At 53.8% G+C, this 69,352-nt stretch overlaps 1 protein-coding gene across 2 annotated transcripts; it reads left to right on the plus strand.

Annotated features, from left to right (window-relative positions):
• Nucleotides 1-31,751: 31,751 nt before the first annotated feature.
• Nucleotides 31,752-44,948, plus strand: TBX3 (T-box transcription factor 3). Of its 2 annotated transcripts, XM_035556917.2 has the most exons (8): nucleotides 31,761-32,156; nucleotides 32,770-33,214; nucleotides 35,075-35,342; nucleotides 36,661-36,807; nucleotides 38,707-38,783; nucleotides 40,103-40,260; nucleotides 41,591-42,288; nucleotides 42,716-44,948. In XM_035556917.2, the coding sequence occupies exons 2-8, from the start codon at nucleotides 32,820-32,822 to the stop codon at nucleotides 43,160-43,162; spliced, it is 2,190 nt and encodes a 729-aa protein (XP_035412810.1). In that variant the 5' UTR covers nucleotides 31,761-32,156; nucleotides 32,770-32,819; the 3' UTR covers nucleotides 43,163-44,948. The 2 variants fall into 2 exon arrangements, with proteins under 2 accessions (XP_035412811.1, XP_035412810.1); XM_035556918.2 differs by having other exon boundaries at nucleotides 31,752-33,214.
• Nucleotides 44,949-69,352: the final 24,404 nt, after the last annotated feature.

The raw sequence follows: 69,352 nt of genomic DNA on the forward strand, positions 1-69,352 counted from the left end.
CTCACGGTTAGTGTCAGCATTTCGTTTGGCTTTGTTTTATTCTCCATTGCACCATTTCTAGCAGTAAAGTCGGGCAAGAAGAGAAATCAGCTGTACAGCTCCGTAAGATGTACCTGTGCTAGCAGTGTGGCTGCTGGTGGTGGTGTGATCCCAGTGCTCAGCTTGGCAGGACCCTTCTGCATTGTGTGCGTTTTGCTCTGGGGTATCCACTAATATCACATAAAAAATCACGTATCTATTTTCCTGGCTGGCATACTCATGGCAGGGTGTTTTTTGTGGATAAAGCTTTAAGGTAAAGCTACCTTAACATTATCCGAAAACTCTGTGAAACTTTTCTGCTAGAAAATACGCCTCGTATCTGAGGGGCTGATTTAAGGGTGACTGTCCCCACTGCAAGGAGCGTTCATGCAACGCTCATCTCATGCTCAGCTAGAGCCTCCAAACACGGGGTGCTTTTCTTGAGGGATAAAGAGAAAAAAGGGAGGCAGTCCCCAAGCGGAGCCGCAGTGGTGTTGCTCCCACACAAAGCAGAACGATTAAAAAAAGGACGCTTTTGTTCTACGTGTAGACCCAGTCATAATAGGCACAACAGGGAAGTACTTAATAGGGGTTCAGCTTGCAAAACAGTAATTAGAAATGATATTCCTCTGATTGCTCAAGGCTGCGTTTGTGATAGGTCATTCCTCAATTGTGGCTGAATATATGTGATGTGGAGGCCCATACTTGCAACGTTACAAGGCATGCATGCTTTTCTTTAATCATTATTATTTCAGTTACAACCCGGATGAGTGATCCCAGCTGGTAGATAAGAATCAAACACACACAAATATGGCTCATCTTTCTCAACATATGGAAACCCGAATTGCAGAAGTAGTCTCCATCTCAAACCCTGCTCACCCACCGTCCACTCAGGCGGTGTTTCTGTCCTGTAGTTAATTGATGAGCAATTATCTAACCCAACCTCAACTCTTCTCTGAATGTCGGGGCAGGGAGAAGTCGTGGGCATTTGGTTTGTAAGGGCGTTGAATCGGGGCTGGCTCTTCCTTTCTGCTGAGCCTGCGCTCCGGTCTTCTGGCCAGCTCTGAACCACGCTGTTTTTTGTCTGCTCCTGCTTCGTCTTCATGCCCCAATACAGAATTTTTCCTTTAAATCCGGAGGAACGTAGGTCATGCTGTACGAGGTATTTCCTAGGCAAGTTTTAGATGGATTTGCCTTTGTTTCGGTGGGTTACCTGCACAATCAGAGCAGCACCAGGACGGTCTCAAGGCATGCATTGATCTTCCATATGTCAAAATACTTTGCCCTTTGCATTTAAAAGGAGAGGGGGTAGAAAAATCCCCTGATGAAGGGGAAGGGGCAACAATGTCTAATCACTGCAGAACCATCTTGAGCTAATTGAGTTTGTCTAAAATTCATCCAGGCTTTAAGGTTTAATAGAAGATGATGGTCTTAATGCATCACATGCCTTGGTGTAAATGGATACTCTGCTTTAAAGGCCCTGTTGATGTTATGTGAAGGGGAACAACAGTTGTTATGATTCTGAAACTCAGATTGAACCCAATTAATCAATGCTGAGATGATTTGAATCATGTGGCATGCATGGTCACCTCTCTGATATTCTATCCTTATCCCTCCCTAGCCTGAGACATGATTGATGTCAACCGTACACCAAATTTTCAGGGGGGAGGCTGAGCCAAGTCATTTGGACAGAGCAACAAATTAGATCAAAAGTGTGATCCATGGGAAAGGAGATCGCTTTCCGAGTGGGAGCTGACATTTCTTTCGGTGCCTTGGGTGCTCTGTTGGGGCACGTGTGCCTCAGAGACTGCACTGGGCACCGCAATCGTGCACCGGGGTAAGGTGCTTGGCAGGGGGTGGCTACGCGTGCAAAACTCATCCAAAGGCACTTTTGCATCTTCCAGAAGCCCTTAAGGGGAAAATCCATCTCCCCAACTCTACGTCGTGCCTGTCCCCGGCGGGAGCAGACCTGGCTGGGGGTTACCGCTGGCGCTCTCGCTTCCCCTCTCCTTGCACTTCTCCTTGCAGAGGAGGGGGAAGCGGGGAAGGGGGGGGCGCTCCATCCCAGTGTTTCAGTGGACGGGCAGGGGGCTGGGAAAGCCGGGAGGGGGGAAGATTTCTTTGGTTTGTTCACTTGATATGCAGAAAGAGGTTTTTACCGTCGTCCCGGGCTTTCCATCCCCCCTTTTTGCCGCCCTTGCTCACCGGCACCTCGGGGGGCAGTGGGGGGCTCTTCTACGCCACATCCAGCCCCGTCCCCACCCACCGACAGCCCCCCCAAAGCCCGATCTTCGGAGCCCTGCGAGCTCAGCCAGGTTTGCGTGCTCCGGCTGCCTCCAGCTCCGTCGCCCCCTCCCCAAATTCATGCAAATCCTCCGGTGCGGGATGCTGCGACACCTCCCTGCAAGGAGCCCAAGCCTCTTTCGCTCCATCGACGGGGCAGGGGGTGAGCAGCGGCCGGGGGGGGGGGGGGGGGCACCCTGCAGCCCCCTTGCTGTCCCCTTAAGGGGGCTTGAAACTTCCGTGGCCCCCACTATCGCCCTGCCCGTGCCCAGCTCCTGGCGCTGGGAGGGCTGGGGGAACTGGTAACCCTCAAGTTTGCTCCGAACCAATTCAAGCAGGGGGACAAATTAAAATTAAAACAAAAGGAGTTTGCCTTAATTATTATTTTAAGCGATTCCATCTAATTTTGATCAAAGTGAACGCCGTAACAGTTGAGCGCAACCTCGTCTCATCTCCCTAATGGCTTTCAGAGCGTCTGCGGGGGAAAGATACCTTGAGGAAGTTGCACGATGTCAAGATTATTTTTCATTACTGCAGTTTTGTTGTCGTTAGAAAAACAACAAATACTGTTAATCTGCTTCAGCGAGGGGGCAGAGCCCTTAACTACGATATTGGTTTTTTACTCATTAAGTTCATTTGTGCAAAAGGCTTGTGATATAATTGCTTGTTTGGAAGTACCTTTGCTCGTTTCCCATTTTTTTTTTTTCTGTCCCAATCGAAAAAAATCGCCGCTGCTGAAAATCGCTGATGATCCTGACACGTTTTTCTCCCCCGGTGGAAACCCTGATGAGCTGAAGTGGGGCGAATAGGAAATTCCGACGAGAGATGCATTGTTTTTAAGAAAGAGCCGAAAAATCTGTGCCGTGCAAAGCTCAGCGCGTGTGCACGCGTTAATTAGAGGCTGTACTAATAGATTAACGCAGGTACGAAAGGAGTCTCCCGAAGTTTGCAGAGCTGGGCTATAAATATTACGGGGAAAAAAAAAAAAAAAAAAGAAAGAAAACTGGGCTTTGGGGAAAAATTTCAGCGCATCAAGTGTTTTCGCCCCTGTCCCTTCAGCCCTTCCTGTCTCCCCTGCCTCCGTCCCGAAAAAAAAAGAAAAAAAAACACGGGGAAAGTGGGGCTAAATGTTGCCTGTGGATTTGGGTACTTTCAATTTTTCCCCGCTGCCTTTACAACAGAAATTCCCACGCCGATGCCCGGAGCCTTTCGCACCCCGGCTGGAGGGGAGATCTGGGGCAAAACGCCCGCTTTGCCGTAATTCCTGCGGCGGGAGTGGTGGCGAAGGGCTTTTTTTGGGTTGGAAACGTCGCGTATCGGGCTCGCAGGGGGGAAGGGGAGGACATTTCTCCTCCCTTTGCTCCCCCCGGGGATGCTGCAGGGGAGCGAGCAGCCCGCACTGCTCCCTCCACAAGCTCTGTCGGGTTTTATTCCTTGCCCAGAACCCCCTCCAAAAGCGCATTTGCCGGGAGTTTTGTATTATTATTTTTATTAATTTAATTTTCCCCCCTCGCCTGCCCGCTCCGTGCGTTGATTTTGCGTCCTCGCAGCGCTCCCCTCCAGTTGCATCCCCTGGGGCTTGCAGGGGAGGATTTACCTCCAGGGGGTTGTAGTAAAGGATTTATCCCCTTCCCTCATCGCCCAGTTACGGACCCGGCTTTTGCCTTCCCGGCGCCTGGTGTGGAAGCCCTGACTCCCTTCCCCGCTCGGCTGGAGGAGAAACCGCCTTTGAAGCGTTCTGCTAGGATGTGTTAGTGTTTTTATTTGTTTGTTTGTTTGTTTCCCTTTTTATCAGGCCTCGTTGTCCCCCTCTTGCTGTCTCTCCCCGTTCCCCGGCTGATGTTTTCGTAGCCGCAAACCCCCCCCCCAAAAAAAAAAAGCAGGCGGAGAGCGAAACCCGGAGCGCGGCCGGGCGGCTCCGAGCATCCCAAATGCGGCCGCGGACGGGGGCTGGTTCAGGAGCCGGGCCGGGGGGGGTCTGGGGGGGGCCGGGGGCTGGCCGGGAAAATCGCCGGGAAGGGGCACGGGGGGGTCCAGCGCTGGGGGACAGGTTCTGAGGGGGGAATAGGAATCCCGGGGGGGGGTAGACATCCTTGACACCTTGGCATCCTTAGGGGGGAATAGCCATCCGGGGGGGGGTGGAGGGGGAGGGATAGTCATCCCTGGGGTAGATAGCCATCCCTGGGTGAAATAGCTGTCCCTAAGGGGAAATAGCCATCCTTGGGGGGGAATATTCATCTTTAGAGGGGGCAATAGCCATCCCTGGGGGGGCTATTGCTGTCCTGGGGGGCCATAGCAGAGTAACCATCACGGAGCGGGGACAGCAAGGACAACTGGGGGACAGGGGTGGCAGAGCCCCCTCCCCGTGTTCAGGCCCCTGGATCCCCTGTGAGCCTTTAAGGGGAAGCTGTGTGTCGTTCCCCCCCACCACCCTGTAAATCTTTTGGTGATTTTGTTTGTGGCCCTGATGAGAAGCACCCACCTTGTGCCCCCCCAACGCCGTCCCAGCACCTGAGCATTGTCCGACGGCGGAGGCGGGTGCACGATGCTTGAAAATGCAAAAAACTGCAAATGCAAAGAAAATGCAAAATGAAAAAAAAAAAAAAAAGGCCAGAAAAAAGGGGGGGAAAAACTCCCCCAGCATCTTTTTCCCCCAGCTCCATCCCTGTGCTCCTGGGTGAGCAGCCCCCACAGTGCCCCCCCGGTGAGTTGCGAGGGGTCAGGCAGAGGGGGGCGAGAGGTTAGTGGGGGCCGAAATAAATCCCAACACCCCGCTCCCCAGCCGTCCCCTGTCCCTCCCCACGCCCCATCACCAGCAGCAGTCGGGCTGACACTCCAGCCGGTTGGAGAACAATCCTTTTAATCAGGGAATAATCCACGGGACACTTTAAAGAAAAGCTCGAGCATTAACCCTGTGCCCCAGTATAATTCTTCCAAGAAGCATCTGGTACTTATATCGCAACATGGGATTAGCTTTCTCCTTGCAAGTACACAAGATCAAAGGGGTTTTCCACGCTCTACGGGGACCTTATCGAGGTGTCCCCGCGCCGTGTTCGGGGCAGCCCTGCGAGGCACGGGGCTCGTGTAGGTTCCTGCAACCTCCCTGCGGGGTTTTGGCAGGAGGCGACCTTTGGTGCACCCAGGGAGGCTTCTGCCGGGGTGAAAAGGGGGGTTCAGATCCTATCTGGGTGTGGAAGGGGTGCTGATTGTTTGGGGGTTATCTCACACCCGTCTGCAGCGCTGTGAACCTCTTCTGGGCATCGTGTCCCAAAGCCTCATAGCTGTCCGGCCCCAGGGGAAATAGGGAGAGGAGAGGCTGAGCCGCTCCTTCACCCATGGTGCTGCAGCTCCAGGTTAGGCCTCGCTGGTGTTCTTGGGCTGGATCGTAAAAAGATTTACAAGACACTGTTAAACCAGCAATAAAAACAATTAACTTTAATGGCACCTTGGTTGGGTTTTTCTCTCTCCTCCTTTCCCCCAGAGCCGGAGCGCAGCGCGCTACCTGCCCGCGCACCTCATCGGGGCCAGCTGGGTGGAACATCCCCACTCTTGGGCCACGGGGGAGAGGGGTTTGGGGTCTCCCCCCAGCAATCCCTAAGGAGCTGATGAAGAGGAGGGGCCCCGGGGCCAGGCCCCAGCAGCGGGACCTTCCCCACTGTGCCACAGGCACCCCGCAGGGTGCTCCCAGCCCTTCCCCAGGGCAGGGCTGGATGGGGAGCAGCCGTCTCCTTCCTCTCCCGTCGGGGTTTGCACCCCAAGACGTGCCTTTGGGGTAGGGACGAGCATCCTGCCTGCAGGAGATGCTTTGCTGAGCCTTCCGGATCGAGCCCTGCCCAAGAGCCCGCAGTCCTGGGTCAGGGTATTTTTCTTTCAAACGGGGAAATTAATTTGCAAGGACCGGGAAATGTTAATGGCAGATATAAATCTGAAGCGGCCAGAGGATGGGCATTATCCGAAGTGCAGCAATTTAGTAAAACCGTCTCTGTCCCTCCATCTTCTCCCCCAGCCCCCACTGGAAATTCAATTATTAGCCCAGCAGTATAAATGATAGTGTGGCAGCAGTTGGAAATGCTGGTTGGGGTGAGTTCATTAGACAGATGGCTTACAGAAAGGCTTGCAGAAAATACAAATAAAAATTGATATTTACTCCTGGTGATCACCATCGGGGGTTATCTGTCAATAAAGTCTTAGCAAATATATTTCTCGCAGTGACAGAAGATAGGGCCTTCTTTTCTTGGAATACTTCTATATTAGCATGTGAACATCTGGACAGATTGTACGAAACATTTTCGGCAAACATCGCTGCTTTGTTGATCTCAGAAGTTATTAAAAATAAAAGAGCTGGCCACAGAAATGAATCATAAAGTGCGTTTGGACTTCATGTGAAATTTCCACCCTGAAAAAAAACTTGAATATTTTACAGAGGATGAGAGATCCAAACCAAGGCAGACTACGTAGGAAATCAGCAGCCCAAAGCTTTCAAATGCTCTCAGATAAGCAGCTTCTCCAAAAGTTTTGGTCGCGCACACCCCTGGGACAAACAGGGACATTCATCATGCATGCACTCAGCCGCTTGCTTTTTAAAGCCCAGCCAGCTTATTTCTCACGCTCACAAGCACCGAGGCGTCTTCTTAGCACGCAGATGCCACCGTGCAGCTTGCTTTAGGTTTATGCCTCGAGCTTAGCCTCCGTGCAAACGTCCGGAGCGAGCAGCGCAATTACCCGGCTGCAGCTCTGCTGACGCAAGGGCAGGGCCGTGCCGACGAGCCGCAGCCTGCCGGCCGCTCGGCACTAACTGTCCGGGCTCTTACCCCGTCCCGGAGGGAAATCACCTCAGCAGATCCTCCTCCTTCCCTTTCCCTCTCGTTTGCTTGGGTTTCCTCTTCCTAGAAGCATTAAAACATGTTTTAAATGCATCACGGTGTGCAGCACAGTGAAGGAGATGAATAAAAATAGCTAGGATGGGGTTTTCCTCCGGAGTAGACAAACCCTCTGCTTTTGGTGGTTCTGCTTGTGCATAACTATTTTTCTGAAATGGGCATTTTAGCCACTTGCTTTTCCACTTTTTGCTGTGGGCTCCCCATGAGCGCTTGGCACCCCGCAAGAGCAGAGCAGAGAGCAAGCAGCTGCTGCAGTCAGCTCCGTCTCGAGGAGCTCGTCACACCCGGGGAGCAGGAGCATGAACAGGTAGTTGCATGCAATTAAACGCCGTGAGTTACCACTTATCAGCGGAGCTGCGGTAACCAGCTAAGGGCATGCTCTTGGCACGCTCTCGGCCCCACGCTTCCCAGCCTTGCCAGCCCTCGAACGCTGTTTTGATGCGGGGGCGTGGATCCCGGAGCAGTGGTTTAGCTGGTGACAAGCGGTTTGTTTGCCAGTTACCTTCCCCAAACCTCTTAAAACCAAGCCTCAGACTCCGGGGCTGGAAAATGCTGTCCTAGCCCATTCCTAAAATGAGTTTGCCCCAGCTCTCCGTGGGGAGTGCGCACGCACACAAGGCAGTTAATGCGGTTCAGCTAACGAGCACTAACTCGTTAAGTTTCAGTGACTTAGTCCTTTATGTTCGCCTGGCTATAAGGGAGACCACACAGAAGCAGAAAGAGCAGCCGGCTCTTTCCGTGGCGCTGGTATCCAGAGTCGAGGAACGGGGAGGGGGGAGGCAATAATTATTTGTTTGAGCTCTCCTGTTTTCCGAGAGTCGCCATTTGTTTGTTTTCTGAGCCCTTTGCTTTGTGGCTTTCGAGCTGGGCTCACGAGGCAGCAGCAGCAGTGTCCCATGGGGGATCCGAGCAGCCTTGGGGTGGTGCACGGGGGCACAAGGGCTGCGGTGGGCATGGGGACAGGACCACGCTGGGAGTCACTGGGGGATCTCAGCCAGCGGTGACCGAGCCTTGGGGGTGCCACGCGTGGGCTGTCGGCAGGCTGGGAGGGCAGGCGATGCTCACTGCTGGTGGGAGTGGGATTAGTGGGTGTTTTTGCGGCGTTTCAGCGCCCTCCTCCCCGAACTTCACAGCAGATAGCTGAGGGGAAAAGAAGTATTCTGTTTCCTCACGCCGCTGTAGCTACAGCTCCCAGTGAAAGGGAGACAAAGCCCAGGCTTATCTCCTAAGCGTTTCCCACCACCTCTTCGGCCCCTCTAATGCCAGATGGAGGCCCCTAATTCTCCTCCTGTGCTGTACGTGGGGCTGAGGACAAGGGCCCATTTCCCACCTGCTGACCCATGGCTGAGCCCTCTCTTTCTCCAGCACACTGCCAGGGCTCAGGGCTGCTCCCTGGCAGCCAGACGCGAAGGTTTGCTGTCACCAGCCCCGTGTTTCTGTTGGTACCCGTAACCCAAAATTCCTTATCACCCCCCTGGGAAGGCAATAGCAACGTGGCACGTAGCTCCTCGGGGCAGGAGAGCAGCACCAGTGAGCTGCTGCTTGGAAAGGCTTCTCACAGATACAGGTCTCTGCTTTTCCTTTGCTGGTTATACAAGTGCTGCTTCGGGAAAAGAGAGAAAAAAAAATTGGAGACGGACTTGAAACAACTGCACTCTGCTGGAAGAGTGTGCGTGTGAGATATGGAGTAGATTACAGCTTGACATGGCACATAAAAACACTCTTCCCTTTTAACACCTTTATTGCAAGTTTTAAAGGGTAATCAAAATATGTTCCTAGCTGTTTGCTTATATGCTATAAAAGGACACTCATACCTGTGAAATCCCATGACCTACAAATAGTAAAATTTGCGTATTTTTTTTGCACCCATGACCTTTTGAGCAAGGCTACATAAATAAAGCAGAAGCGAAGTGTCGGAGACGTGACAGGAGGGTGGTGGGGACAGTGCTGCTTCTCACCGACAAGGGTGGAAAAAGTGTCATGAGCATTTGCTTGGGGAAAATGAATCCGATGCTGAGGTGGCATTTTTTCTATGAAGGGGTGGTAGGATGCCAGGTTGTGCTGGGCTTTGTTGGAACACGGTGTCCAGCCAGCAGGAAGGACCTGAGCCTGCTTGCAGATCTTTCCTGGGCTTGCTCCTCATTCTTCACATCTGTTCCTTCTCTGTTTTTCCCCTGGGAGGTCTGGGTAGATAGGTTCAGAGCTGGCACGCTTAGAAAGGAGTAAAAGAACAGGTGGAAATTTAAAAGAGAGAGGAGAGGAGAGGAGAGGAGAGGAGAGGAGAGGAGAGGAGAGGAGAGGAGAAAATAGAAAAAGCAATGGATGCTGCCCACACCACCACGGCCCCTTGGCTGAAGCCCAAGGGCAGATCCAGATCTCAGTGAGCCGCCTTCAGCGCCGCTTTGGCCCCTCCTGCTCCCCCCAGCACCCTGCAGCCCCCTGCCCGCCTCCATGGGGCTGGCCTGATCCTGCCCTGGTGCTTTCCCCTGCTCGTGGTGTCCGTTCCCAGCCACTACACCACCGGGTCCCCACCAGCCCTGGGCCGCAGGGCAGCAGCGTTTCCCTCCCCGCAAACCCCTGCTCCCTTTGTTCCTTTTTTGTTCCTGACTCTTTGTGGGTTCCCCTCTGCCAGCCCCTGCCTCGAACGCGATGAAAGGCCGAGAATGAAGCCAAACAAGTGAATTTCGTGGCCTTGCCCACTCAAGGTCATGAGATTTTGCAACAGACCACGGGGTTGGAACGCCTCGAGCTCTCGTCAGCGCTGCGCTTTGATTCCCCAGACGCGCTGCGGCTCGGGAGGGCGTTTTTAGGCACCGGGGCTCGCACAGGCAGCTTGGCCCTGCTTTGACGTGGTGGTGGCTGGGAGAAGGTGCGGGAGCAGTGGCAGCACTGGTTCTGCCGGCTGGAGTCTGACTCCATCCCTCTGTCTGGAAACGAAGCAAATGCCTCTGCCCCCACTATCAGCTCCGCGCATCATATGATTCATGCTCGAGGAGTCCCAGAATTACAGCTGTAAGGCACGTTGTGTTTAGGCTCACTGAAATCATCCTGTCATAAAAGGGCTGTCGTTGTGGGTGCGCTGGGGAAGGAAGGAAAAAAAAAAAAAATAGGCAGGCTCGCAAAGACGGGGCCGGCACCCAGCCATCTTGCGCAATCCGTATCCCTGCAACTGTTTCCTCACCCCGAGCCCAGGCCTTTCCAAATGCCAAGCGCCGTCTCGCTGGGAGCAGCCGCCTTGCTGCTCCCCGAGGGGCACGGGGATGGCTGCGGTCCCCTCCCCGCATGCTGTTGCCCACCGCCATCCCTGCCTGCGCAGCAGCAGCCTCCAGCCTTTCCCTTTGCCTGCCCACGGCGTGACTAAAACATATCAATTTTCATCCGTTTCCAAATTATCCCGGGGGTCACGTGGCTTGATGAAAGGCCGGTTGAGCGGTGCGATCCGGTTCGTATCCGGGTGTTTTTCCACAGAGGGCGAGGGGCTGCACCAGGTGCCCGGGACCTTTGCTGAGCTTGCGGCGTGCGGCTGCCAAGCTGGGGGCACCTGGCAAGCCGGATCCAACACTAAAGGCGTCCCAGGTAGTTGGCTTTTTCCTCTGTTTGGGAAGCAGCGGTGACCAGAGGACAAGGGCATTGCCACGGCTCTGCGCCCGTGTTTTGGGGGAAGATGCCACGAGAGGCAACATGTTCACTCGCGCCCCTCGTGCAGCCGCAGCAGCGTTGCATCTCCTCGCTGCGGGCAGGAGAAGTGCTTCGGCACCCAGCTGGCTGAGCTGCTGCCCAATAAATCCCCTTCCTCACTCCTCACAAAGCACCCTTCACCCCTGCTGGGCTCCTTGCTGGCTACCTGCGGCTGGGCAAGGGCTCTGGGGGCTCCTTGGGGCAGCAGGGTCTGCCCTCAAGAGGCAGCCAGCACCAGGACTTTCAAACTCGGGGGACAGACTTAGGAAAACCTTCTCCTTCCAGCTCAGGCTGATATTTGGGGGTCTGTTCGCTTTATTTGCTGCTAGCCCACCTGGCCATACTCCCCTGGCACTTGCAAGCATTTTCGCCTAGGCTCAACTTTGCTAAAGAGTTTTTGGTTGCCAGCACAGCGCGATGCTTGCTTACTCCTGCAGGTCACGGCCCATGCAGGATCCTGAAAGGCAGTCGGTGAAGGAAAGGAGAAGTGAGGGGGAAGGAGTCACCGAAAACTTTATTGCAATCGAAAGCAAAAAAAAATCCTGCTCCTCCGCTTTCCAGCTGCCAGGTATTCCCTGCCAGCGCGCTCCGGGGATGCCTGCGTGCAGAGGGAGCATGGGGACGAAGCGGTGTCCCTGAAACGTTCCTGGTCTTACTTTTCTGGTGAATGTCTGGGAATAATAACACTTGTTTTCACCTCAAAAAAAAAAAAGACTGATGAGTTGATCTAGATCGAGCTCCTCTCTGCAGCACATGCCGGCAATGGGCGCAGGACTGAGGTTGTTAGTACACTTCTGTTTATTATTCCACCAGGTCTAATTGCTATTAGTCATAAAGTCATTCTACAGTTAACCACTTTCCAAATTCATCCTGGGGACACCTCTCCTAAATTATTTCCATGCTGGTCATTTGCCATTTATTTCCTTCTCCTCTGTTTTCTGTCTCAACAAGTTTTTAATCTATGACAGCACTTTATCTCCCAACCCCATGATTATAAAATTTCCTTCAGAGACTCTACTGAAGGGCTTTATCAAAAGCCCTTTGAACCTCTCCATAAATTAGAATCTCTGTTCTCCTTTTCCTACTATTTTGTTAACTCTTTCAGGGGGTTGCAGGGGTAAGGAAGTTTTAATTCACCTTTAGCAGGACCGGATTCCCCTCTCTGTTCCTTCACTCCCGGTGGTTAATCTACCTCACTATTTTGGCATTATTCTCTCTTTTTATCACCCCTCCCTCATCCTGCCCAACACATCCGGATCCCTGGCCTGGGACTGTGTTTTGGTGCTCCCTTAATTGGGGTATGGCCTTGATTGGGCTCACAGCTCCCCTCTGCTCTACCTGGCACCAGTGATGGGTAAGGTGGAGCAGACCCTGCTGATGCCCACGCGCAGAGCCCTGGCTGCTGGGGAATGGTGCTGATTTACTCTAGCCCACAAATGATACCTTCTTTTTTCTTTTTTTCTTTTTTTTTTTTTTTTCTGGCAACAGACCCTTTATTCCCACAAGTATTTGGTGTTCACAGGTGGCTGCAACAGCCCTCTCTTGGTATTTCTCCATTTGCTGCTCTTGGGCTGCTTCCTAGCTTCTCGCGCTGATACGAGGTGGCCCTCGCGCCCTGGTGTTAGGAGCAAATCAAAGGGGTAGGTGGTGGCAACCTTGTCTGAAGGACAGAGCGTTGGACTGGCACTCTGGAGCCACAGACTGCTTTTTTCTGTCTCTGTTCTTGACCAGATAAGTAACCCGGGGTGAGTCAGTTCAATTCTCTTTAACCCTCCTATTTTCCCACCTACACTCGTTCTGTCTCAGCGGCTTAGATTTTAATACATCTAGTGCAGGAAATTGTCTCTCGCTGTGTGTTTGTGCAGAGCCTATTGCAGTGAGATCCTGGAGGAAAAAAACCCAAGTCAGCTTTGCAATCTCTTCCTTGAATATCTGAATCTCCTTTCCCTCTTTGATTGATTATTTCCTGTAGCTTCTTCTGTGGCTGCATGCGGATAATACACAATTTTGTCCTTTTTCTTCAGGCTGTTGTCATGGAAAGGAGGTTTGAGTGATTTTGCCCTACCCCTCCATCCTCTTCCCCTGGTACCTCTTAAATGGAAATGGTGGTTTCTGTCAAAGTTGACCAAAGGGTGGAAGTTTCCTAAAACTTTTGTGAAAATTGGTGGCAGTGGGACAGAGGAGGAGCCTACAGTGATTCCCACTAAGGTGGGTATTACAGCAAGCACTCATTTCTGGTTAGACTCCTGAGGATCCCCACTGGGGACAGCACCCAGAAGGGGTGGTACTGGGTGCCACTGGGGTCCACGCGTTGCTGGACACGGGAGAAACCATCCCCTGGGGGTCCTTCCCCCTCGTGCGGACCCATGGGTGACAAACGAGCAACGAGCTCATGCTCCAGCCTTCATGTAATGTGCTTAGAAAGGGCAGTCAGCCATGGATGCCCATCTGCTGGAAGCCAGACCCCATCAGTGCCCTCCTGGTGCTCGTGGCGCTACGTGCTCCTTGTGACAGGGGTGTCTTGGGGCCATCGCAGGTGCTCGCTGTCCCGCGAAGCCGTTTGGGAACACCTGCCTTCCTCCCGCCCTGTGCCCACGCACTGAGCTCTCGGGCACAAGTGGGGGAAGGTATTACCTGCTCGCCTGTTTTCCCCTCTAGATATCTCGGCAATGAAAATGCAGAAAGGTTGAGATTTGAGGCTCATTAATAGCACACCCTATTATCAGCCGAGCGCAATAAACCACCAGTTTTGGATGCCCTGATTTTTTTTTCTGAGTGGGTGTTTGGAAGATGACGGAGTTGACTTTCTGGAGCGCTGCAAAATCCTCCTGCCAAATATTTGGCTGCTCAGCAGCCCTGAATACTGAAGCCCTTAGGGCATTTTTGAGTTGGGAGTGTGGAAAATGAGGAACCCTGAATGAGCAGACTCGTGAAAATTAGAGGTTCCTCTCTGCTGTGCCTCAGTTTACTCATAAGTAAATTGGGCAAAGTAATCCTCGGGTTCTTGCCTCGGGGGGCCCCAAGTCAAAATTCTTCATGCTTCAAAGTCCTTGAAGGCACTTGAATGAAAGACTCCGGACCCGGTAATTACAGAGTGTTGTGCATGCATGAGGCTATGAGATAGGGAAACGTTTGCCAGGCAAGGTTTTGAAAAGAAAATCAACGTTGCACTGCCAAACCCTCCGAGGGCAAATGGAAGATTTAGTGCGCGAGCGTCAAAATCAGCTGTTGTCATTTAAGGCCATTACGAATGGATTTGTGGCCAGACTGTATTTGCACAAAACTGGCTACCAGGAGGAGAGAGCAGCCTTGCAAAATGAGCCTGCTGGTCGTGGCGGTGCGATTTGCATAGGAGCAGGTTCGGAGGCAGCTCCTTACCCGGCTGAAGCCAGCACGGAGCTCCCAAGGCAGCCGAGCGCTGCTCATTTCCCTAAGCTGAATTTTTGGCTCCTTTCCTTGAAAAACATCTTCTCGGGGAGAGAGAGAGAGAGAGAGAGAAAGGAGGTCAGCTGTGTCAGAGGATGTTTTGCCTGTCTCCCTTAGGACTCAGTTATGGATTTAACATGAGATTTCCTTAAAGCCCTGGGAAAAAAGCAGGCTCCGAATTGTAGGGCAGGGCCGTGATTCACCCCTTCGTTTCTCCTTTGCTGAAGGAGAGAGGGAAAGTAATTGGGGTCGCTTCTGGGCTAAGCGGGGCCATCGCTGCCGCAGGCTGGCCCCGGTGTGGTGGCAGGACACGGGAAGGAAGTGGGAGCGGGGTCTTCCCTGGTGCTGCCATGTCCTGTCCCTCTTCCCACTGCTGAAGGCAGAGGTGATGCCCTCGGAGGCTGGTTTGCATCCCCGGTGCTGTGCCTGGCACCAGAGACAGACTAGAGAGGAGAACAGAGGTTGTCTGATATTGTCACTTGTCCCCAGGCATAAAACGTGCCCCGGGCCCCCCTGTTGCTTCCCCTCCTTCTGCAGGGGAAGCTACAGGACCCCTGGCACCTCGCTCACTCTGCGGAAAGCTCTTTGAGAAGTGCCACTCAGGAGCTTCCCGCATCAAGGAAGATGTCAGCGCGAGATGATAAATGGCGAGGTGCCGGCGTTATTGCTCAGGGCCCATTAAAAAGGAGACACCTTTGAATTTGCAGAGTAATAACAGGCACGGGGTATGGGTTATTGGTCTTTTTTTTTCAGCAGAGAGATGATAAATGTTCCCGCGGAAAGAAGTGCCACACCCCCTTAAGCACGGCACCCTTCCCTCTCCCATCAAAATTCCTGGGTCAAAGGAAGGGATTTGATTTCACTGCTAGCACTCAGCCATGAGAAGTATGCGCTAGGTGTGAAAGCCACCTGCTCGCAGCGCAAACCTGGCAGGGGAAACGTGCAAAGAACACGGGCTGCGAGGCAGCCGGGCTGTCACTCATCCTCCCGGGAGCTTAGGAGCGTGTGTGCGTGGAGGTGTGTGTGCAAGGCACACCATGCCTCTGGGAAAGCTGTCACTCGCGGTGACAGTACAAACAACTTCTTTCACCCTTTCTTTAAGAAAAAGAAAAATCAAGAGTTGCTTCGCTGCAGAAAAAAAAGGAAATGAAAACTTGCAGGTTAAATATTTTGTGCCCAGCTGCTTGCAAGGGACTGCGCACGGCCCTTGGAAATCCCACTGCTGATGACTTTGCTCGACGCTAATCTCCACATCTTTTGATCTTTGTCCACTTAGGGCTTGCCCCGAAGTCTGGAGAAATTAATGGGAGCCTTTCACTCTCTCCATGGGTATTAGCTTAGGGACTTATTAATTGATTTTTTAGCTTTGTTGACTGTGCCTGTATCATGGGCTCCAAGTACAACATGAAAGTTTAATGAAATATTAAAATGGGATATTTGTTGACAAGAGTGACCCTGTGTGTCACGCAAGAAAAACTGCACATCCGGAAGTGTCTTCTGGATGTCCCTCACTTCTTCTCAGCCATGTGCTCCATCTTCAGGACTTCTTTGGCTGGACGAACTATCTGATCGTGGCAGGTCTTGGGTAGGCCTATAAAACTTCTGAGGTTTCTGAGCACACCCTTTTCCGCGCCGGGAAGTTATGTCTAGGCAGAGCACATCCAGACTTCCCAGACACGGCCATTGAATATATGCAGATAGGCTGCGTCTCGGCGAGAGGCAGCGAGCCCAGCACTTGCGGGATGCCTCGGATGTGCTCTGTGTGTGCTCTGCAGAGGGGGAGCAGCAGGATGAAGGGCTATATAATGTGTCTGGGACCCGGCGTGCACGTCCAGCCCAGGGCCGTGGGGCAGAGCAGGCGTTCCCATCTGGGAAACCTGTGGTGGAAAAAAAAATGAGTCTCCACCAGGAGGTAACCAAATGCAGGCTTTGGTAAATGGAGGTGAGAAGTGGGTTGTCCTGCTAAGGGTCTCTCACCGAGCAAAGCCTGCTGTCAGCAACCTCCCCCGGTACAAAGTGCAGCACCTCCAGCGATCCCAGCACCCGGGGGGGAAGGGGTTTGGCCGAGAGGCAGGATGCAGACCACGTAAAGCAATGACAGGAAAGGAGGAGAGTGTGAGCTTGGCTTTGTGGCATGTCCGAGATCACCAAACACACACCTCATGCATGCGTTGCCTCAAATTCTGGCCAGCGATGGCTGTGTTAGCTCCTCCATGGAGAGATGGGTGCGCTGCAGTGTCCAGCCCTGGCTGGTTGCGCATCTGGGCTGTCACCCCATCAGTGGCTGGAAAAGCCACTACTCAAAATAGCATTTTATTCTGCCCTCTTTTCCCCCCTCCAACCCCAAAGAACACCTTTGCCTCTTCCCTGAAAGGCATTTACTCCGCAGGGTAGTCACATGCAAACTGCTGAGCCAAAGCATTCGTGCTGCAGAGAATAAACCAGCCGCGTCCCTGCCCCGCTGCTCCCCCTGCCCTGTTATCTGGGCATGGACTCCTGCCTCTGTTTCACTCGTGGTGCCTAGCCTGCAAAAAAACGCATCCAAAAAACATAATGGAAAAACAAAAATTGCCCCCAAACCATTTTCGTAAAGTTTCCAGAGGGTATTCTTGGCCCGGTTGCTTCCTGCAATGTCTTTGTTAGCAGAGTCCTCCCAGAAGGGAGTGGAGCAGGGAGTCACCCCTGTTCCTTCCGTATTATAAAGGATTTAACCCCATCCCCGTCCTCCGTGCCCCCTCTTGATGTCCTTGTCCATTTTCTTCATGGGACAGTGTATCTGTGGGAGAGATTACCCCCTGATGCCTATGCAATAGTGGCGTGTATTGTAGGTGAAGTGGTGAGCTGTTAACTCTCCGTGTGTCCTGGAGACATCTTGCTGAAGTCGCGCACCTATTTTTCTGGCCAGAGAACCGAAACTCAGCTATTAAGAGAAAGCAAGCTGTGAAATCTGTCTGCAGGCATCTGAAGAAGCTGTAAGAGATTTTCAGAAGTGCCGAACCCTTAGATGTTCCCAAAGATTTTAGAGGAATCTCGAGTGCTTGCCTCCGGCCATAACCCCAGCCCAGAGCTTAGGGCTGTCGCCGTGAGCAGAGGGACCTGTTTGCAAATCCCCACACTTGCCTCATTTGGGTCAGGTTTTCTGTACTTTCCTAGCCCCCGGGGAGGCGAGTCCTCCTGTGAAGCATTCCCGGTCTTTTCTGTTGAAATTGTTTGACTCTGTGTCATTGGGAAATCATCAGTGGAATGAGCCCCACAAGAGGCACGGGGAGATGAGAAACCTTCTCGGGGTTTTTATGTGAGAAGGGGCAACTTTGGCTCAGTTTCCTGGTGCAGGAGAGGGGTTGCAGCTGGAGATGCAGCATGTGGCCCCTATCAAACTGGGGGTGAAGATGCTTAGAGCAGCTCAGGACTTGGTGCTTGTCCTGTGCGTGGCATCCTATGTCTTGTGCAGCCCGTCCCTGAGCACCACGGTGCCTGGCTGCTCTGCCACAGAGAACACGGTGCCTGATGTGGGCACGGTGGTGTCCGTCGGGATAGCTCAGCTCTGCGCCGCTTCCTCACCTTTGGGTTTGGCTCTTTGGATATAACTTAAGGCACCTGAGCTGGAAGAGAGCACACAAAGCTCCTGCTCGGTCTTGGGATGAGGTCAGATGATGAAATGTCGAGCTGCGGCACTTGCCCTCAAGATGTTTTTGGGTTAGGGGCTATCAAAATTCCTTCCACCCCTCTCTAAAGAGGGGACGGGACCCTTAGCAACGTCCCCGTTGCCCTTAGCCTGGATGGCTGCGGCCAGCCCTTCGTATGGGAGTGATGATTGCGGGGCTGAGTGGTCCTGGCTCCACCAGACGCCCCACTTGAGAGCTGCCTTTGAGGAGGGTTTTCAGCAGGCACCGGGAGGTGGCAACAGGCCCTTGGTGGGGAGGTGGGGAATGCAGCCTTTGCCCTCTCCAAGGATGAAGATGGCAGCAGGGTCCGGCCAGATTCCAGAGGCATCTGGACAGCCTCTGTCATCAAGGTGGGAGCGCTGCGGGGAGGACATAAGGAGGGTTATCTCCTCTCTGCCTTCTTGGCTGGGAGGGGACAGCTGAGAATTAGGGGAGGCCGTGGTATGGTGGCCGCAGGGTGCGAGCCCCCGGCACGACCAAGGAGCAGGTGCCGAGAAAGGGTCGGCTGTGGTGGAGCAATGTCTCTGCGCCACATGTCATGCCATAAAAAGAAGGGGAAAGGGAGGAAGAAGTGGGAAAAAAATAGAAAAAACAGAAGAAACAACAAAAAAGCAGAGCAAACCTGCTGGCTTCGCCAGACTAGGCGGCACCAGTGGTCATTTCTGGAGGCTGTAGGGGTTGTCGGAGTAAGCTGTAAGGACAGGTGTAAATCCGTCCTCTCCTTCCACCCTGCCAGCGTCTTCTCACCTGCAGGGCTCCCGTTTATTGCAGAGAGCAAGCAAATAGACCCAGCCGGGGCATGAAAAGGGTCCCCTTCTCAGCCTTCCCCTCCCGATTGGGGTTTTCTCATCCAACCTGAAAGCAGCCCCTCCTCTCCCCCCCAGCTGTTAGAGCAAAGTGAATAAGGGCTCTCACAGCTCAGCCCCAAATCCACTTGTTGCAGGCCAATTCCGAGCTGTCGCTCCCAGCACAGGGGGGCTGCGGGGCTCCCTGAGACGGGGAGCATCTGGGAAACGACCCCAAAGTGGCCTTTGAGGGGATGTGACCCCTGGGGGTCTGCAGGTCCCCGCTCCTTCTCCCCTTCCCCTGGCCGGTCATGCTGGGGATTTTTTGTCTTCAAACCCAGAGCGAGGCTTTTCTCTCCCTTTCTAAGAAGCCATCCTCGGCATCGGGCTCGCCATGGTTTTCATTAAGGAGGGGATGGTGTGTTTCCCATCAAGAACGACTTTAATCTTGACTGAGCTCTGAAAGCTAAAGGGTTGCAGTTTTCTTCGGCCACCTTTGATTATTACTTCTCCCGGTTCCCAACTCGATATTATAGATCCCCCCTCCCGGCTGAAGTCCTTAATGGCCCGGTCCATCCCCGCTCCCCCAAGTACCCGTTCTGTGGATGTAGCAAACTCTAATTAATTATAACTTATCTCATGACTTGTCAGCATCACATGTTTGATCCTGTTTAGAAACCATATTCCCAGGGGACGGAAAGGCTCGGGAGTAGGTTGATGCTACTCAACAGTGATTTAATGGACGCATTAATGCCGAGACAGATAACTGTGTAGCCATGTTAAGTAATACATCAAGAATCTTTCTAGAGAGGCAACTTTACAGGTCACTGCAGAACTGCTAACTGATATTAACCCGCTTTGCATTGTGCTGCGCGTACGGGCGCTGGGAGTTCACACACTTCCCATTGTGTCGCCTTGTTGGTTTTTTTTTCCTTTTTCTTTTTTTTTTTTTTTTTCCCCCGAGCAGCCTCTTCCCATTCCCCCCCTGGAAGCGCCGGAGATATTAGACGCCTAATGACAATGTTTCACACGCGGGGGTGGGGTGAGGAGGACAACGGGCTTGTTGTTGGCGGGGTTGATTTTAAGCACCCGCAATTACCGGCCCGGAGGAGGCTGCTGCCCGGCCGGGTGTCACCGGGTGGCTCTGTCCCCCCCCCGGCGAGCGGGGATGGGACGGGGCGGGGATGCTCCGGGCAGCTCGGGGATGCTCCCGCTGGGCAGAGCCGCCCGGCCGCTAACGGGGCTTTTTGCCTTTCGGCTCCCCCAAACTCACACGGGCAGGGGGTGTCCCGGGGGCTGGAGAATTATTCAAGGAATTATTCGATGCTAACAGCGTTTCCCCCGAAAGAATCCCCTCCTGCTCCCGGCCGCCTCGCTCCTTCCCGTCTCCTTTTCCCTTCTCTCCCCATCCTGCCTTTAGGGCGGAGGGAAGGGAGGGTGCCTGGGAATTCACCTTGCTGAGAGCTCAGGGAAAATCCCTCCCTGCAGCGAGGGGGACAGCTCGCCAGGGCCCCCCCCCCCCCCAGCCCAGAGGGTCCCGCTGCTACCGGGGCTGCGGGCACGGGGCGACCAAGGAGCAGCAGCCGGGCTGTGGGGCCGGGGCCGCCCTACAGCCGCTTTGGGGAAGGGGAGAGCCAGGGGAGGGAGCGTGGAGCCCAGCCCTTGATGGACAAGGAGGGTCCGGGGGCGGGGGGGTCCTGCCCTCCCAGCGCGGTTTTGGGTTGGAGGAGGGAGGGAAAGGTGCTGCGCTTCGCCCAGGTTGCAGGGGGCTGGTTGTGTGCCACCGCTGATTAAACGCTCTCCCCGAAAGATGCTGTCCGACATGAGATAATGAGGCTCCGTGACCGGCCCCAGGTTCCCTTTAAGTTTTCCCAGGGACCCGAGCTGTCGCCAGTTCACAAAACGACAGTGTAAGGCAGCACCACGCTACTCACATCCAATTTACGGCGCACAAAAGCTGATCCCCAAATCCCCACTAACAAACCGGGACCCGCAGACAATTCCGATAATGTTTAGTTTTTATTCATCTCTCGACTAATTAACTGGAATCCCACCTACTTCCCCCCCCCCGCCCCCCCCCCCCTCCCCTTGACAGTGCCCAATTAATCCGCAATGTATGTCAAAGGTCTGGGACCCACTGTAAACTGCTGAACCTTTGCAAAGATTTGCGTGGCCCTATATTGATCTGATTAGGACCGGGGTGCTTTCTCCTCCTTGGTGCTGCGCGCAGAAGAAAAGCGTGGCTTTTCTTTTCCCTCCTTTTTTTTTTTTAAAAAAAAAAAAAAAAGAAAGAGACAAAAAAAGGCTTCGCCTTCCCGCTCTCTAATAGGATTTCTGCAAGTCGCCTTCAAGCCTCCCTCGGCGTTGGGAAAAAAAAAAAAAAGAGCCTCGCTTTCTTTATTATTTATTTTTTATTTTTTATTAGGGGCTGCAAGGGGAACCGAGCGAAATGAAGCGATCTGCGAGGCAGGCGGGGAGCGCGCCTCGGAGGGGATTTGGGAGCAAATCTGGATTCGCTGGGAAATGTCCCGTGCGGAAAAATAAACAGGGCAGGAGGAGGGTTCAGCTTTTTGGGGGCCGCCGGGCCGGGGAGGGCGAGGAGCGATCGCTGCCGGCCGGGGCTGGCTCCGGCTCCGCACCGCCGGCGCTGGGGTCGGGCAGCTCGTTTCCAATCTTCGGAGGGAGCGAATATAAAAGAGGAATTTATTAGCTTTCAGGCCATCAGAGGAATAAACATTGATTTTATTGACCTAATTATGGGCCAAATGACTCCTTCCATCGATCACGTAAAATACTTCATTTGGAGAAAAACAGGCGCGGGCGCCCGGAGGCGGGGAGAGCGGGTGGATGTGCTGCAAAAGAGGGAAAAGAAAAAAAAAAAAAAAAAAAGAGCAAAAAAAGCAAAAGCTCGAAAATGTATGGCGAGGTTTTAATGCAGTTAACGTGCCCGTCGCGCTGGAGCGCAAGCCCTGTCTCCCAGACGTTACAGTGCGGATGTTTTGCAAACTAAAGCTTTTATGCCGAATTCCAATCCGGCCAGTCAATTTGGCTAAAATAGCATTAAACAAATGGACAGCGGTTTATTTATATTCCCCCCACTGTATTTTATAGACAGACAAGAATTACTTGAAATGTATTTTACAAGCACAAGACAACACGTCGTTTGAGACCGAAAGCAGCGATTTTTTTTTTCTCGTAATTAGAGTAGACTCAACACTAATAGAGAAGCAAACAGGCTCTTTTCTCTGGTCCATTCCGGCTACTGTCCTTAGCGCTTGTCTCCGGGGGGGAGGGACTGCGGATTTCTGACCGGGGGAAATTGCACCTGAGGGCACCTGTCTGGGGCAAAGGGGGGCCCGGCTGCTGCTTTTCTGCTCCTGCCGGGCCGGGCAGCGATTTGTTCCTTTTCTCCTTGCTGGCAGCGCGACCCGGCTTGGGTTTTTTGTGCTCGGGAATTACAAGGGGGCTGCTCCCTGCGTTTCGTGGGAGGGAGGGCGATGCGGGACGATACACGCTTTTGGCAGGGTGTTTGTTCCCTTCTTACGTCCCCTGAAATATCAGAGCTCGCACACCTACAGCGCACGGGGTGGGTGCTTTTAGCCTAGCTGCTTCGCAAGGCTCGGTCTTTCCACTCTCTACCCTCTGCTCCGCGTTTCCCTGCTTTCACCGCGTTATTCCTCGGCGAGCTTCGAAGTTTAGGGCTTCCTCCTCCCTCTCCGTGGGAAAAAATAAATAAATAAATAAATAAATAAAATACCCCACACACACACCGGTGCCGGTTCTGCCGCCCGGGGGAGGCGGAGGTGCTGCTGCCCGGCGGGACGCGGTCTGCCTCCATCCCCCGGCTCCTGCCCCGGGGGTGCCGGGGAGTCTGTGCCCCCATCCCCGGCCGGTCCCGCAGGTGAGCTCCGCTCCCGCAGGTGGCTGCGGGCGGCGGCGGCGCCATCCGGTGGCCGCAGCCCCGAGCAGCGCCCCCCGGGCCCGGCGGGGGCACCGGCGGCGAAAGACCCCGGCATGGGGAGGCCGCCCCCCGGCCGAGGAGCTGGGGCTTTATGCAGGCCATCTGCGAGGGGAGGCAAACTAAATGACAACGCTTTTTACACCGCTTCCTACTTAGCTTTTCTTTTCATGTGGCTGCGCTGGAGTTTCCGACGCTTTGTACCGCTCCGAACTTATTGGGATGTTTGTGCGTGTAATGCTCTGCCCGCTGCAGCACTTGGGACGGGCTTTTCTCGTGTTTTCTTTCCCTTTTTCTCCCCCTCTTCCTCGTCCCAGCTCGCGCACGCAGCCTCCCAATCCGCTCTGCTCGGGGAAGGACCGGCAGGATCCGTCCTGGCGCTGCCTGCACGGATCCTGCTCCGGGGCAGGGGCAAACGGCTCCGCAAGCGGCCGGCAAAAACCGCGACTTGGCTTGGCAGAAGGTGAGCTCCCTGCCCCGTGCACCCACTTGGTGGCTCTTAGACCTCCCCCCCCTCCGCCTGCCATCCCGTCGCTTTCCTGTCTCCACTGAGCAGAGTTTTCCCCTGACCCGGGATCTGGACGGTCGCCCTAATGGTATTATTAAAAGAAAACGTGGTTTAAGCGCACATGAAGGCTTGCCCCGTTATTTAACCCGTAACCTCAGCAGCCTCGTGCGCGCAGCGCGCCCACCCTCACCAACGAGGCGAGGGGTGCTTGGAGGGGCTCCCCCGGCCCCCGAGGTGATTTGGGAGCCGGTGAGCCGGGCAGCCCGTCCCCGGCTGCATGTACGATCCCAGATCCCCCCGAATTTGGTACCAAAGCTGTCAGAAAGGGCCGCTCCCAGCCGGGAGCGCGTTACCTAGGAGCTCGGAAGCGATGCCCGCTCTCCCCGGGGGGTTTTCTCCTTGCCCCGTGTCACCGGAATAATTTTCCTCCGCCGCTTCCCGAGCCCGCAGCGTTTGAGTTTTCCTCTAAGTCAATGCCATTAAGGAAGCGGCTGCAGCAACAGGTGAGCGGAGGAGGGGGGCGCTTCGGGGGTAGGGGGCTGCCGGCGGCCCCCGGGGGGGGGGGGGCTGCAGGCACCGAGGCGCCTGGGCGGGCATCGACCGCGGCAGCTCCGCGGCGCCGGGGCAGGGGCAGGGGCGAGCGGGACCCCGGCCGGCGGCTCCCGGGGGCGAGCAAAAAGCCCCTTCCCCTCTCTCCTCCCAGCGAGGGCAAGGAGCCGCTCCGGGAAGCGGAGCGAGAGCTGCCCAAATATTGTTTACACCTGCGCCGCGGAGCCCGGCTGCGCCCTGCTCCGCTCGGCTTTAATTGGAAATCTTTTCCGTATGCCCCAACTCCCGGCTCATCTGGGTTTAATAAATGTGCACAACACCCCTGCTGCTCGAGAGGAGCGCTCTGCCCGCGTTTCTGAAGCCCAGCAGAGGAGTAATGAGGGCAGGAGCAAGAGTGGCCTGCGCCTTGGTTTGGGTCCAGAGGGAAGGGGCGGGGGGGGTGTGATGGGGAGAGAGAAACCCGGCCGTGGAGCGGTGCCCTAAAATGTTCTCGTGTGGACACACACACGCACGCACGCGTGTAAAAAAGCCAGGAGCAAGTGCAAGATCGAAAGCAGAGCCTGTCTTTTTCTTCAGGCACGTGTGTCATTAAAAGCAAATAATTCAAAGTAGTTCCAAACCGTAAAAGCACGGGATCCTTCCCCCTGTGTTACTTTTTTTTTTCCTATTTTTTTTTCTTTTTTTTCTTTTTGTAGGGGGGTTCAGATCCCATCTCCCCCTCTCGGCTGGCCCCGAAGGACCGGTTTTTTCACTTTTCCCATGTGCGCGCATTTGCGCTTTCCGGAAATCAAGCTAAAGTTTGTTCAAAAATACTGAACTAAACTAAAACGGCGCTGCTGCAAAACCTCCCACGCCCTAGAGTCGGCGAAGAGCCCTTTTGCGAAAAAAAAAAAAAAAAAAAAATGTTCCCAGCTTCTGCTGGTCCCCACGGAAACCATCTCGGGGGGATTTTGCTGGGCCGTGCGTCTATGGGGATGGGGAGAAATGCGCTTCACTCCGCCGGTGCCTCGACGTGCCGGAGGAAAAAGGGCTGGCAGCAGGGCTACCCGGAGCCCCGAGGGCAGCGAAATGCTGCGGGGGGGGGCTGGCGGATCCCCTCCAGCCCCACGGGGCGGCTTAGCCCCCGGGGTCTCGTCCTCTTTCGACAAGGAGAGCTGGAAAGCGGAGGGAGGGAGGAGAGGGCTCTCCCCGCCCAGCATCTCCTTGTGGGGTGCCGCGGGGGCGCAGCCCACCGCTCCCCCCCTCCCGCCCGTCGGGTGTCACCTTCAGGCTGGCCGCTGTGGCCACATTTTACAGAGAATTTTCTCCCCCACCGAGGAGTTTCCCGGGGCCGAGGGGGAACTTTGCGCTGCTTTTTGCAGCCCCCCTACCACCGCGGGGAGGGTGAAGCCCTTCCCTCGCCCTGCGCTGGGGCTGCGGGCAGATGCTGGGGGTCAAACATTGCAGGGGAGGAAAAATCCGTTCCCAGGCGCCCCAATAACCTCCTAACTGGGGCATGAAAAAGCGAAGCTCTTCCCTTCTCCCCCAGCAATCAGCAGCTTCTTTTGATTTTTAATTATTAGCATTTCATTCTTTACTCTGGGAACACTTTGGGCTATAACAGGAGAGGGGAAAAAGCGTAATGAAACCGCTGGGCACAAGGTCACACCGAGGGTCCCCTGCTCCGGGTCTGTCCCGCAGCCGACGAGCTGGGACCCTCGTGGGGGGCTTAAGGGGGGGGTCTCTTCCATCCGGCCGCTGCACCTGAGCCGTGCCCAGCTTCCCGGGCCGCCGCCGGAGCGCCTCTGCTGCAAGAGTGCGGCGCGATCATCTGCCTTTGGGGGCTCTGAAGCTCTGTGGCCGCTTGCTGCGGGGGTGGCAGCGAGCTGGAAGGCTCATCTTGCATAGCTGGGGGGGTTTCAGAGGAAATGGGGGGGTGAGCTCTTGCAGGAAAGCAGAGGGAGCGCTTGTCGGGGAGCCCCGACGGCTGCAGCGCCGGGATGCCGCATCCATGCAGCGCGGGGGCTGCCGCGAGGGAATCGGGGACAGGAAAAGAAAAACGGAAAGCAACAGGGGCTGGAAGTGGGGTTCGGTAACAGGGGAAAACAGGAGAAGGCAAACGAGGAGCAGAGAGAAGGGGGGAGGCAGCGGGACCCCCGCCGGGAGCCGGGCCGGGCCGGGTGGGTTGGCTTGGGGACGGCAGGAGCCGGGCTTTGGGGACAAACGTGGCGCTCAGACGGGACCTGGCCGGTGCCTCCTCGTCCCTTTCATTTATCTCCTGCCCGGGGGGGCCGTGCGGGGGTTATATCTCTCCCTAATTGAAACCTAGTAAGGCAAATAGTAATGGATACCAGGCTCCGATTGAGAATACGTGTCCGCGGCTCCATGATGAGTGTTAGTTCAGCAGACTTTAAGAAGCCAATTCTTCTTCCCTGTCATTTCTCTATTGACAGTAGCCCCGATTAGATTTACCATGTCCTTTTGCAACAGCTGGGTACCCCCCTCCTCCCTTTTCTCCCCCGGGCCGAGGTATCAATCGATCGCCGGGTGACTTCGTGGCATCTTGAGGAAAATGGGAGCAAAGTGTGTCAGCGCCGGGGCCAGAGGCTCCCGGCTCCCCCCCCCCGGGCTCTGCCACAGCCCGGCGCCTGCCGGGGGCCCGGGGGTGCCGCCTGCCCGCCCCCAGGCTGCGGGACTCGGGGCAGACCCCTAGGGAGGTGGGGGGAAAAAGCGGCTGGACTGGGCTGGGCTGGGCTGGGCTGCCGAGGAACACGGCTGATGGTCAAAGCAGATAAAATGGGTTTCTTTCGCCCGGTGCCTCGTTCTGCTGGAGGCGGGGGGGGGGGGGACGACAACGCCGCATCTGGAGGGCTCCTGCGGGCCGGCTGGTCCCTCCTCTGTCTTGTTGTTGTGGTGTGTGTGTGTTTAAATAATTGAATAAACGTAGCCACTCGTTCCCGCTCGCTCTCTCGCACGCAGACACACACACGCACAAAGACAGCATTGAAAAGATAGATCTGTTTGACTATAGGAAACGACAATTAGCTCCACTTCCTGAGCGGCAAACTGTACGTATACGCCTGGCTATTTAAAAAAAAAAAAGAAAGAAAGAAAGAAATCCTTATCCAAATAGCGAACTCTATTTACAATTTCAGCCCAGCCAGCGGTGGTGGAAGCAGAAGGATCAGGGTGGGGAGCGAGGGGGGAGCGGGGCTCTTGTTGTGCCTCTGCTGGAAACCCACTGGTGAAAGGAGTGAGGCCAGGGGGGGAAAAGTGTTGTGTGTGTTGGTGATGCTTCAAGGAGAGGATGGAGATAGTGGGGCCAAAGTGCCTCCAAAAGGCCAAGGGGGATGTGGTGATCCTGTGTCCTGGCCCCAAAGGGGCCTGGCTGGGGAGTGGGGAGCTGTGGGATGGCACCTGGGGGCTCGCTTGTTCTGTCTCCCATCTGTGGCCATGCAGCTGGGACTGGAGACAGTCAGGGTGGGATGAGGTATAGGGGAAAAGGGGGCTCGCCACGTGGCTGGAGCTTTGAGCAGTTCTGGGACCTACAGGAGCCAGGCCCCAGAGGCTCGGCAGCCCCACCAGCAGCCTTTCCCATAGAGACACATCCCAGGGAAGGCTGGAGGATGAGAAACCTTCCCCTGACACAGCTTTCACTTTTTTTTTTTTTTTTTTTCATTTCCCGGTGTCCCGATGAGGTATGTGTAAAGCCATCCCCCAGCTCCCCCCAGCCCTGTAAGCCCCAGGAGCCTGATCCCCCCCTCCCTGCCTCTATTTCAGTGCCCAGACACAGGCACAGCCCGGGTGATTGCGGTGGGACACAGTGGGGCCCAGCCTGGTCAGAGAGAGACATGTTGCTGTTATTTTTTTTTTCCTGCTTACTGTTTCTAATCCCTCGCCATGCTCTTTTGGACCCGGGCAGGTTACTTCGCAAAGTTTTTCAGGCCGGGCTTTCCGCAAAATTCAGCCAGCAGTTGGAGGAAGAGCTGTGGCGCAGGGAAGGCCAAGAGCTGTTGCAGTGCTCCCCCCTCCCCGTTCCCCCGCAGCAGTTTATGTAGTCCAAGTATATAGACTCGCTCCCTCAGGGACCCACTTCATTATGCCTGCAGCCTACAGTGCCACTCCGGGATGGAGCTGCTGTGTCAACACCGGCCCCCATTTTCCGACACCTTTTGCTGGGATGGGGAAGGGCCTGCGAAAGCAGGGGGGGGAGAGTTTCCCTCGGAATAAGCGTGTAATCGCCACTCGCCAGCCGCCCCCCGCGCTCGAGAGCGTATTTACTGCAAACCTGCCAAAGTAAACGAGCCCCAGTGCATTTTATTTCGGATAAACACAGCTCAGCCACGGCGGCGTGTCGCCTTCCCAGGGCTGGAGACGGAGCGGAGGCTGCGGCATGGGGCGGTGGGGGGGGGGAAAGGGAGGGAGGAGGTGGGTGAATCCTGCAGGGTGCGGGGCGGCAGGGAGGCAGGGTGCTTGGGATGTGCGGTGGGATAAGGGGAGGCCAAGATTAGGGTGTGAGCCCCCCCCGACGTGGTGTCAGGGCAGCGTTGGCCCTGCTCACTGCGCAGCAGGGCCTGTCGCCGTCCGGTGCCAGCACAGGGGCTGTGCAGGGTTAGGATTAGGTTTTGGTGCTGGAGTAGGGATTTGTGGTGTACCCTAGCTCCCAAATCCCCCCCCCCCCCCTCGGTCTCACCCACCCCCGCAGCCTCCCGGTGCACACGCACACGGGCCTCGCAGCACGCACACCAGCCCTCCACGCACGCACGCCTCGGAGCTGTTCCCGCAGGCTTGGGAGAGGACGTGTGGGCTCGGAAGCCTTTCTTTTCCTCTTGCCTTCTTCCTCCAGCTGGCTCTTCAGGCCACCGGGAGAGAGCGAGAGCCTCTCTCCTCCCACACCTCGAGCACACAAGCGCGGGGCAGGCTCGCTGCACGCCCCGCTCTCTCGTGCAAACGCTCAAAGTTGCTTAGGAGGGCGAAATCTGAGCGAGCGGGGCTCTCCCAGCCGCTCGGCAGCCAGACCCAGGGCCCGGCCAGCTCTGCTCTCCCTCCGGCCTGAGTTGAACCGGGGAAAAAAAGCAGTAAGGAGCCGGCAAAGGAGGCAGCCGGGAGCGGAGGCTGGCGGGGGCCTCCCCCCCGGGCCGGCCTTTGGCTCTTTGCGCTCCGAGATTAGAGAGCCAAAGGCCTGGCCGCTCTCCGGGGAGACAGCGGGGACCTTTCATGCCTCTTTGAAGAGCCAAGATAGTGTCGGCCTTGGTGCAGCCCGGCCGGGAGGCGCGGGGGGAGCCGGCTATCTCCGCGTGCTATCACCCGGCCTCCCCCCGCGACCAGCCCCATTCCCACCTCCACCGGGCTCCCGGCCCTTCGCCATCGGCCGCTCTGATCTCCTCTTCTTTCTTTTTTCTTTCTTTTTTTTTTTTTTCTTACCCTCTTTCCTCCCCTTGGCTATTCATTTCTGCGGGCCTCCTTATTTATTTATTTCTGCGCCTCGCTTATTTATTTATTTCTGGCGAAGAGGCGGCTAACAAGTAGCTGGAAGCACTGGCCAATATTTAACTAAGATGGCTGGCCATCAGGTCCCTTTTGTTTGCTTGCAAATTAATCATCCAGCGCGCAGTCGGCGCCAGGGTAGATTTATCACACACAGGAGGGGGAATGAGGCGGCCGAAGGGAGACAAAGACTGTTCGCACCTTCCCGCTTTTGATCTTAGATTAGTGCAGCCTCCCTTCATAATACGAGTCTCCAGGGGGCTTCGTCGGGGAGGTCACTCGGAACTGGCGGAAGTTTGCACGCCATTAGCCAGACGCTGAAATTGGGAATCATAAGCGGCAAACAATTTTATTTATTATTTTTTTTCCTCCGAGGCCGCCGCGCGGGTGGGGTGCGGAGCAAGCGGCGCAAGGTGCGGGGCGGGCGCGGGGGGCAGCGACGGCTCCGGCCTCCGCCGCGGCCCCGGGGGTGCGCACCGGGCCGGCGGGCGCAGGGCGCGGGGCGAGGCGGTGCTGGCAGCGGCTGCGCTTCTCCTGCCAGAGACGGAGAGACCCTCCTGCTCCCCGCGACGGCCCGAAGGCCCGGCTGGGGAGAATCGCGGCGATGTTCCCCGAGCCGCCCGGCCTTCGCTGTGGGCTCCGTTACGGGGAAGGTGTCGGGCTTTCGGCTGGAGGCAGGAGCCGGAGTCTCGGTTGGGAGCAAGGGGGGCCGGAGGGGCTCTGTCCCTTCGATGAGAGCTCGCCGAGCGCTGCGCGGGCAGCCAGGCTCCTGGTTTCTTGAAACACATCAGTCCCACCCCCCCGCCCTTGTCTTCCCCCCCCCCCCCCCCCCCCCCCCCCCCCCCCCCGTTTTCTTTGAATGCATTACTCCCGCTTCCTTTCCTCCCTCCTCCTCTTTTCTCCATCCACCCCCACCCCCGACCAAAGCGGAGATATTTTGGTGAATGCAAAGCGATCCTAGACGCTGGTTACTACAGGGACTTCACCAAGCTGGCGCCAAGCGCTCTTAGCCATGTGCGTCAAAAATGCAATGCTAGAAGAGCTAATCACTTTAGAGGTTCCGCTCCCATCTGCGCGCCGTCAGCGCCGAGCCCCCGCGGCCCCGCTCCGCCGCTCCCCTCCCGGAGGATTCTCTGCCCCTCGTTAAAGAAAGAAGGGGGGAGCCCCCAGGGCCCCCCCCCAACCCCGGCTGGGGGGGTGATTCGGTGCCGGGACATCCCGTCCGACCCACGCGTGCCCTGCGCGCCCCCTGCGCCACGGACGCCCCCCTCCCCCACGCGCACACCCACGCCGCAAACGCGCACCCACAGACACGCAGCAGCTTTCTGGGGGGGGTGGATAGGAAGGGGGGGAGGGGCACAATCTGACACTCACAACCCCCATCTCGGTGCCCTGCGCTGTCACCCCCCCAGGAACATGTCTCAAAAAAAAAAAAAAAAACAAAACTTCCCAGGCGCATCCTGGCCCGGAGCTTCCCTCTCCGTGGGGCCGGGCGGGGACCCACGCGTGATGTTTTTCCCGCAGGGAAGCGGCTCCCAGCGGGCCGGGGCCAGGAGGGGGCCGGGGCCAGCCCCCCCCCGTCGGGCCGGGCGCAGGGAAAGCCGCACTTCCCGTCTCCTCCCGCACACCTCATGGAAGAGGAGGGGTGTGGGAGCGTAACCCTCTCGGCGCCGGTGGCAGCCGAGCTGCCGCACTCCTCCCCACCGCCACGGAAAGGGAAAAAATAATTACAAAATAAAATTAAAAATAAAAAACTCATGGTTTTCTTTTTAACCCCCACCCCTCACCCCGCAGCCTTTACCGGCGGCGGAGCCGGGGCTGAGCGGAGCCGAGCGGCCCCTGCCTGGCTGCAGCCGCCCACGACAACAACAGCGGGCTTTGGGGAGAGCAAAGTGCCCGAGCCCAGTCCCGGGGGTGCTTGCCGAGTCAAAAAAAAAAAAAAACCAACTTTTTTCCAATTATTTATTTTGGGGGGGGCACCGCTGAGCGGCGGCGGGAGGGCACGAGGGGTGCGGACACGTTCCCTTCAACCCCCCCCCCGCCAAAATCCTCTCTCCACGGGTGCTGGCAGAGCTGCGGTGGGGGGCACCCGGGGCCGGACCCCCCCCCCCGCTCTTCCCCAGTGTGCCCCCCACCCCTCCTCTCCCTTTTCCTCCCGCTCGCCGCAGCGGTGGAAGCTCCTACCGGGGGGGGCCGCCGAGCGGCGGTGCCCAGCTCGCCGGGGCCGGCCGGGGCGGGGGGGGGGGGCGAGGCGGCCCCGAGCACCCCCCCTAGAGGCGGCTCCCGGCTCGCCTGCTCCCCTCCCCTCCGTGCTCATGTTGACATATTCACACGGCACGGAGTACTAGTGATGCTTTGCTGCAGCGTTACAGTTTCCGACACCTTCTTTTTATAACTCGGCTCTGTCCCCCTTCCACTCGACCTGTCAAAACCACGCCTATGGAGCCACACAATTGGTCCGAAAGCGTCAAAGAGCCAATCAAGGAGGCTCCAGCTCCCTTGTAACCCACAACACATCCATACAATCTGGTGCACGCAGAGCACAGACTCACAGGGAATTCTCAGAGCTGAGAGGCTCCTTCTCTCTCCCTCTCTCTCTCTCTCTCTCCCCCCCCTTTCTCTTTCTCTCTTTCTCCCCCCCCCCCCTTTCTCCTTCTTTCTCTCTCTTTCCCTCTCTCTTTCTCCCTCTCTCCTTTGCTGGAGCGGAGACAAGAGTATAATTCTTCCCGATTTTTTTTTTTTTTTTTTAAAGAGAAAGGGAAAAAAAAAAGGAGGAGGAGGGTGAAAGAAAGAAGAGATCCTGATGGAAATCAGGGCACTCTGACCAGCTCCTGCTCGGAGAGGGGGGAAGGCGAGGCGGAAACGAGATTTTCCTCCAAGTTTTTGCTGCTGCCGCTGCCTGAAGGTTGCCGAGGAGCCGTCCTCGGTCGCCGAGGGGGGGTGGGTTTGTTTGCTTCTTTCTGCTCTCCCTCCCTTGCCAGCCTCTGCTCTGCAGCCTGACCGTACGGAGGAAAGGTGGAGGGGTGGGGGGGAGGGGGGGGGCAAAGCCAGCCACCCAAAAAGAAAAGCCAGCTTGGAGCCGTCACCCTCCGCAACGAAAGAAGAGAGGGGGGACTGAGAGCACGAGAAAAAAGAAGAAGAAGAAGAAAAAGGATCTCGGCTTGTCCAGCCCTTCTGCGGCAACAGGAGCAGCCTGCGAGCCCGGTGGATTTTTTTTTTCCCCTTCTTCGGCGTTTCTTTTCGAGCGCAAGGACTTCCACTCAGGAAAAAAACAAAACAAAAAACAAAACAAAACAAAACAAAAAAACTCGCAGAGACAGAACAAAAAAAGAGCACGACTAATAATGAACAATCCTGTTAATCCGCTGTCCCGAGGGCTGGGGATGTGCCCCGGCTCGGGAAGTTGTAGGCTGTAGAAGTTCTGCCTCTCCCCCATGTACTGTGCTGTCTAGAGCTTGTTTCCCCCACCCTATTTTTTTATTTTTATTTTTTTGGTGCTTTATCGCTGTTATTGTTATTATCTTAATTTTTCTTCTTCATGATGTGCTGTTAGAACCCACTCCAGGACTACTCCAGCAGTAGGAAGACCGAGGAGTGGAGTGGATGAATATACCGATGAGAGATCCAGTAATCCCTGGGACAAGCATGGCTTATCATCCTTTTTTACCTCACCGGGCACCGGACTTTGCCATGAGCGCTGTGCTGGGACATCAGCCTCCCTTCTTCCCGGCTCTGGCTTTGCCTCCCAACGGGGCGGCCGCCCTCTCCCTGCCGGGGGCTCTGGCTAAACCCATCATGGATCAGTTAGTGGGGGCCGCAGAGACTGGGATCCCCTTTTCTTCCCTGGGCCACCAGGCAGCAGCCCATCTGAGGCCTTTAAAAACTCTGGAGCCAGAAGAAGAGGTGGAAGATGACCCCAAAGTGCATCTGGAGGCCAAAGAGCTTTGGGAACAATTCCATAAAAGAGGCACGGAGATGGTGATCACCAAATCGGGAAGGTAGGTCCGAGTCGGGGGGTTCGTGCTGTGTTTTTTCTCTCTCCCCCACCCCTCGGTCTCTGCACCCCAGCAGCCTGCTCCAGAGCAAGGCTCTTTCTCCAGCGCTGCCTCCGTGGAGCTCGGTTCCTCTGAAATTAGGAAAAGTTGCAGGCAGCTGAGGTGCTCAGCCTGTCTCTGGGCACCACGCTGCAGGGAAAGGCTGAACTGCTGAACCACACGACCCGGCCCCCGGTCAGTGGGTGCGTGTGCAGGGGGCGAGGGGGGCTCTTCATGGTTCAGCAGCTTAATACTTTCTGGTAGCAGAAGGAAAATAATTTGGGGCTGGAAAAGGCGCCGGCCTGATCACAGCCTAACTGCTTGGAGTTTTTCTTCCTGAAGACAGAGAGAGGGGGAATATAGCAAAAATTATATATATATTTGCAGTGGCATATCTCTGCGGGTGAGGTGGTAGCTGCAGGAGGGCTGAGATATTCAGTTTATCAGTTGCTTCGCTTGTGCTTCTGTCTCTGCGGCGATACAGACATGCATTTGTGCTGACTAATTACATGTGGAAATGCACAAAAAGCTGACAAAAACAGCCGGCGCTCCCACACGGGCTGCAGAGGGGCTGCTTGAGCTGCAGGGAAAGGTTTTGCAGCTCCTGCAGGAGCGTGCTGTGTGTCTCTGTATTTATATAACCTTCACGTCTCAATGAATGAACATACACGGTGCGTACACGCTCTGCATTTCTGCATTTTATAGGTTTACACGTCTGAAACCCCTCTCTATATTCACTACTAATTGACATCTGTGCTCTTTTACAACTCTACCTATTGATGTGATGACACGTAGTGAGAAAACCCTTCGCACTCGGCTGTTTTTCTAATGCGCAACCCCTAGAAAGGTAGCAAACAATTCACGTGTAATTTGCCAGAAGAATTACTCGAGGAAGCCACTCCTGAAAAGTCTTCCTAGGTCGCCCTTAGCAGCCCTGCAGGAGCTTCACCTCCTCGCAGTGCACCACTTGCAGGGTACAGGCTCAGGGAAAAAAAAATATACTAACATCAGCAGGGGGGAAAAAAATCTCCCGGCCCATTTTATTGCCTTTTCTAAGTTTTCTCTGTTAATTGTGGTCAAAAGTTTTGCGCGAAAAGCCTCGGCGAGTGCTAGGTGCTCTTACATGTTGCAAAGTCATGTGTTTCCTTTTAAGTTGCGATTGCTGAATGCCAACCACTCGATATAATAAACAGCAAATTTGTGGTATCCTGTTGCAGTTTCGAGCTGGACTTAGGAGCAGAGGGGAGCGTGCTTTGCAGAGAGCCCTCTGCACAAATATCAGGCTCTGGGACCTTGCAGCGTTGTGGGAGCCACGGCAGCTCCCTCACCGTGGGGTTTTCTCCTCCTTTGTTGATTAAAAAAAAAAAAATCCCCCCCTCCGCTCTTTATAGATGGAGCGGGTTATGGAAGCGAGGAGTATTTTTAATCGGAGAGTGTTATTTTCCTATTTCTTTGTTCAGCAGGCAAAATAATAAGAATAATAAGAGATCTGAGAGACCCAAATTAGGCTTTGCTGTTTAGGAATGGAAGAGGGTAGGTGCCTGCTGACTTCCAGGGAATACGCCCCGCTCCCCTCCGCCTCTTATCCGAGGGACGATTTTTTCCTGGAACTTTTAAAGCGTTTGAAAAATCTTTTCGCTGGGGGCGGGGGGAAAACCTTCATGTTGTGTGTATGGGGGGGGGGGGAGTTTTCTGCTTCTGAGTGAGCTCTTGGTAGATGTGCTACCAAGCTCCAGGAGCTTACTTAAACGCTGTAATTATTATTTTTTTTCTTTTTTCATCTTGTCTTTTCCTTATCTCCCCTCTCCCCTTCTCTGCCCGTAGGAGAATGTTTCCTCCATTTAAAGTGAGATGCACTGGACTGGATAAAAAGGCCAAGTACATTTTATTGATGGATATTGTGGCGGCTGATGATTGTAGGTACAAATTCCATAATTCCCGGTGGATGGTAGCCGGCAAAGCTGACCCTGAAATGCCAAAGAGAATGTACATCCACCCGGACAGCCCGGCCACCGGAGAACAATGGATGTCCAAAGTCGTCACCTTTCACAAGCTGAAGCTCACTAACAATATCTCTGACAAGCACGGATTTGTGAGTGCCTTTTCCCCCTTCTTTAGCCCCTCTTCCCTCCGCTGCCTGTGTCGCAGGGACTCCCCGGGCCCTGTCCCCAGCCCTGTCCCCGCAGCGCAGCCGCCCGGCCCGGAGCTTTCCCAGGCGTTTGAACTCGGGCGGAATAAATGGGTGGAAAATGAGGAATAAATAGCCCTCTCCACGCTCGCGGCTGACGTGCGTGTGTCCGGTTTCTAATATTCCTTGATTTTTTTTCCTCTTGCCGAGGTCAGGATTAAACAATCGAGTTTATTCTGTAACCTTTCCAAAGCCCAATCCGTGCCATTCAGTATTAATCTGAGAGGTATATTTCCAGCGTAGTGCAACTCGATATTTCTCGGAGCTGTGTTGACTTTATAAATATATATATATATATAATATTTTTTTAATAAAGACGGTCACACTTTTTAGGCATAGGAAAACGATATGCATGTGTGTAGAAAGGGCTTAAAGGCCCAAGTACGCAAACATTTAAATATATATTAATCTGGATAATGTAAAGCAAGCCGGAGTGAAAATAAACAGGAACCAAAATCAGAGGTCAAGTTGCCCATTCATGTCTATCCACTCCTTTACATTTACTGGGTGTGCAGAGATAAAACGCTGCCCCTAAGAGTGAAATCAAACAAACGTGCTGATAAGTGCTCTGGCGATCCTTGCCGTTTCTTTCTGTTCCTGGGAAAGCCTCTGTCTCGGAGCCGGGGGTGCTGGTGGTGGCCGCGGTCGGGGGATCTCTAATGTGCTGAAGATTGCATTTGCTGCCTGTGATTTGATTAGACGATACATTTTTGCCTCTCGCAGAAGGCCTTAAGTGGATTGGGGCGAGCAATTAGACCTAGCCAAGGCTCTCGTGTTGTTGTTGCTATTGTAGCTGCTGCTCCTTTTTTTTCCTTTTTTTTTTTTTTTTATTGCGATTATTTTATTTTATTTCATTTCACGTTGAAATCACAAGACATTTCGTCCGGAGCCCGGACGAGCTTCCCAACCCGCCCCCCCCCCCCTCCCCCGGCTCTCCGCTCGTAGGGAAATCACTGCAGGGCTTTCCCCAGTCCCCGTAGAGCCGCCGGGCGGCCGGTCTCCCCCCGCCGAGCTGGAGCTGTCAGTGCTTTTTGCTGGATGCTGGAGGCGGCTGCGTGGTGCCCGGAGAGATGCTCTCGGCGGGGAGGAGGCAGCGGAGGGGAGGCGAGCAGGGGGAGAGGAGCGGAGGCTGGAGGGGGGGGGGAGAAAATCGAGGCGGGGGTGCTGCCCGCTCTGACCGTGTCGTTCCCCCACCTCCTCGCCCTCTGCTGCCCCGCTCCAGACCATCCTAAACTCCATGCACAAGTACCAACCCCGGTTCCACATCGTCAGAGCAAACGATATCCTCAAGCTGCCCTACAGCACGTTCAGGACCTACGTTTTCCCGGAGACTGAATTCATCGCAGTGACCGCATACCAGAATGATAAGGTAAGGAGATTAAGAAAGGATTTGTTTTACGTGTTTTGGCTTTTAAGAGAGCTTTTACTCTGCAGTGTTCCCTTCAAAATCACGAAGCCCATCCTGCTCCTCTCCCCCCCTGCCCCGGTTCCCCCCCAAGCCCCTGGGTGGGGGGGCCGGGGGCTCTGCTAACGCCGTGCTCCAGCCGCCCCCGGGCAGGGCATGGAGCTGGGGGGGTCGAGGGTTGGGGGGGACCGGGGGGCTTCTTTCGGGAAGAAAGGATGGGGTGGGGATCGCTGCTTTCAGTGTGGATTTAATCTAAGACGCATCAGAAAAAGAATCGGATCCGTGTGTCGAAAGACAGAGGGGGGAGAGCAGCGTGGCTGGAGATTTTGTAATTCTTCCTGGCCTTTGTGCTGTTTTAGCTCCTTTAACAGCAATTGGCAATAAGGCTGGAGCGCACGTCTGGTTCCTATTATTATTATATTATGATTTTTTTTCGTATCCTGCAGTGTTTTATTATTTTTTGTGGTGCAGAAATATGCTCTGATCAGAGAGGGGTATCTCGCTTGAATTTAGCTGCAAGGTCTAAAAGAGCCAGTGTGAGAAAGTTTGCAGCGCTGCAGACGCTGCGTTCCCATTTCTGCGGGTTTATTGTCGCTCACAACGAAGGTGGTATATTTGGGAGACTAGCAAATGGCGAATTTACGATAATTAAGTCAAGTGGAAGGAAGCGAAAGAGCCAAGAAGGGCCTTTTATTTTTCTGCCTATAAATTTGAACTTTGCGTGCGTGTGCGCCAAGGGCAGGGGCTCTGGATGCGCAGCGCCCGGCCGCGGCAGCCTCCTCCGCGGCTCAAAATCAGGGGGCGAGAGGAGGGGCCGAGCCCTGGGCTCCCGAAATCTTGGGACTACAGGGCTCGGGCTGCTTTGCCCCGTGGCCGCGGCCGGCCGTTGGCGAGGAAACGGAAAGCAAAAAGCGCGCCCAGGGAGTTAGACTTTGCTTTGGGATTACCGGCGGGGCTGCGCGCCCCGCTCTGGCCCCGCGGCCGGCCAGAAGGCAACGTGTTTGTCCCATTGCCATGAAATCGGGCCGAAAGCCGGGACCGCCCTGCCGCTTTCCAGCCGTGCTTTCTCCCCGCTGCCTCCTGCCCCCGCCGAGGGGGGGGGCTTGGGGAGGTCCCGGGGGAGCTGCGCCGCCCGGGGACCCAGTGCAGGGCTCAGCCCTCCCGCGGGGGTCCCGCTGCCCCTCTCCGGCCGGGGGTCGCGGTGCTGCGGGCATCCCCGGCCCCACCGCATCCTTTCCGTGGGGACAACCCCTCCCCCCTCCGCCCCCCTGTGACTCCCCCTTCCCTTCGCCGGCCGCGGGGGCAGGGAGAAGCGGCCGTTCTCAGCCCCAGCCCGAATCCCGAGGAAAGCCCCGAGCCCACTCCAAAAAACGCAGCCACCTTCCCCTGCCTCCCACCCTCCAAATCAAGTCGCTCCTGGCACCCCCAGCGCCCCAACACACACGCACACGCGGGGCATAATGCGATTATATAAAGTATTTTATTATAGCAAGGGGGGGGGGCATGATTCCTTTGCGGTTTAATTATGGCATTTAAAGAGTTTAAGCGCGGGCATAACTCGCATGGATCGCATTGCACGGCTAAATTCATTCCGATGCGGTGGCAGCAACACGGGGCTCTTTCATTGCCACCACCGCCGGGGTCACCGGCCAGCCCCCGAGCCGGCTGGGGAAAACGCCGGAATCCACCCCAAAACCAGCCCCCGTTGCCCCCTGCCCCATGCCCGGGGGTGCTGCTTCTGCCTGCGCTGCGGGATCCGGGGAGAAGGGGTTGGGTCGCTCGTTGTTTTACGAAATCTCCTTATTTCTGTCCCAACAACCCTCCGCTTTTTTTTTGCTTTTTTTTTTTTCTCCCTCCCTGTAGATCACTCAATTAAAAATTGACAACAACCCCTTTGCCAAAGGTTTTCGGGACACCGGGAATGGAAGGAGGGAAAAAAGGTGAGTCTGAAGAGATTATATATGGGCACCTCACTTGCTTTTCGTGTGCAAAGCTCCGAACATGAGCAGAGGTCAAAATCACCTCGCGTTTCCTCCAAACCACACTTCCCCCCGCCAAAATTAATAAGGATCTCGTCGTTAATAACACAAAACTGATTGCATGTGAATTCTTGCGTGCTTCCCACGTTTACTTTTTACATCGCACGGGATGGCTGGCGAAAGCCGCCTCGGCAGATTAAGGGAAAGACGGTGAATATCCCCCCAAAAGAAGTTCCCCTTAACATTTAGGCAGCAATTTTACACCACCACCATTTCTATCTGGGACAGGGAAACGGGGCGAAGTGAGGGCAGAGCTGATCGCTGCTTGAGTCTCCCCATGCATTTTCGCGGGCACTGCTGAAAAGTGTGGAGGAGAAGCACATAAATAAACTGTTTTGACAGGGGTGTCCCGCGAATATGGAAGTAATTAATGATAGAGAATTCTTTATTTTTCAAAAAGCCGCGGGACAGTTTCTTTCCAGGTAGACAGATGGACAGCACTAGTTTTAATGCGGCTCGAGAATTTTAATTTTCTTAATATTGGCTAAAATAGAGAAAGGGATTTTTTCTTTTCTTTGATGGGGACTAAGTCTTCGTTTTGTTTAGTTAGAGGAGACACGATATTTTAGCCAATTGCACTTGGTTTTAGATAATGAATAAATGGGTCAGTTCCTTTTTATTTATTTATTTTTTTGAAAGAGGAAAAAAAAGGGGAAATGTGATGTAAAACAAGAGGCCTTTCTCTGTGCCCAGGACTGAACCCAGCACACACGCACACACACACACACATGCCAGCTCCTCTTGTCCGTCAGCGTGAAAATAAAGCCAAGGCTGGAGCCACAGGACGGAAACGATTTCTAATTTCTCTCTAAATATAAATAGATTTTACTCCGGGTTAATTGTTGGTGAAAAGATTACATAAAGTGCCTAACAAAATAACCGCTTCCTCGCCATCTTAGCGACCATTAGGACCGCTCGTAGCTCTGCAACATCCTCGCACTTAAAAGCTGATCCCCGGGGAACGGTGCCCTCACTCCCCCAGGCCCCCCCATCTCCCCCCTTTTTCTTGAACATCTGCCCTCGGCCCGGCCCGCTGCTAACAGCTCCCGGGCGGCCTCCTCCCGGAGGCACCGAGCCGGGCGCCGGCCTCCGCGGTGGAGGCCCCCGGGGATGGTTTGGAGGCCCCCGGGGATGGATTGGAGGCGCCGGGAGGGGGGGGGGGGGGGGGGCGGCCGGGCGTAGCCCCCACCGCTCGCCCAGCGGCTCCGTGTGGCCGGCAGGAAGCAGCTGACCCTGCAGTCCATGCGGGTCTACGACGAGCGGCAGAAGAAGGAAAACGCCACCTCGGACGAGTCGTCCAACGAGCAGACGGCCTTCAAGTGCTTCGCGCAGTCCTCCTGCCCCGCCGTGCCCGCCGTCGGCACCTCCAGCCTCAAAGGTGAGAGCGGCCTCCGAGCGCAGCCAGCCTGCTGCCTGCCTGCCTGCCTCCTGGCCTCCCTGCCTCCTAGTCTCCCTGCTCGCTCCTGACCACTCGCAGGGCTCTCTTCTCCCACTCCTTTTTCTGTTCTCCCACTCTTTTCTCTCTTTTTCCCACTTCTTTCTCTCTTCTCCCACTCCCTTTTCTCTTTTCCCTCTCCTTTTTCTCTTCTCCCACTCCCTTCTCGCACTGCTTTCTCTCTTCTCCCACTCCTCTCTCTCTTCTCCCACTCCTTTCTCTCTTCTCCCACTCCTTTTTCTCTTCTCCCACTCCCTTCTCTCTTCTCCCACTCCTCTCTCTCTTCTCTCCCTTCTCAATCTGGTTTTTTTCCTTCTCTTTCCCTCCTCCCCTCTTTCCTTTTCTCCCCTCGCACCTCCTTTCCTTCCCTCTCTCTATCCCCCTCTCTCCCCGTCCCCCCCCTGCCCCTTCCCTCTCCCCCCGGCCCCTCTCCTCCTCTCGTCCTCCCCCTCCGCGGCTCAGAAAGGAGCCAGCTCCGAGTCAAGGGAGCAAAGACAGACCACGGGGCAAAAGTTCAGAACTGGAGTCACTCCATTAATATTCCTCTCCGATTCTGTTATTAGAGGAAGGATCTTTCCCCTGGATACGGTCCCGAACTTTGTTATAGAAAAGTCCCCCCTCGCTTTCTCTCCGTGCGGGGTTGGAAGCTGTCTGCAGCTCTTTCACATGTATTAATCCATCCAGGGGCAGGGGGGGGGGGGGAGCGCAGAGGGAGGAGGAAACAACCTCTTTTTGTTGTTGCTTTACTCGTTTGTTTAAAGTCCTGCCGAGCCGAGGGGAGGGGAGCTGGGAGGGGACCCGAAAAGCAAACCAGAGCTTCGCACCTGGGGCGCTGAAATTAGGAGATGAAGTGCAGAGGAATCCAGCGAAGCTGTGCACGCTTCGGGGAGGAGGAGGAGAAAGGGGGGGGGGGTCCACAGCGAGATGGAGGCCTGGGGGCGAGGGGGGGGATTTCAAACTTCGAAGCCCGTCGAAAGGGCTGAAAAGTCTGGAAAAGGGCACAAAATCCCAACGGCGCCCCAGCCTCCGGGGGGAGCGGAGCCGCTGGGGGGGCTCAGTTTTTGTGGCAGCCGCTTTGGTGCGCTGGGAAACCTCAGCTCGCCTGGACGGTGGGAACCGGGGAGGGGGCTGGTGGTTATTTACTAAAAATCATCTCTTTGGGGCTGAATTTCGGGACGGCCAGGAGGTGTCTGTGCCCCTCTCTCCCGGCCCCGGGGCTGGGGGGGCAGGTTAGGGACGCGCTGCTCCGGATCCCAGCCCCTTTGTGTTGCAGATCTGTGCCCCAGCGAGGGAGACAGCGATGCGGACAGCAAAGACGACCCCTTGCTGGAAGCGAGCGAGTCGGGCAAAATCAGCACGACCACGGCCCCCACCCCAGCGCCCGCCAGCTCCGCCGCGGCCGCGGGGGGAGAAGACCCCCGGGAGAAAGGGGGCAGCCCCCCCAAAAGCCACTTCTTCCCCAGCGACTCTGCAGCCAGCCGGAGCCGAGAGAGGACGGAGAAAGCCCCCCCTGACTCTCGCCACAGCCCGGCCACCATCTCGTCCAGCACCCGGGGGGGGCTGAGCGGCGAGGAGCTGAAAAGCCCCCTTCGGGACGGCCCTAAAGGAGACGAGCCCCGGCTGCTGGGCAAAGAGCCCTTCGCCCCCCTGACGGTGCAAACCGACAACACGGCTCACCTGAGCCAGGGACATTTGCAAAACCTCGGCTTCCCCCCCGGCCTGGCCGGCCAGCAGTTCTTCAACCCGCTGGGCAACGGGCACCCGCTGCTGCTGCACCCGGGGCAGTTCGCCATGGGGGGGGCTTTCTCCGGCATGGCCGCGGGCATGGGCCCCCTGCTCGCCACCGTCTCGGGGGCTTCTGCTGGCGTTTCGGGGCTGGATAACACAGTGATGGCCACGGCGGCAGCTCAAGGACTTTCGGGAGCATCCGCTCTGCCCTTCCACCTGCAGCAGCACGTCCTGGCCTCGCAGGTACGCCCCGACGGGGCTGCTCCTGAGCGGGGTGTAAAGAGGAGCTGGGCTTTTTTAGGAGGGGGGAGGGTTTGGGAAAGTTTTGTGGTGTGTATGGGGGGGTTGGCTCAGGTCCCTGGGTCACCCCCGTCGGGTCTTGGTGGCTTCCCCGGGGCAGTCCCGGTGCGGAGCGGAGCCGTCGGGGGGGCATGGGGGGAGGATGCCCGGCCCCGGGGCTGCCCTGTGGGGCTGGGGGGGGGGACAGGGGAGAGCAGAGGGGACAGGGGGGAGCAGCTTAGCCTGGGGGGCAGCCGGTGTCAGCACTCACACCCTTCGTGTGTGTGTGTTCAAGGTGGGGGGGCGCACGCTGCTAACACTTTTCTCCCCTCTCACTTTTCTCCTCTCTCTTCCCCTTCCTCCCCCCCCCCCCCCCCTCCTCCCCCCGCAGGGCCTGGCCATGTCTCCCTTCGGCAGCCTCTTCCCCTACCCCTACACCTACATGGCCGCGGCTGCGGCAGCCTCCAGCGCAGCCTCCAGCTCGGTGCACCGGCACCCCTTCCTCAACGCCGTGCGGCCCCGGCTGCGCTACAGCCCCTACCCGCTGCCTGTGCCCCTGCCCGACGGCAGCAGCCTCCTCACCACCGCCCTGCCCGGCCTCGCCTCCGCCTCCGGGGAGGCCAAAGCGGCCGGGCTGGCCTCCAGCCCCGGCGCCGGGCCTCTGGACTCCGCCTCGGACCTCACCAGCCGCTCGTCCACCCTCTCGTCCGGCTCCGTCTCCCTCTCCCCCAAGCTGGGGGCCGACAAGGAGGCTGCCACCAGCGAACTGCAAAACATCCAACGCCTGGTCAGCGGCCTCGACCCCAAGCAGGACAGATCCCGCAGCGGCTCCCCGTAGCCGCCAGCTCATTTCAAATCACTCTCGCAGTGCACTTTGTTCGACAGAAACCACAGCCTCCGTCCCGCGATTTTTTTTTACCCCCCCCCCTTTTTTTTAATTATTATTATTATTTTTTTTAATATAAAATCCCCCGGCGTTGTGTGCGCGTTTATCGGCAAAAAAAAGGTATCGGGGGGGCGAGGTGGGAGGGCTGGGATGAGGCAGCGCTGGGCTGGAGGCTGCCAGCATCGAGGCTGGCCGGGCCAGGTCTCCGGCGAGGCTGAGGGGGGGGGGGCCTCCCGCCAGCCTTTTCTTCACTGTGTAAAAAAAGAAACAAACAAACACAAAAAAAACAACACCAACACCTAAAAACGAAATAAATAAATAAAAAAATCACCAAACAAACTTATGAATAAAAATTAAATAAGAGAAGTGATTTTTTTTTTTTTCCGAAAAAAAAAACTGTGTAAGTAACTCGCATATCGGTTCTTCAACAGTTGTTTCCTGGACGGGTTGTGAACGATAACCCTCTTAGTCTATATTAAGGGAAGCTGTGTGTTTAAAATATTATTGTGATGTCTGAGAGCCAGTTGGTGGCTTTTTTTGCATGTTCCATAGTAGTCTGCTTTTCGGGGGGGTTATTTTTTTATTTCGGTGGGGTTTTGTTGTTTATTTCTAATGCTCGTTTCAAATCCCAGGGAAAAAGAAATAATAATAATAAAAACAAAAATAAGACCCTCTTCCCTCTACCTTAAACATCCTCCCTGTAGCAACAACAATAAGAAGTGTAGTTGGAAAGAAAAAAAAAAGTGAATTTATTTTATCTAAAAACCTCTGTAGCTTGACTGTAGGTTTATCACAGCTTTCCCTCTTTAATTGTATATGCAATAACAAGGTTTAAACATACTGAGAAGAAGAAAAAAGCGGACACTATTATTAAAACAAAGTATTTATGTAATTATTTGATAACTCTTGTAAATACGTGGAATATGAATACTCGAAATTAAACTTTAATTTATTGACATTGTACATATCTCTGTAAATACGACTGCAGCTGTCTTTTTTTTCTTCTGTTTTTATTTGTAGTCGTTTTCATTTCAAGTTCGTAATTCCTTTAAGCATCTACCCCGACCCACACAGAACAACCCAGAAGAGAAATGCCTCCATTCTAAGTGCTCACTTTTTAAACTGGAGCTCCCCACAGAAAACCTGACCTCGTCCTTTTCTAAAGGAGCCGATTGCAAACGGCGAAGAAGAAACAAAACAAAAATGATCAAAGACCTTGAAAAAAAATAATTAAAAGAAAATGAAAACCCAACGTGCCACGGTAGCTTTTAATCCTCGATTTCTTCAGTGTTAAAAGTGCTACTTTCCGTTTAAAATTTCAACCACAAAAAAAAAAAAAAGTTCTATACGTTAATACATGACAACAGGCTTCTCCAGTAGCTTGAGAGAAAAAGATGAAGATTCTAGGATTTTTCTTTACTTTGTATTATTTTTTCCCATTTCCTTGGTGTCCCAAAAAAAGAAAAAAAAAGAAAAAAAAAGGAAAAAAAAAGGAAAAAAAAAAGAAAGAAAATAGTACCACGATGGAGTTTTACTACTGTGCTTATTGTTGTCTTTGTTTGAGTGAGTGCATATTTTCTTGGCTTGAAAGTCAGGTGCTCAGAGCTGATTCAAAGGAAAAAAAAATGAAGGTATATTTTGTGTTATATAAATGTTGAGAAGGTTTTTTTTTTTTTTCCTGTATTTTTTTCCCCCCTTTTAAAAGTCACTGAAGTTTCAATAAATTTTTATTGAAATGTCTTGGGCGTACTGTGAAATGCCTTCACCCCAACCTTCCTGAAAGTGCCTGCGAGACCGGGGGGGGCCGCCAGGTCCGTCTCCCCCCGCCTGCCTGGCTCCTCCACCCCATCCCCTCCCCAATATTCAGCTTTTTTCTCGGGGAAGGAGCTGGTAGGAACCAGTCGGCTCGGGCTCGGGTGCTTTGGGTTGCGGCTGGGAAGTGCAGGTTTTAAGCAAGCTGTTTAATGCACCTTTTGCGTCTTTCTCCCTCTCTCTTTTCAAGCAGATCCAGAGGCTCCTAAGTCACCTCTTTTAATGGAACGATATTAAGTGGCATTTGAAAAGTTAATGAGAATGGCTCAGCTATGCTTTTATCTGTCATAAATTAATAAAGCAAAAGTGAAGAATCGGAGAATAGATCGGTTAAAATTTAATGCGCAGCCCTCCTCAAAAGTTTCCAGGTAGAGTGCTCGAGAGGTGATGATGTTACTGGGCTCATCCCTCCCGTCCGGGCAGAGCACCTCTTCCCACTGACCCCATGAACACGCGTGGGGTTCCTTTCCACCCCTTCTTGCTCTTGGGCTGATGCTGGGTGGGAACGGAGCCGATCGCATCCTTTAACGGGACGTGGATATTCCTCCTGCTCGCAGACATCTTCCCCCCTTCAACAGCTAGCGGCCCATATATTGGAAAGCGATTCATCCTCCGCCAGTAATAAATATTATAAGGATGTGCTTCCAGCCCGTATCCTGTTTGATGCTCTGCCTGCCCCTCGGCCCGCGGCCTCCGGCTCCTGCGCCAGAGAGATAAAGGGGGCCGGTGGGTGAAAGTGCCAGCGGAGAGCTGCTTTCCCCTTTTTAGGGCATTACTTTCCCCTTTTTAGAGCAGCCCCCGCCGCTCCCGGCCGTGCCAGGGGGCTCCCGGCTGCGCCCCCCCGGCCGGCCTCCACTTTCCGGCCTCGCTCCTTTTCGGGGGGAAACTCCCGAAGGGGAGGACGTCGCCTTCCACCTCCACCGGGCTTGCTGCGAGAGGCTCCGAGGGGCTGCGACAACCTCGGGGGGGGGGGGGGGAGGGGTCCTGGGGGGGGACACCCGAGAGCTGCCCCCTGCCCGAGCCCCGGAGCCCCGCGGGGTTGGGCAGGGATTTTTTGGGGGATGCTGCCCGCGGCGGCCGGGCACCGCCTGCATCCCCGGAGTGACCCCCCCTGCACACCGACCCCTTTTTCCTGCTGGTTTCAGCGCCTTCACGGGTCGGGGGGGCCCTTCCCATTTCATCCCGGGGGGGTTGGGGGTATTTAAAAGCCGGGGCATGCAGCCCGCCAGGTCGCCGGGGGGCAAGGTTTGGGCTGAGCAGGATTTTATTCCCCACCTCTCCCGCCCGCCTCCCCCCCACCCCCGGATGGCTCAAGGTGAGGGCTGCTGGAAATGTCACGTTAAGCTGATGTTCCTCGGAGCGGGGGGGGGTGGTGTGTGTTTGTGGAGCCGGGGTGCTCCGTCGGGGCTGGCAAAAGCGAAGCAAAACAAAACAAACAAAAAAAAACAAACCCCAAAAATAAGAAAAAAAAAAAAAGAGCAGGCAGCGGCTGAGGGCTTGGGGCCGCATCCCCACGCAGCAGGAGCTCGTTTGCCACCCGGGAGGGTCGGAGGGGGGGGGAAGAGAGGCGCTGCCCCCCGTCGGGGCGGTGAAGCCACCCCACAGCCTCCCGGCTCAACTTTCTCCTCTCCGCCGAGCCCTGGCCTTGGAGCCGGCACAGGGGCACCTCTCGGTGCCATAGGGCCCCCCCCCAAACCCCAGGTCGGTGCCATTTATTTGGGGTCAGGAACCTCTAGGTGTTTTTTTTTTTTTTTTTTTTTGCTTTTTTTTTTTTTCTCCGCTCCCTTGGTGCTTGCCCCCCCAAAAATTCCTGCAAAGGGAGGGCGGTTAACGTGCTTGGGGGAGATTTTTCTATCAGGAGATGAAATTCACTGCGGATTCAGAGCCCCCCCTCCGGCCCAGGTATCAGGTAGCCGCTTTTGCAGGGCACGCTTGGTTTTTGGGTGCTGGGAGCTCAGCCTGCTGGATTTCCCCCCTCCCTTCCACGGGCCTAACACTGACCTCCCCCTCCCCATGCCCTAGCAAGAAATCCGTGTACCGCAGGTGTAACTCTGCCTTGCAAATGGCTTTATCTCCTGTGTATCTTATTTGTATATAGTAACGTTAATGAGTAACTCTTGTGGCGCTTGTGGATGGAGGTAAACAGCGAGCAATCTCTCTGGATTATCCTGTCTATTACTCACCTGGCGCCTGTCTTGATATCCTCAATGGTTTTATGGCTGATGCAGGCGACCCGGCGCTGGGGGGGGGGGGGCCGGGAGGCGGCGGGGGGGTCCGGCGGGGCGGCGGCGCCACCTCTCGGGCAGTGCGGGCAGAGCGGGGCAGCCCCCGGGGGGGGCACACGGCTTGGGATGTGGGGGGGGGGACACCCAGCGGGATGGGGGGGGCTCCGAGAGGGGGGAAAACGAGGGGGGGACACAGGTGCCCCCCCCCCATTCCCCAGGGAGGGCAGAGCTCGCTGCTGGCTTTCCTGGGAGCGGAGTTGGCTTCCACCCCGGGGTGTTTTGGCCGTCGGTGCAAAGTCTCTGGGAAAGCGGGGATGGGGCAGCGGGGGGGGGGAGGAGGGGGGCACAGGAGGGGCAGGGGATGGGGACACGACCCAAAGGGACCGGTGCTGCCCGGGGAGGGGCACAGGAGCCACCTCCACGGGGCCCGACGGAGCGGCCGCTCCGCCGCCGTCCTGCCTGGCCCAAGCTCCGCTATTAGTTAACTATTGATTGATTACAAGCGCAAATTTATTCCCCCCCCCCCCCCCCCCGGCCCTTCCCTCGCCTCCCGGCCGCGGTGCACGGCGCGCTCCGGCCCCCTCGCTCCTGCCCTCTGCAAACACCGGGAGGGAGGCAGGGAGGCGGGTTGTTGGTTTTGGCCTCGACAGCTTCCAGGAATATGAAATATTGAAGCCCTTCGGTCGATCCCCTGTACCCTGGCCGCCCTTTTTTTTTTTTTTTTTTTTTTTTTTTTGGCCTTTCATGTCCTGCCTGGGGGGGTCCCACGGCGGACGGTGCCCCCCCCCCCCTCGCCCCCCGCCGTCGTGCGGGCTCGGAGCACGCCAGGCCTCGCAGATCAAAGCGGCTCCTCCGTCCTCCGCACGAGGGGAAGAGAAAAAGGTTTTTTCCTTCTTTTCAACGATTGTTCGTAAAAAAAAGTCTTGGAAGCGGGGACCAGAACCCGCCTCCGCCCTCGCCCCGGGCTGCGGGGTTGCACCGGGAAGCGCATTTGGGAAGGCAGGGAGAGGGCTTGGGAGAAGGGAAGGAGGAAAAAAAATAAAAAAGAGGGGAAGAAAAAGGGGAAAAAAATAGAGTTGCTTAAAATAGAGCAGCCGTGTGTGTACGGAGCGCACCCGAGCCGGCGGGGAGGGGGGGCTGCGTGTCCCGGGTGGGAGCCCACCGACGGCCGCTCCGTGGGGTGCGGGGTGCGTGGGGCTGGGGGCGGGCAGGGCAGGGCAGGGCGACCCCCCCGGGGGTCCGCAGCTGGGTTTTTACTGCGGGGCTCGGCGTGGCCGTGGGAGAGGCTGCAAGAAGCGCTCAGCTCCGCTCCCGGGCGGCCCTGGCTGCCTAGGGACGGACGGACAGACGGACGGGTCGTTTGCTGTCCCGGGGAGGGGAAGATGCTCTTATGGGGCGATTGCTTATTGGGGCGCTGCTGGTTGACACCACGGACCGGGCACCCTGGGGGCACCGGGGGCACGACGGATCCGTGCTGCAGGCGCCGCGACGGCGGGGCTGGGGCGAACCGGAGCGGGGAAATCCGAATTTCCCTTCTCCGGCGTCTTGCCAGGAGCCCCCCCGAGCCCCCTTCCACCCCGCACACGGCAGCAGTCCCGCAGAGGGACATTCCAGCCCGTGGCGCTGGGGGCTGGCATCGCCTTATCTCCCTGACCCGCCGACCTCTCCCTGCAGCCAGACCCTTTTCCATCTCCCGAGCTTTTAAAGAGCGCCCCTTTACACCTGAAGCCTTTTGACTCCGAGCATAGAGAAAAGCCAACAGCTCGCAGGGAGGCAGCTCTGGAGGATGATGCATGCTTTGGGGGGTTTTGTTGTGTTTTTTTTTTTTTTCCTTCTTTTTTTTTTCCTTCTTTTTTTCTTTTCTTTTTTTTTTTTTTTTTCCAGCCCCAAACTTCCCACGTGCTTTCTCCCAAACCCCGCATTATTCGGGAACAATTAAGGCGTGTAAAAACACGGCGAGGCGAAGCCCTCAGCCTGAAGTGGCCGTTCAAGGCACTTTTGCAACTCGTGGCTCCAGCTCCTCGCCACGCCGCGGGGTCGGAGCGGGGCCCCCACGGCACCGCCGCTCCTCCTCGGCGAGCTCAGCCCGCAACTCGCCGGGCAGGCACCACCTTCGGCTTTTCCCATTCCTAGCACTTATTTTTCACGATTTGAGGATTTTGGAGAAAATGATCATTTTTTATTTTTCCGCTCTCGGCCGAAAAGGAGCTCGCCGCATCTATCCGGGGCCGTAATTCCTGCTGAAGCTCACGTTTTTCTCACTAGATTTAGCTTCCATCACTCCCCCAGATAAAGCTCTTTCCAGAGAAAGACCCTATTCAACACATTAAAAAAAAGTCAGCAACAAACAAATGATCGTGAGCGGGCTGGGCTGTGCCGAGCCTCGCCAGGCTCTAACGCAGCCGGGGAGTCCCCGACCCCAGGGGCACCCGGACCCCAACTCGGGGGCAGCCCCCCTCTTTTCTCCTTTCCGAAGTCCTTTCAAAACTTTATTTCTTTGCAAGCCGCCAAAGCACCGCTGGCAAATAAAGTAAAATAAAGTTATCGGTGAAATTAGCCCGAGAGAAAAATAATAAAAATAAAAATAAACAGTGGTGCCTTTTCCCCTCGACCTGCTCCATCCAGGGAAGCCCGGGGGGGGTCCCACCGCTTTGGCTTGAGGGGTCGGGGAAATTGCGGAGCCTTTCTTGGGGAAGAGGTGCAGGAGAAGGAAGGAGCTGGAAGCTTTTGTGCAAAACGTTGAGCCACGTTTCTGTTCGCTCCCGGGGAAGGGGCTCGGAGCGGCCCCGGCCCAGCAGCCCCTGCATCTCCCCCGCGGCTGCTCGCTCGCCCCCGGAGCTGCGGCATCGCCACCGCTTCTGGCCGGGGCTCGTTCCCTTCTGCCGCGCAGCGTCGCCTAGCCGCTCGGGCATTGCTTTCCGACGGGTTTCTTTAAAAAAAGATTATTTTTAAGTGCTCCCTTGTTGTCAGTTCAGGCCCTTTCCCGCGGATTTTGAAGGGCTTTTTTTTTTTTTGTTTTTCAAATTCGCCTGCTCTCCCGAGCCCTATTCTAGCCGGCTTCCATTTCTCCCAAGCTAAAAAACAAAGAGAAAGAGAGGGGGAAAAGAAAAAGAAAAAGAACAACAACAAGCAAACAAACAAGAACCCACCCCAAACCTTACATATAGATGTAAGGCAGGTCAGGAGGCTCCCCCGCTTCGCTTGCTGCAGCGGGTGGGGGCAGGGGCTACCCCTAGGAAAAGTGAAAAGCTTGTTTTAATGGGCGGTCATTGCTAAATCTCACCTTAGGGCCAAAACGACTCGCGACCCATTGCCCTCCTTACGATGTATTTATTTGTCTCAGTGGCACCAGCCGTCAGTCATTGGGGGTGGTGGCGGGGGGTTAACCCGAGAGCCGCACGACGGTGCTGGCGGTGGTCTTGTGGCTCTTTGGTTTGTTTTTAAATATGATTTCTCAACAGGAACCCAGCCAGAGACGAAGCAATGACCTGTCCCGGAGGGGATCCCGGGTGAAACACGGGGGGACACGCGTGGGAGCGCAGCGAGAGACGAGGATCCCCCCCCCCCAAAAAAAAAAACGCGGCGGTGTTTTTTTTTTTTTTTTTTTTTTTTTTTTTTTTTTTTTTTTTTTTTTGAGAAAATGGGCTTTGCTTTGCACCCCGAAGGGTTTGCTCCGGGAAAAAGCTGCGTCTCGGGCCAGTAGACACTTCGTTGAGTGAACCTGGTGATTTTTGCCTTTTTTTTCAAGCAATTACGAAGGGAAAAAAAATAAATATAAAGAAACACAACTGCAGGAGCAGGACCGCCGTGAGCAGAACGAGCTGCCCCGGAGCGGAGCATGGAGGGGACCGGCCGGAGGTACCCGGACAGCCCCCCGGGGGCGTTTGTGTGCTGCCCCCAGCCCGGGGCACAGCGCCGGAGCGGCTCCGTGGCTTTGTGTGACTTGATTTAGCTGTAGCTCTCCCTGGACGGAAGGCGTCCATAAAGCGCTGTCTGGATTTCAAACATTTCCGCAGTTCGAATACATATCCACGCGTGTATATAAAGATTTTGGGAAGAGATGGGGCTGTGCAAGCCTTTATTTCACTTTGATGGAGACGTGCACGCTACGAGACATCGGCCACAGCGTGTCCCGGCCCCGGCAGCCCGCACACGAGCCCTGCCGGCGCCAGCTTCCCCGGAGGCTGCTGCGCACCCCGGCTCGGTCCCTCCCGGCCGAGCACGGCCGTGCCCCCAGCCCGGTGGTGGTGGTGGTGGTGGGGGGCTCAATCCGCCGGGTTCAGCATCCCTGCCTCGCTCAGAGTCGCGTTATCGCATGTCCCGGGGGAATTCATCCCCGCCGGCCACTTGCGAGCATCAGCTCGCCGAGCAGCCCCGGGCTCCCCCTCCGTGGCGCCCACCCCTGACCCCCCCCACCCCGGCTCTGTAGGGCCGGGACCCCCCCCCCCCCGTGGGGAGCGGGGACCCCTGGGACATCCCCCCGGCTACCCGCAGCCCTCTCACAGCCCGCTCTCTGGTTTCTTCCGTCTGCCAAATCTTTAACCGAGGGTGGGTAGGGAGGCTAAAAATAGATTTTTAGGGTACTAAAATATAATTTTAGGAGCCCTTGGCATCCCGCGGCTCCAAATTTCTGCTGACGGGAGGATGGATGGGCGGCATGAGAGCCGCTTTTCCAGCTCCCTGCTGACTCTGGGCACAGAGCAAGGAGTGGGGGAAGCTCCCAATCGTCCCAAAAACCCCAAATGCCTCGTCCCAAAATCCCAAAATGCTGACATCGCGGCAGCGGCAGGACCCGAACACAAAGCGGAGGGGTGGCGGTGGCCGGGATCGCTGTGCCCGGAGCCGTGCTGGGAGCGGGGCCGTGCCGGGTCCGGACCCGCCGTTATCCCGCTCCTGGAGCGCCACCTGGTGGGGGCAGCCCCGCAGCACGGCCGCGAAGCTCCCCGAGGCTTCTCCGGGGGGAGGTGAAAAAGTGGAAAAGGTGTTTTCTCTGGAGCCTGAGGAAGAAGAGCTTCATCCTGAAAGCCTGCGTGCCCACCTTCCTTCTGTGCTCTTGTAATCGTGTGTTTGTGGGGGCTATGTGTGCAAGGATCCCATCAGCACTGATGTGGCGGCTCCTGGTGATCTCAGTGAACTCCAAACAAGCATCCCAGTGTCGGACATCCCCACAGAAGTGGCATCAGGCCTGGCATTTTGGTAGGGAACCTCACAGAGCTTTACAGGTGTGAGTGGCTGTGCTCTGGGGGCAGGCAGGGTTCTAGAAAGGAGCCATCTCCCTCCCCTGGTTTGCACAGCACAAGGCCTCCTTTGCTTTGTCTCCTTGCATTTCTGCTGCTCTCCCTCACATATCCCCAGTCATACACGTACTGAGCTATTTTGCCTTTGTGTTGTCATCTTTTTTCTTGTGCTAGTCTCACCTTTTGCTCACTTGTGTATACAAACACACAGAAAACATCTTTTTACATTTTGTTTCATAGTTTGATTCATATTCTTCCTGCCTTACACTTTTTGCTCTCTCTTACACACGCGTGCAGCTGTTCTTCATAAGCAGTTTGTCTTATTATACCCGTATTTATGTTTTCTGCCTCCTCCCTCATTACAAAACTATTCTGCACCAGAAACTGCCATTTCGCATGAAACACTTCTCTCCGGGTGAGAGATCAACTTGCTTTGGTGGAACTGGGGGCACTAAAATGTGAGAACAAGGATGTAAAAGCAGGAAGACATGCATCAAACTTCAGGGTAAACAATGGGAGTGATATTGATTGCATTTTAATGTGCAGCGGTCACACAATGGGGAAGAAAGCCTTCCCAGGGAAATAAAAAAAAAAAGGACACTCGCCCTCTTAAGAAATTGGTAGCAGACAAATTTCACTGAAACTTCTGAACCAGAGCAGAGGGACCTTTAGGGAAGAGCCTTCCAGGTCCAGCAGAGCTTCCAAATAAACTGCTGTCCTACTTTCTGACTGTCTCTGATTAGTGATGAGAGATGCCCATTGTCCCTTTCCACGCCGGTGCACGCTCTCATTAGGGCCCCTGAATTGTGTATGTGCATGTAGGCGTCAGAGCTGCTTTGCAGGGATTGATGCGTGGGGTTTCTGCGGAAGGTAATTCCCGGGTTCCAGCGGCCTGAAAGATTTACGAAGGAGTTAAACCCTTGGAGCCTGGTGTTAATGCTTCCAGGAGCAGCAGGCAGAGACGACAGGCTGATTGTTGTGCGAGAGAAGCGCCGGTCTTGCCACAAACGCTTAGTGAAGCTGTGTGAACAGGGCTTTGGGGGAATTCACAACTCCAAGGGCAGCAGTTTTGCTGGCAGTGGAAGGATTTGATGGAGAAGTAGCAAAGGGACCACGCTGCGCTACTTGGGTGTCAGGTTCTGAGCTGGATGGATGGGGGTTAGGTAATCTGGAAAGCAGCAGTCCTTGCTGCTCCTTAATGAGTTATCTCAAGTCCAAATCACTTCATTCCCGGCAAGGACGGTGTAATGCACAAGAAAAAAAGTGTCAAAAACATGAAGGCACAGCTGCTCTTTCCACCCGAGTAGCTGTGATCAGTTTGGATAATGGATATTCTGCCCAGATCCTTTCAGGGGAACTTCGGGTCTCCAGCGCCTTGCTGAGAGGAGGCAAGCTGATTTATCATTTATTTATTGGATCGCGACCCTGCTTCATGGGTAATCAATCGCTGCTTTTTTCTGTTTCTTCTTCAATCACATCACCCCGGTGAAATCAGGGGGCGAGACCACTCTGAGAGCAGAGCTTTCCCTTCAAATTATATTTCCATAAGGTTTCTAGGTGTCAGTGGGAGATGGAAGGAACAGCAGCCAGGCCTGCGTTTGGCCATGTCATTTAGGGTTGGGAGGGCACCCTCGTGCCCCTGGCCCAAGCACACAGTGATGGATGGTGATGGTTCCCAAGTGCTTTCATGGCCTGGGGACTAGGGTGCACCGTGCACATGGGCTCACCCCACTTTCTTGCACTGAAATGGGCTGTAGTGGAAATGATGTGTAATTTGGGGCTAAACCCAGCTTCTCTCCAGGACCTATTGCCACCTGCTCAGCCCAGTGCCACCCGTGTGCTGCAGACCCCAGGCTTTGCACAAGTGCCAGCTGTTATCCAGTATCAGCTGAAGGACCCAGCTGGGCCTGGTAGAATCAAAATTAAGACGTGGAGTTGCTGGGACTGCAGCGTTTATAAGCTTGGCTTGGGCCAAGGAAGGATTTTTTCCTGAAGATGATGGTATTGGAGGAGCTGCAAGTTGCAAGAGGCTGCTGAGAGGACCTGCAATGGATTCCCTGTGGAGGTAGGAGGCTATGGGGGAGAAGAAAAAGGGACTTGATGTAGGTGAGGTGCTTGTGGTAGATGCCGTATGGCTTCTTGGCTGCTCCTTGGGAGCTATGAGGTGGATTTTTTCATGGAGAAAGTCCAGCATGTGTTGAAAATGTGTTCCTTAGCCATTGGAGGGCTTCAGGGATTGTGTCTGCTGGTTTCTGTCTTGTGGCTGTGAGCACCCTTCAGATAAAATAGAAGGGGGCCTTGGTTTTCAGGTGTGTAACTGTGGTGGATGTGCACCTACCTAGGTTATTCCCTCCCTGCTGGGGCTCTACTAGACCTGTCTGTGGGATTTGAGGTAGGTCTAAGTGAGCCTAATGTGTTTTTTTTTCCCCAGGTGCCAATGTGTCCTTGCAGAGAGCTTGTAGGCAATCCACGGTGCCCTGAAAGTGGATGTAAAATGTCTCGAGGTGTATGCTGGGTCCTGTGTAATCAGTCTGTTGTGCTCTTTGATTTTTGGAGCCCCTTGGCTGGGGAACAAAGGGGGCGGCCTGCATTTGGGGAGGATGTTGAAACCCGGGGTGAGTGTGGCAAAGACTGAGTGTTAGGAGTGTAGCTGGAGGGGAAGGAACTTGATAAACAAGTGCCACACTCCCTCTAGGTGGCCTGGCAGCCTTCTGTCATCCTGCCTTCATCTGCCAGCCTGGCTGGTCTGTTCAACACCTGCTTTCTTATGTGAGAAGCCCCAAAACTACTGGTGGTGTTTCCTTATTTTCAAGGACCTCAGTCAGGTAAAGCATCAATGTGTAGTTTTCCATTTCAGGCAAGGCACACCCAGCCAGTCTGGGACAGTATTCTGCTGATAATCAGTGCCACCTGGGGCTGTGTGTTCCCTAGGACAACTGTCAGTAACTAGTATGCAGGAATAGGGTAGTTTTTGGGATGGGAGCTTATGTTACTCAATACCATGATATTTTTGGTCTGAAATGGAGTAGAAACACTCCATTTCCATACTCATTTTGAAAAATTGTTCCCAGGAAATTGTGATGGACAGAATCTTAACCTATGTTCTTTCAACTTTAAAGCAGCCTTTTGCCCCATCTAGAGAATTAATGTGGCAGAGGGAATAAAACTTGGATGGGTGTGGAGAGAAAGGTGGGATGGGTCTGTCTGATTTTATGGTGTATATTTTTAAGCCAGCTATTCCCCTGTTGTAGCTTTAAACTGTTGCTGGATATTCTTGTTTGCCTCTTTATGGGTGGGTTTCCCTGTGTCATCAACCTATTCCACAACAGGAGGGTTAACTTAAAAAAAAAAAAAATGGCTTGGGAACTGAGTCACAATAAGTTTCTTGTGCTAAAGAAGGCTGTGTGAGAGCAGCCATGTGACTCAAGGGCTCCAAAGCTGGACTGAAACTTGGGCTGTTCACTTTGGATTGTCACTGCATTGGTGTGATGGGGCGATGGGCTTGGTGGCCTCAGTTTCCTCCTTCTCATTGTAGTGTGCTCAATGTCCTGTGAAACTGGGCAGCCAGCTCCCTGTCCTGGCTTTGCGGAGTATGGGGGAAAATAACCATGAGAGCTCCTGGTTTCTCCATGAGGCTTTCCTCTTCTAACACTGCAGAAAAACAGTGGTGTATGTGAAAATGCTGTTATCTTTGATCTAAAGATTAGGCAGTTGAAAAGCAGGAGGGAGTGGAGTGAAGACTGGTCTCCATGACCTTGGCTAAGCTTTTTTGCTCAGCTCTCTGTGCTGAGCATAAGATTACTTAGTGTGTGCAGCTCTCCTCCTGCCAGTAGAAGCTGGTGTTGTGCAGGCTGTTGGTTGTGTTAGGAGTTGTGGATTTTCAGAAAGTCTCCTTTCCTGCTGGCAGTGTGGCTGTCTGGCTGTAGGAGCTTTCACAAATGCATGAGTCTTCAGCTGCAAGTAGGCCTGAATGGCAAATAGAAGGGCAAAGGCTTTAGCTGGGGCCCTTCCTGCTAGGTCTTGAGGGTGTTTGCCTTTAATGGGTCCAAGATGAACAGAAACACTATGTGGGATATATTCTGTCCCCTTGGCTATGTCCAACAGCACTCCAGGACAAGGCAGGTCTTGTTCTTTAGGCTTTGTTATACAGACCACTCTTGTCTTGGGTATGGGGATCACTGAGATAGTATTGATTGGGGAACATGAAGCCTATTTTATCTGGAAGACCCAGTTCAAGCAGCCTAGACCAAACTTCTGTCACTTGGAAATGGAGAAGGCCTGCCCCAAACCAGAGATCTTCAAGCTGATCCTAGCTCCATCCAATTAACCTGTTGTCTGATACTGGAAAGGGATGGGTAAAATCAACCTCAACAAGAGTAGGTACCCTTCAAAGGTCAGGAGTGTTGGACTGGTGTGTAGGTACATGGATGGTGCATGCTGTAGCACTCCCTGTAGCTCACATTAGCTACTTGGACACAATGTGGGAAAAGCAGGGCTTCAATAACCATGTGTAGCTCTTGGTGTTATTCCAGGAATAGTCTCAAATTTAAGAATTTAATCTTCAGAACTAGCTGGCTCATCTTTGCTACAAGGCAATGGCAATACCAGATCCTTGATCACTGAGGAAATACCTATCTTCCAGAAGGAGCAAATGGTCTGGATTAATTCTTCATTTGTTAGAAAATGTGATGTTTGTGGGAGTGAAACACAGCCCTCTAGGAAAATGCTTATGTTCCCAATAGTATAATTCTGCAATTCAGTGAAAACTAGAAGCAAAACTAATGTTACATCCACATTGGAAGCCTTTTTTCCTTCCAGAAGGGCATGGGGAAGGAACAGCACACCTGTCCCCCATCCCTTGCATAAATGCTGGCCTCCTGATGACTTACTGGTAACCTATCAGGCCACATGATGAGGGTGAACAGCAGGTGGGGAGGATGGAGCTTATGTCTCACTACTGAGGGTTGAAGAGCCAGCTGCATGGTTTACCAGCAGTAATTAGCTTTGTGGCCTCTACAATGGCACTGAGGCAGGGAACAAAGCAAGGGGAGGAGGCCAAGATCACAGCCCTGGCTACTTCAGGGCTCAGAAATCAGTCTCCTGTGCTCAGTGATGCAGTTGCCCAGGAGCACTCTGCAAGTAACCTCCAGTCCCTGCTGACATCTCACTGGGGGAGAGCTGCTGGAGTTCCTCATTGCTCAGGGGCAGGGCTGCCCTCTCCCTCCTGACTTGTCACTTAGTCTGCTGGGGCTGGCTCCTCTTGGGGTCAGGGTTTATGGGCATCAGCCCTTTGCTTTGCTGTAGTGTGGAGGAAAGCCATCAGAATTTCACTGATCTCATATTGGGGTAGCCTCATCTGGATGGGGGGATGTTTTTTTCCTAGACTTATGCAGGAATATCTTGTTCAACATAAATCTGCTTCAGGCAAAAGGAGATTTTTTGACACTTGGCTCAGTGAAGAGAAACAGCTATATATAAATTGAACAAAATATAATTGGAAAAAAATCTCTGCTTTAACAGAAAAATGGATGTAGAGGCCCAGAGTCATAGGTGTTTGTTCCTAACTTTGAGGAGGCAACACCTTGGAGCTAGCAGTCCTGGTCTGTCTGACTTGGCTGAGTGATGGCCTCATCTGTCAGCCTGGTTTCTTGGTGAGAGCATCTTTTGGACTAAGAAGCCTTGTGTGCTTTGTCTCTAGAGATGATAAATAGAGGAGAAACGGGGAGCGTGTGCTGTTCCTGGTCTGCCAGTGGTGCTGGTGAGGCAGCTGGGGCGCTGCTGCTGGAGGCGATGGCTGTGCTGGAGAGCCAGGTTTGCTCTCGGATGTACCCCAGGCTCTCATAGAGCTGTGTTTGCATAAACTCCAGCTGAGCATGCTTGTGTTTGAAGAACTATATTAAAATATGCCACTAGATGGCCCCAGGAAGAAGCCTGTTCAGGCTGCAGGGCCCAAGGGACTGAGAGGCTAGGGCAGCCTCTAGCAGGCACCTGGCCTTGCTGTGGGCCTGCTCCGGGGAAGGGATGGGGCTAGCAGAGTCCAATTGCTGGAACATGAGCAGTGGGAAAGAACAAGAGGAAAGCTGAGGGCTCCCACATGCTCTTATCTTTCACAGCACCTTCTGCTGGGTCTTGCATCACAGGAGTGTGCAGGTGTGGTGCTTCCCTGGAGGAATGGTGTGAGCTGTCTGTTCTAGCCTGGTGCCCTATCTCCGTAGCCATCGGTGGAAGGGGTGGCTGCCTGGTGAGGCTGGCTCTATAGCCTGTGGGGAGGTTGTGGATCCAATTGCCACAGACCAAAACAGGCTGGAAAATTAGCCAGGTTTCTTGGAGTAACCCACAGACAGCACCCTCCATCCAAAAACAAGCTGTGTGAGGTCCCATGTGAGGGTCAGTGATGCCCAAAGCCTTGTGGTGGGTGAACCACTGGTGTCTGCTGGCCTGAGAGCTGGGGCTTGGGCCCAGAGGACTGTCTTTTAGCTGGGATGCTGAAACAAGCTGTGCTTCCCTCCTAAACCATCATGTACTGTGTGGGTATGTTGGAGGCTGGTCTTATGGGGGGATACCAAATACCAAATCCTGGCTATGGCTGCTGCTTCAACCAGGAACCTGGTTGGCTGGGTGTTAGAGGTCACCTGGAGGGGAAGGTGGTGGCTGTGCTAATTTAAAAGGGAGAAAATGGTCTTCTCCTGGGGCTAGGAGGGGAGTGTGGTATCTGCCATGTGCCTGTGGTCTGTACTTGAGACCTCAGTCTCTGGGGACCAGGAAGGATTTGAGTGCTAACAACTGAGCAGTGCTTCTCTAGTGCTGATGAGCTCTGAGGATTTAATGACTGGAGCTTCACTGGTGGTGGAGAGATGGGGAATATGGAGAACCTGGGGAGGTATAAAACAGCAAAAGGGCCCTGCCATAGACTGTGCTGTTGTGCCTGGCCTGGTGGTCCCTCAGGAAGAGCGGACTGCTCCCTAATCTGTTTAGGAGGGGGAGCAGAGGATAAGTTGTCTACCTGTAACAAAGCCAGCTTGCTGGGATGTGCTGACACACAAGTTTGCACTGAAATGAGATCTCAGAGGCTTCGCAGTGCTGCAGGCAGGTTGGGTACTGCTGCTGAAGGCTGCAGGGCAGCCTCCCCTTGGGGCTGCTGCGGCTCCATCCCTGCCTTGCACCTCGCTGTGGGCCGGGGAAGTACCTGCTGTCTTGCAGACAGGGAAGTTGCAGCCCTCTTCCCTCTGATATGGACTTCTTGTGGGGCCCCAGGCGAGCGGTGCTGCTCTTCCAAGCCAAGCTTTGCTCCCGAGGCAAACTGGAGTGGATCCAAGGGTTTGTCTGGTTTCCTTTCTAGGTTTCCTCCCATGTTTAGTGGGATTAATAACACCTAAGGGTGTCAGTTAATTACTCACCGGGTTTCAAGTGCTCTGAAAAAAACTGTAACCTATTGTTTGAGTCTCCAAGATGCTGCTGTCTCCTGCCTTCCAAAGAAGGTGACAAATCTTGAAAGACCAAGAAACCTTAAATGACTTTGCTTGTTGAAGGACACAAGCTGAGGCCGTCAAAAGATCCTAACTGCTGTCTGTGCCTGCTGGTGACAGCAGAAACTAATGGTGCACAGGAGGGAGTAGCTATGCTCGTAAGTGTGGTTTGTTTTATGAGTTGGTCAGAGAAAGCATGATAACTCTCCCACAAGACCTCTTGCTCAATCTAACAGCAAACCTGCCTTCAGATGTAAACCTCAGGGCGAGCTGTTACTTCAAATGTGGCTGTGGGCTGTCAGTGGGAAAAACCCTGAGATAGAGCACAGATCTTTTTGGTGAGAAGTATGGCTTTCCTCCTATGAAATTCACACCAGTTCAAGCACAGCCTTACTTTTTGGGATGTTTTATCCACAGGGCAAATATCTGCCCCATTTTTGGTCTCAATATAGAAGTGAGCTGAATTAACACCCACTAGGAAAAGAGGTTCTGGGTAACCATGGATCAATGCAGCAGGACATTCCATCAGAAAAGGATGGACAAGCCTGAGATGCTTTGCTTCAGTAGGCAGGAGCCTTTTCCCTGACAATCTTCAACTTGCCTCTGTCCATCCTGAAATATCAATTTAAAGCTGTTGTTTTCCTTCTGGTTTCTAGACAGCATCATAAATAAAAAAAAAAAAAAGCTGCTCACTGAATAAACTTCCTCTGTGACAGATAAACCTGATATTGAGCCCTTTGGGGCTGGGGAGCCTATGAAGCTGCTATTTTGGGGTTTTGCTTGTTTAGTTCCAGTTGAACCATGGCAAGTAGCTGCTGAATCAGTGTCCTGCTGCTGTTGTGTTGATGGGAAGGGAAATGTGCTGCCTGCCACCTGCTGAAGGTCTCAGTCAGGATTTTTACCTGTGGGAGGAGGAAATTCTGGAAGGCAAAATGCAGAAGAGCAATGATTTGAGCATTTGGGGTTGGCTGAACCTGCTCTGTGGGCTGCAGGTCCTGCTGCAGCACTTCACTGTTTGCTCAGACCCCTGGTTTTGTGGGGTGGGGGTAGGCAAGTGAGCCTGCCAATGCATTGCTGCAAGGACTTTACTCAGACTTTGTTAGCCTGATTGCTGCTGAGTTTATTAGGTGGCAGTGGTGGTCATCTGGGATCCTTGCGATCTGCTTGCTAAGGGGGATATGTGCTATGAATGTGTCAAGCGGTAATTGCAGGGTGCATCTTGAGGCTCTTGAATTTCAAACTTTTAGCAATGTGAGGAATTAAGTATTTTGTGGTGTGTTGGATGCAGCAGGGGGAAGTGGGTATTCTATGGGCCCTTTGGGATGGAGAGTTGCATGGGTGTCTGTGTCTGGCGGAAACTGGAGAGGTGTTGCCTCAGATGGCTCCTCGTGGCCTTATACTTTGTCATTCCTGCCCTCTAGAACCAGTGTGACAGCAACTGGGCCCAGTGTCCAAGTCTATGCTGGGAGCCCTTGGAAATATCACTGGGAGGTAGGGAGGAAACTTGCTAAGATGGAAAATAATAAAATTGCCTGTAAATACTGGCTTGGCTGCACCAGAGGACCCTGCTGCATGGCTGCTTGTGCAGCTGGTGCTGATGTTTCTTGTTTGGCTCACCAGGGTGGGGAGGTCTGGGGCAGGAGAGGAACAGGCTGTGCTGGCCCCGTGTGGCTGAGCTGTGCCTGGGCTGGAAGAAGGAATGCTGATCTCTGCCAACAGTGCTGCTGGGGCCACAGCTTCCCAAACTGAGCTGCTCCCAAGCTGGAGTAGCATCGGCTCAGCTTCTGGAGGAGCTTGGGGAGAAAGCTGCTCCCCTCCCACCTCATGAACTGAGGGTAGTTTTGCTTGGGAGGGGTTCTGTCTTTGTGGGTTTCTCAGGATGGGATGCAACCTCCACCTAATGCCACATATCCCTGTCCTCCTGAACCCCATCCTGGGGTCAAGGTAGGGGAGGAATGGGTCTTGCTTGCCCCTTCTTCCCTGAAATGTGTAGAAAGCTCGTCCATGGGCTGGTTGTAAATCAGTATGCATGAGGAAGGCAATTTTCTGCGAGTGAAACCTGCCCTAACCAAGCCCTGGGGGAGGGAGGAGAACAGCAAGTGTCAAGGTGAGACGGAAGAGCAACAGAACGAGATTTAATTTCCTTCCCAATAATTTTCTCAAGCTGTATAAACTTTCCTTATTTAAAATAAATACTCCCTGAAAACACATTCTGTGTCAGTGGCCCTGTGAAAACACCCCCAGTCACAACCTGTGCCTGTCCTTTGCTCACAGCCTCAGCCAAAAGCCAGCAGTTTTACATTTTGCTCTATTAACTTGAGCTGTAAATTTCCTTGTGCAAAGTCTCCCAGGCTGTGGAATGAATTTAAGTAAACAGGGTGTACAATAATAGAGTTGTGTTAGGGCAGGTTTTTCAAGTGGCCTGCAACTCCTAGAGTAAGTTCTTCTAAATCTCTCCCTGTTACATTGGAGAGTGTGAGCCTGTCCAGAAGGTGGAGGAAGTTGTAGAAAAGGCCTTGCTAACTATCTCTGGTGTCCCATTTGACATCTCGTCATTCAGAAAAGAGGATTCAGTTTGATAAAGAATTCATGTGAGATGATCTCTTGCCTGGCATTTCATCCCATTTTGTTTATTTTTCTTCAAGTTACTGTTTTTCTCAGTGAGAGCATCTGTGTAAGATGCCTATACGGGCTTTGAATTCCCCCACTTTTATCCTACAATGTGCCAAATGTAGACTCTATAACCAATTTTCAGAATGGGCTTTGAGTGTCTTCCCTGAAAAGGCACCCAAAATAGTTTGTTGCTTTGTAGAGTAGATTATTTCCATAAGAGTTTTTCTCTTGGGAAAACAGTAGGGGTTCTTCCTATAGGAAGCTGCTGGAAAACATTACCTCTTCAGGCTAGTGGGCATCATTGCTTTGAGAATCCTAAAATTCTGCCTGCTCTGTGTATAGAGGTGCTGTGCATTTTTCCATCACACTGCTAAGGAATCAGAAGGGGTTCTGGGGAGGTTATGAGGTGTTTGTGTTTCCTGCTGAGCCAGGAAAGCATCTCAACTAAGAGTGCAACCTACTTATCTCAGATCATTGTCCAATCTTCAGTGAAAAGCAGGCTCAAGATGAACGTGATCCTGAAGGTTGCGAGTGAAGAAAGACTGATCCCACTTTGCAAGCTAGGCAGTTTTCCTACTTGATGCTTCTGAAGTGGTTTATTGCCCCCCCCCCATGAACTTGCTGTTAAGATGCAGATAGTTTGTACATCTGGTTGGTGCCTTTGAGTTTCCTTGTAAAAGGTACTTGATCATCAGATAAAGTGGAAAGGAACTTCTGGCTTAATAGACAGCCCTTTCCTGAAAAAAGAAGGTTGTAAGCAATAACTTGGCATGAAAGCCCACAAATAGGGGTTTCTTTAGACTCCCCTGGGCTTGGTTATGTTGTCTGGTTATCTAACCTTTCACCAGCTGCCTCTCGTAAAACTGCAGGCAAAGTGGCTCTGACTTCTGCTAAGCTGCAGGGGGGAGGAAAAAAAAGAAAACATCTTTAAGGCCCTTCTTCAGAACTCACTAAAACCAATGGAAAACCTCTGAGTCCAGGGGATATTGGATCACTTCCAAAGCATGGGGAACACTGCAGAGAGGTTGAGCTCAGCTTGTGTTAGATCCAGGAGCCAAGGGAATCTCTCAGCTCCTGGGAGTACAGAAGTCTCAGCAAGTCTGGATCTTAGGGCTTGGGTGAGTGGCCCAAAGTGATACGAGTTGGGATTTAGGGGACAGAAGAAAGGTAAATCCTCATCTACTGGGTGTACTTCAGCAGTTTATGAATGGGACATTTCCTCTGGGTGATTTGGTTTATCCTCAAAGGTAAAAGAAGAGTGAGAACCTTAGTGACTGATGCTTCATGGCCACTGCTACTGGCATGACAATACATCTATTTTCTTCCTCTCAGGGAAAAAGTATTTGGGCCCCAGACTCTCCTTTTCCCCCAGTAGGCAAGTGATACTGCAACAGGGCTCAACTTTGGTGCTTTTGTAGTAGTTGGCTCCAAAAGATAAATGTTCTTGTGGGACTCTGTGGTTCTGGACCTGCAGTGTAAATGTCAGCGTAAGAACAAGTACGTCTAGCTGAATGCAAAGCTTTTTAGGTAAAATGAAGTGTTTGCTTTGGCATTCAGAGGCATGGAGATGCTGCAGATGGAAAACTGCCAATTGGCTGATCATTAGCTACTGAATCATAATGTACAAGTGTACTGTGAGCCCCTGGTTTTCCTTTCTTGTCAAACTTTACAACTGGCTTTTTTTTTTTTTGAGGAGGAGGGAATTCTCATGGTTTTAAGCAAATCACAACTGACTCAGCCTAAGCCCAAGGGTAGAAAGGCAAAGGCTTGATGGATTAAGTGTCCTGGAACAACTGGCTACACAGCCCTTTCTTGTTTTCTGGCTGTGAGGATTGTCCTTTTGATCAGATTCTTTTCCCTACTGCTTTCCGGGTTGTAAAACCAGATTAGTCATGGCAGGGTGGCAAACAATTAATAGGGTGGGAGGTTAAGCCCTGGGAGTGTGAGCAGTGGCCCCTGGGGGGTGAATACACCCTGGTGGCCAGGCAGAGAAGGGAGGACACCTTACATGAGGCCACCTGCCATTTGTTTGTTGGTGTTTGGGAGTGTTGATAGCTTAAGACCACTACAATAATCTCTGTAATCTGCTCCTACGTGTGTTCCTAGCTGTCCCTATTAGATGTAATCAGGCAGATTCTGACTGACTTCTGTGGTTCTGACTCTTGCTGTGAGGCTTGGACTTGTGTCCAGGAGAGGAAGGTGCAATTTGGACACTTGCCATTTCCCCCATGTATCTGACCCTCACCTCTTCCTGCCTCTGCTGCCAAGGTCATCATTACCCCCAGGGTCCCCTCATGGCTGGTCTTGGAGGGCTTTGGTTAACTGTTGCTTATCTCCTTGTGTGTCCTAATGATTCCCACTGAAAGGTGTTTTTCTTGCTGCTCTGGTCATACAAAAGTTCAGGGAAGAGGGAAGAAAATGGGGTTTTATTACAGGCTTATGAAACTGAAATGCTGCTGCTACTTGTCAGGTCCTTGGGGACTGCAGGGAGGTGGGTGGCCAACCCTAAGGTGACAAGGCAAAGGCCTCCAATGCAAAAGCATCCTGATTCTGGTCAGCTGTGTGGCAAGGGGTGAGCAGGAAGGGCAGTGGTGTGCACAGGAATGCCACAACCCTTTGCTCATCCTTGTCTGTCCCTCAAGTTGAAAGCATTTATGTCCATCATGATGCCTGGCTGTCAGGCCACTTTTGAAGGCCAGCTAGGGTTGTACCTTGCCCAACAACTCCTGTAGCTTCGAACAACCAGTGCAGAATTATCTATCACCAAAGGTGACATCATTTGCAAAGGATGAGACAACTATGAGCAAATGTTGGCTGCCTATTGCTTGCCCAAGTCCACTGAAAATGTTATCTTAAACACTTTAAAATATTTTAAAGCAATAAACTTGCAACATAATCTGTTTGGGTGGAGTCCTGAACCTGTGCAATCTCTGCTGGAGCTAGTGAGGGATGTTGTGTGAATATACAGGTTTATTTGCAATGAGCTGATTTGCATGATTAAGGTGGTGTGTGATGAACACAGCTGCTGCTTGGTGCATGGCTTTTGACATGAGCAGCATTACACCAGGAGTGAAATTGGCCTTCCCTATATTGTTGCCAGTTGCAAGTATTTATCATCCACCTGTGCTCTGATTTAAGTGAGTGTAAATCCCAAGTAACTCCATTAACATCAATAAAGCTGCTTGGAGAGATCCCTATCTGAATTGCGTGCTGAAGACTTCTCATGTTGCTGCTAGCTATGCAGGTGCAGGGATGTGGTTGGGTTCAGCTGGGAAACATGATGCTGCCATCCAAGTGTGTGTCTAGCATGCAAACAAGAAAATGCTGAGCCGAAACCACAATGCTCACTTAAAGGGATGCTACCAAACTTTTTAACAAAAAGCTTTCTTTGCAGTCTTAAATAGGTGGAATTTCTGAAGGGTGTTTCCCTGGTCATGTGGAGGGGAAGAAATTGGCCTGCTCCTTTGTGGTGGAAGGGACAGTGGGGAGGGGAAGATGGGTTGGTCCCAGATCAGTTTTGAGGGATGATGGGGGGGAGGAGATGGGTTTCTATTCCTCATTTATCTCCTCTGCCTTCACTGTACCTATACCTTCAATGACTGCAAGGACAAAGAACAGTAACTTGCTCTTCAGCGAGTGTTTGTTTTTCATAGTAGAAATTGTGGAAACTAGAAACACAGGGAGCAATGTTGATGGCATGGGGTGGAGCAGTGACACCTTGCTCTACTGTACTTCAAGAGTCAGAGGAATTGGTGGTTCTGTTGCTACAGAAATGGTAAACTACCTTTAAAAAAAGCTATCACAGTGATACTGGAGAGCTCGTGGATAAGCTCTCCTCCCAGTGCATCTGAGCTGGTGGCTATGAACCCAAACCATTTGGGTGGGTAGCTCTTGTGAACAACTTGATATACTACTGGACTCATATACACATGGACTACGTTGGACTACACATGTTCTGAACTTCATTAACTTACAACAGTAATTTCTTGGTAGGGAAAATGGAAATTTTTGGGTCTCTTGGCAATTCTGCAAATTTAAAGTGCAAAGCATATTGTTTAGGATTGGTTTTGGAGCATGGAGTGCAGCTTTACTGGCTGTAGTGAGATTTCTCCTGATATTGTAGAAATTAGAACAGATCCAGAGAAGGGTCATGAAGATGATTAGGGGGCTGGAGCACTTCTCTTATGAAGAAAGGCTGAGAAAGCTGGGGATGCTCAGCCTGAAGAAAAGGCTTCAGGGAGATGACATTGTGCCCTTTCAGTACTTACATTACTTACATAAAGATGGAAAGACATTTTTATATGGGCAGACAGTGATGGAACAGGATGCCCAGAGAAGTTGCAGATGCCCCATTTCTGGAGGTGTTCAAGACAAGGTTGGACAAGGCCCTGGGCAACTTGGCCTAGTGGGTGGCATCCCTGCCCATGGCAGGGGGTTTGGAACTAGGATGTCTTTGAGATCCCATCCAATCCAAGCCATCCTATGATTAGCAGAAACATAAGGGTTGGAAGCATAGCCTTCAAGGTCAGTGTATGCACTGGTTCATTTTTGGAAATGTTTTTACTTTGGGCACTCCATCACTTAGCTAACATATATGTGTAGGGGAGAAAAAGGATAGTTGACCAACTTAGCATGCCTTTTGGGAGGTAAGGTAGTTGGTTCCTTGGAGTGAAAGGTGACATCTCATGTAGACCTGTAGCATCCTGCTGTTTGCTCTCTGTTGCTGGCCAGGTGGAGGAACACTTGTTGCATGCTCTCTGGGGGCAGCCTAGGGAGGAGGAAGGGGATGGTCAGACCCTGAGGAGATGGTGCAGCTGTCATCGAGGCTGTATGCACTCCTGGGCATTGCTGCTGTCTGTGCAGTTCACCTGTGTCCTCCAGGTCTCCCCTTATCTTTGGTCAATTTATGTTCCCACATTTGGAAATGGCAATGTGGGGTAGATCACCTGACTCCATATTTTACCACCTTTGTCTTAATAGTAACTTGTCCTGAGTTGAAAAAAAGACCAAGTGCAACACCTGAACCTCCAAAATCCAACTATGACCCTCCTCATACCCTTCAGCCAATAGACAGCTGTAATACTGTCTTCGGCATGAGCACTGTGTGCGCTTTCAGGCTGTAACCCTTGGGGTCGGCCGTTATTTAATGCGATGCAGTGTTGGAATATGTCAGTTTGGTTATGATACTCATCTGCCCCTGAAGCAACCGGTGTGGGAGTTGCAGTTCAGGTGCCTCATGTGCTTGCTTTCCATGAACAGCTTTCCCACCTGCTCCACATCTCCCATGGCAGACCATAGCTGTAGGTCTCCATTGGGTATTCTGGCTGGTTTTTCCCACAGGCTAATGCAAAGTGCCACAGGAGCTGGAAGCTGGGCAGGAGTCTGGTGTATGGAGAAAAATGGAGGCCTGGCTAGAAGTTCATCTGCATTTGCGATGTTTTTTTGGTGTTGAAGCCTTTTGTCTTGATATTTTGATTTGGGGGGGGGGTGTTGCAGGCAGCTTTCCTTGGGGATAGAGGGTGGAGCGGCTGCTCTTGTAGAAATGCCACTTCCAAGGGGGTGTGAAGAAGGGGACCATTAAAATGAATTCCTTTCCAGCCTTAGTACTCCTGTAGGTGTACACAGGTTTTCTAAAAATAGCCTCCTGTGCTGACTGAAAATGGGATGCCCCAGGCATTTGACTCTGTGCAGCTCCTGTCCTCCTTTCCCTGCTTTTGAAGTTGAATGCTTATGGATGTTTTCGAGCTTATCGTAAACCCATCACAGCTGGCAGTGCTCCACTGTTCCAGGGTTGAGGGTTTTCTTTCTCAGCCTCCACCCATGCATGTAACTTCTCAGGGAAAGATCATGTTAACTCCTTTGCCTTCCTTAGAGAAGACTGTCACTTTTCCATACCTTAAAGCTCATGCTTAGCATTTATTTCACTGAGAATTTCCCACCTTCGGAAGGACCTCAGACACTGGCTGTGCCCTTGATCTCAGCAGCTCCTTCCCTGTGGCAGACTGGTTCTCGTGGCCTTTGGTGTCTCCTCTAGACCCTTAAGCTTGTCCTGGAGGGTTGGACTGGCTTGTGAAGGGGATGTTATTTCTAGGAGTTCTGTTTGAGGCATTTCTCTTCTGGAGATCAGAAGGAGAGGCTTGAAGTCAATACCTGCTGGTATTTAAGGAAGGAGCTGTTGCACCATCACCAGCAGCTGAAGGTGTCCTCCATGTATGTGGGGCTGTGTTGTGGAGCACATCAGGGGACAAATCTGGCTGGGGGAATAACCTGGCAAGAGGAAGAGGTGCTTAGAAAATGTGATTTGTTTCATAGCATGGCCCTGCAAGTGTGAGGCTGGTGTGGAAGCTGGCAGGCAGTGATCCAGCTGGTTGTTGCCACCAAGAAAATGTGGGTGGAATAACTGATTGACTCAACTTCAACAGTAGGTCTGTGCTGAAATGTCTGGGGTGTGCATGTGAGCTCAAAGGCTGTAACCACAGACAGCTGGAGGCTGGGAAAACACTGGGAAAGATGTGTGGGCCCATTATGCCCCCTGGGTGTGGGCTGTTGGCCTGGCTGGAGGCAGGGTGCTTGTCTGGAGGGACCTTGGGTCTGACTTAGAGCTGGGTTTAAGGGTGCTGTTTTATAAGCTGTGTTTCAAGGAGTTAAGAACTGGTTTCTGCAGAGGTGCGTGCTTCCAAGTGGATTACAGCAAGGTCTGCAGAGCTCACCTGCTGTGTGCACAGCTCTGTGGGTGGAAGCTGTGTGCAGGAGCTGGGATGTGGGCTGGCCACAGCTGCAATGGTCTGG

Source organism: Cygnus atratus, chromosome 17, assembly GCF_013377495.2.
Source record: "Cygnus atratus isolate AKBS03 ecotype Queensland, Australia chromosome 17, CAtr_DNAZoo_HiC_assembly, whole genome shotgun sequence".
Taxonomy (NCBI): Eukaryota; Metazoa; Chordata; class Aves; order Anseriformes; family Anatidae; genus Cygnus; species Cygnus atratus.

Coding starts and splice junctions, on each gene's coding strand:
- TBX3 (XM_035556918.2), top strand. CDS start 32,820: ATGAATATACCGATGAGAGATCCAGTAATCCCTGGGACAAGCATGGCT. Junction 40,261..41,590: donor CGGCACCTCCAGCCTCAAAG/GTGAGAGCGGCC, acceptor TTTGTGTTGCAG/ATCTGTGCCCCAGCGAGGGA. Junction 42,289..42,715: donor AGCACGTCCTGGCCTCGCAG/GTACGCCCCGAC, acceptor CTCCCCCCGCAG/GGCCTGGCCATGTCTCCCTT.